Source organism: Pinus tabuliformis, chromosome 1_2, assembly GCF_031772625.1.
Source record: "Pinus tabuliformis cultivar Carrire ecotype Pingquan chromosome 1_2, CPIR1, whole genome shotgun sequence".
Classification (NCBI taxonomy): Eukaryota; Viridiplantae; Streptophyta; class Pinopsida; order Pinales; family Pinaceae; genus Pinus; species Pinus tabuliformis.
This window is the reverse complement of record NC_142298.1, coordinates 220,037,014-220,109,102: the sequence shown is the minus strand read 5'-3', so window position 1 is coordinate 220,109,102 and position 72,089 is coordinate 220,037,014.

The window sequence follows — 72,089 nt, the reverse complement described above, 5'->3', positions numbered from 1 at the left end:
AGTTAACACTGTTGAGGTACTTGAAGTCTTTAAAAATTTCGCAACCTCAGCTCGATGTGTACAATATTTTGTCTAATGCTCCTCGTTACATATGTAACATAGATAACAAGGTTTCTTTTTCCCAGTAGGGTTCTCAAAATATTTTCAGGAGTTGAATTTTCCCGTTTCTTCTTATTATTTTTCCCTTTCTTCTTGCCCCTTGGTTGCATTGGATTTTTTCCCTTATTAGACGACACGGAATTAATCTCCGAGGCAAGAGGTTTCTCATTTGCTTTTTGACTAGAAATTCCAAGGGCTTTACTAGGTGGAGCCTTTGCGATTTGTGTGCTTGAGGCACCTATCATGCCATCATCAGCGTGAGAGTCTCTGTTCGATTTAGGAGGGGGTGGAATGGAAAATTATGGTCTAGGAGCGTTAGGAATTTTGTTGTAGAGCGTGCCAAACTGAGTATAGATAAAGTCTAAATATTGGGCACGAGAAATGACTTGCTCTTCAGTGACAACTCCTCCTTTCACCATGTCCTTAGTGATAGAAGGGAATACGGACTTAATAAACCACTCAGCTAAAAGCTGATCAGAAACATACGTCTTTACCATTCGTCGACGACGTCTCCACTCATGAATATGATCATATATGTGAGTGGCCATGGTATGTTTAAAGTTGGTAAGGAGTTATGTTCTCGTTTCGTACCTTATGGGTAACTGAAAGTGGGTTAGAAAAGTAGTGGCAAGGGTGCTGAAGTTATCAAACGAAGCTCTAGGAAATTCAATATACCATTTTGTTGCCAGGGTAGTGAGCGTTCTCTAAAAAAGGTGAAGCCTAATCGAAACATCATTTAGGGTGTTAGATGAGCACCACAAATGAAAATTCATTACATGATTCGATGGATATTCACCTGGATTTCGATTGAATTTAGGAATATCAAAGGGACATTTATGAGGAATCACTGGCCACCAAGGGGTGTATGCAATCGGATCATTTGTCAGCTGGTTCAAATCTGGTAATTCCAGAGTTGCTATGAAAGGCAACTGCTAATTCAGGTTAGGTGAAGCATACCTAGGATGCATACCAGCATAATGTATGTGATGCTGGTAACTTTGATAAGGTTGTTGGACATAACCAGTATAGTGTGGTTGTTGATAACCGTTTTGAAAATCCAGCTGTCCATTATCTATAAAGCCTTGTTGCTCAGGTCCTTGGTAGGTTTCATATTGACCAAGCCTAAACTGAGGTTGGGTTTGCTAGAATTGCAGTTGTTGGTATTGCATCAGCCATGGTTGTTGGACCATTTGCTATTGCCCAATACTGGAAGATTAACCAAGATGTGGAGTGATAATACCCATTTGAGCCTGAGTAGTTCCAGGTAAGGAAACAATAACCTGAGGTTGCAATTGAGTCGTAGAGACATGAGGCTGTTGTATTGCAACCTGAGAGACTTGAGGTTGAGACACAACAGGCAGTGCTTGTACTTGCGACACAGTCACAATAGCAGGTGTAGTGGGAATATTCGACACAGGCCGAATTGGTTGCATTGAATATATAACCCTTGGTTGTTGTGGTAGTATTGCTGGCCAACCACTGGATGTAATTCTAGTTTGACCTGAATTTTGTTGTAAACTCTCATATAGTTGTTCCCCAAGAGGGAATAATGAAAAAGAATACTACCCTCCATATGGTGGTAGTCCAGTGTTCAAAGGATATATCGGTCTTTGAAGACTGGTTTGCCCACATTGATACTGGCATGCATGATCAATTTATTGAGTTTCAGCATAAGAAATACCAGATGGGATTATGGATGAATAAATAGGAGTAGATCATGTTGCCAAAGTAGCCTCTAAGTGGACTCCCGCTAGTGATTGATAACTAGCTGGAATAGATGGTATACTAGAAAACATTGTAGGAATGGCAGCAAGAAGCTCTGTCGTAGATATATCAGATGACACAGTCCTAGATGTTGATGGTTTCTCAGACATGTTTAGTTTATCCAAAATATTTCCTAGCGATTCGACAGGAACTTGCGATGAAGGATGATTAAAAGAACCAACTTCAGGAGTAGAAGGATATAAATGAATCCCAGTTCCAAAATGTAACAGGGTACTGGATGGAGGATCCTATGCTATCTCCTCTATATCAATTAGTCCAGGTGGAAGAGGTAGACCGTCAGGTCCGTAAAATATTTCTAGAGCTGAAGAAGGTATAGCTTCTGCAGTGACAGATACTGGAGGGGTGACACCTTCTGAATTCTGGAACTCAACTTCCAGATGTTTAGGTAAGTGAACTTCAGTCTCTGGATCAACTCTAGACAGAGTTGTTTCAAGTATAGAAGTGTCTACCATTACACTATGATCAGTTTTAATGTCCCCTTGTAACTGCACAACTTCTTCTTTAAAGGCAGATGTACCAGAAATGATCAGAGTAATTGTAGTCTTTGACGATGTTGAACAAAAGTTTCAAATAAACCAGGTGAATTGGACTCAATTAAACGAGACCATTTTGCCTAGAATGGCTTCATTTCTGGAGTCAAAGATGGTTGACTCGCTAGTCTCCACAAACGACAGGGTTTTTATTGACTTTCTTCCACTATTGCGGATTACTTGATCAACTCAAAATTAAGGGGAAAATGATGTTATTCCGGATTAATTTTAATAACACTTTGACACAATTTTGCTTTTTCAATTTTTAAGAGTCGAGAAAAAGTTAAAGATGACTCTAGTCCCCTTCAATTTTTAATGAGCCTGGAGTGATAAGTGCTCAAATAGACCTTTTACTTAGACCTTTTATTTTAAAGAGTAAAAAAGGAACGAAAGTGACTACTCTAGAAAATCTAGACGAAGGGATTACCAAACCAATCGCAAAACTGCAATATACACCTTGGTGATAAATTAAATAGAAATTACCAAGGACTTATGTATGACAGTCAATCTTCCTGAATGCTGTGTTCATTGCATTGCAATCGATAAGATGACATACTCAGCTTCCTATGGATAAAGGATATAAGCCTATTGTGGTCTCCCAATATATATGTGATGGTACAGGGAGCACAAGCCCATGCTAGCACTTGCCGTATCTGTAGAAATTTTGAATAATAAACACTTATTCACAGAGATTATCCCGATTATACACTATTTCAGAATACATGCACAATACATAATCTCCTCTATGTTGATCATCAATTTAGCAGCATCAAAAACAATGAAACATCAATCGCATGTACACATTAACACAGTATGTAAGCCGAGGAAAGCTTACAAGCTAAAAACCCCACACTATCTGTATATTAATGATTGAGAACATGTAACAATACATAGTACAATACTCCTCACAAGTATCCAGCAATATCTCCACCTGTTACACACAAAACTAGCTCAGATCCGAACAAGTCACAGGTTCAAATCTTCTCCGCTGCTTTGCTTGCCTCTATTGCATACAATACCATGTGAAAATCACTCACCCTAGAAATCACGTGAGCACAGGCTATTTCACTGGGCATATGCTATACAATCCTTATGGGCATACTCAATACATTGATTGTGCAAGATCTCATGCACAACTATAGTCACAACTGATAGCAATCTCAACCTCTAACACCTGTCTCCACTGAACTGTACATGCACTGAGTTAACTGATGTATTCTTCAGTTTCATTATGAGTTAATAATTAGTGAATTAATTTAATCAATTAATTCACATTACTCATCACTAGTCTATTTGTAGTTAGACTAATTACAACTAGTTTAACCAAGTTAAACTGAACACAACTCCATCAACTCCACATCCAACTCCACAGAACTCACATGCATGAGTTCTAACTTATGTCATGCATGTAATAGCTCAATTGACCCACAAGAAAAGCGTATTTCCTTCTGACAGCTGCATATGCCACATCTGTAGCTCAAACTGAAGCGCTCCAAGAGGATAAGATAATGTTTATAGTCTAAATATTATTATGAGACAATAATATTTGACTTTTCTATTTTTGACTAGTAGTCTAAAAATAGACTTTGATCACTCGTGCTGTGATCCAAAAATAGAAGTCCATCTATTTTTCCCAACATGACCAATCATCCATAAACAACATCCTACAACTCATAGACCATGATCCATATGTCTAAAAATAGACATAGTCTAAAAATAGTCTTTGTGCCATAATTTGCCTGCGGGCCCACTTAGTGAAGGCGACTCCTTTCCACTAAGATCCATCATTTTGTTGCATTCTCAACACTCCCTCTCAGCAAGATATGGATTATCAGCAACCCCTATCCTACCTCGGTGGTATTCAAATTTGCTCATGGTGAGCGCCTTCGTCAAGATATCAGCATCCTGATCCTCCGTTGGAATGTATGAAAGTAACATGATTCTCCACTGCACACAATCTCTAATATGATGGTACCTGATGTCATCCATTGACCTCCTTGCCCAATATGCATCCTCCTGTCTGTACCAAGATCCATATCCCGATGTGCCTCTCTTGAGCCTGCACACATGCGACTCCACGAACTGTCGATAAACAGTGGAATCCACTACCTCCGCTGAAGTAGTATCCTCCTTCCTCCAACCTCTAGAAAGGAACACAGTCTTCACATCCATCTGATGAATGTGCCATCCCATATGCGCTGAGAGAGAAAGAATTGTCCATATGGAAGAATATCTTGCGATAGGTGCAAAGGTCTCCTCATAATCGATCCCCTCTATCTGTGAAAAGCCTTAGGCAACAAATCTTGCCTTGTACTTCTCCACACTCCCATCAGCTGCTTGCTTAACTTTGTAAATCCATCTCGAACCCACCACTGATTTCCCTTCCGGTCTAGGAACAATCTCCCATGCACTGTTTCTGACAATCGAATCATACTCTTCCACCATGGCGTCTACCCATGCGGGATCCTCCACAGCTTCCTCAAAAGAGGGTGGCTCAGTCACAACACATTTTCTCACAATATCCATGTATCTAGTGTACTGATCAGGTGACTGTCTCTGCTTGTGTTGGGTTGTAGGTGGTCCTACAAATTTCTCTGTATCTTGAGCCAATCGCTCAGCTTCTGTCAAGCGCTTTCGCTCTCTGATGGTTGGTGCTGCATGAGTGGTCTCTTCCACTCCATGAACCTTGTCCTGTAGCTGATCCACATCCTGAACCTCATCTTTAGGAACTAATAGCTCCTCATCTACATGCAAGTGTAGCTCCCTCTCAAGCGAACACTTCATGGCTTTCTCCTCCTGAAATTTTATATCCCGTCGCACAACAATCTTACCACTGTCTGGAAAATACACACGATAGTTGTGGGGCATATCAGTGTACCCCACAAATATCCCAACCTCTGTAGTCGGCTACAACTTCTTCTTGGCATCCTTCATCACATTCATGTAAATGTTAGCACCAAAAATCCTCAAATGAGAAAGATTAGGCTTCTTACCAGAATAAGCCTCCTCGGGTGTGCTCATGCCAAGTATCCTGTAAGGACAACAGTTCTGCACATATACTGCAGTATTGCATGCTTTTTCCCACAAGTGAAGGGGTAGGCCCTGATCATGCAACATCGCCTGTGCAACACCCACGATCGTTTTGTTCTTCTGCTCAGCAACCCCATTCTGCTGTGGGTTATGGGGAGCTATGAGCTCTCTTCGAATCCCTTCTGAACTGCAGAAATCCTTGAACTCGCCAGAGATGTATTCACCACCATTATCACTCCTAAGAGCCTTCACCTTCTTCCCCGACTCGTTCTCAATCGGTGCTTTGAATTCACAGAATTTTGAGTATGTCTCACTCTTCTTCTACATGAAGAAGATCCATCACTTACGAGAGAAATCATTAACAAAAATCACATAATACCTGTGTTTTGCTATCGAAGCTACTGAGAAAGGTCCACACACATTTGTGTGAATTATCTCAAGGATCGTCGTGGCGCAACTATCCTTCTCGTGAAAGGTGGCTTTCACAAAATTTCCCAAAGTACACCCCTTACACTGATCTGACTGCGCAAGAGTGCCTTTAGGAAGCCCTGTAGTGATATGCTGCAGTATCTTCAAGGCCCCATGGTGAAGGTGACCCAATCTCCTGTGCCATAGCTCGCCATCATCCCGTCTCACCAATCCTTCTGCCTTGCATGCCATTCCTGTGCATCCATCTACATGTAACTAATAAAGATTCCTCACTCGAACCCATATCTTCCGAGTTTCTCCAGTTGTCTTGTTGCGCAGGAAAGCCTTTCCCTCACTGAAAACAACATCATATCCCTTGTCTTCTAACATCGCCACAGAGATAAGATTCTTCTTCAATCCTTGAACATGCATCACTTCCTTCAATATGAAGGGTTTACCAGACTCCCTCTCAAAGGAAATGGTACCAATATTTGTTGCACTGTATCTACCATCATTGCCCATCTCGATGTGCATTCCAAGATCTTTGTCCTCCAGATCAAAAAACAAATCTCAATCTCCTGTCATGTGAAAAGATGCACCACTGTCCAAGAACGACACCGATCCCATCACACTTGAAACCAAGCATGCAATCAATGAAAAATCAAGCTCAAACTGCGAGTCTAAAGCCTCTCCTGCTGTAGATCCAACAACTTGCTTGTTATTCTTCTTCTGCGGACAATTAGTGGCATAGTGTCAGTGCTGGTGATAGTGAAAACACTTCACCTTGGACATGTCCTGCTTCTTGCCTTTCGCATCAGACTGGGAAGCTTTCTTGTTCTTCCCCTTCTTCGATTTCGCAGCCAAAGCGCAATTTTCTTCATCAGGTCCCTTTGATGAAGATCCGTCCCTAGTATTCTGCCTGATCTCCTCCGGCACAAGATCTGACCAAAGTCTCTCCCATCCTGGCAATTTCTCCCAACCATTGACAGAGTCCTAATAGGAATGCCAACTCTTCAAAAGACCAAGGAGAGCCAAGCTCACCAAGTCCTCATCATCGACAGTCACCCCCACACTTCCCAGCTCATCTCGACACTGAGTGAACTTCGTGAGATACTTGGGCATACTATCTCCCTTCTCACATTTGATGTTCCTGAGTTTATCCTTGAGTGCTAGCTTCCTTTGATCGCTCTTGCTTTGGAATAGATCTGTCAATGCTTTCCACATCAAGTATGGAGAAGCCTTACCATGCAAGTTGGACATAATGTGATCCTTCACGCCCTCCAACAGAATCCTTCGACACTTTGCTGTCTTCTTTTGCCAAGCATCAACCTGCACAGCATCAGTAGGCTTTGGGACATCAGCCTCTATGAAATCCTTCAGCCCATTATCATCTAACACTGCCTCCATCCTATCCTTCCATGCAATATAGTTTGAGCTGCCCTCAAGAGCATACTCCAATCACAATCCGTTGAAAGACATTGCCACATTGATACCAAGAAAACACTGCTACAAATTCGAATTCCACCAGCTCCAAACTCAACTGCATCTGATCTAAGATTCATGAGAACAAAGTATTTCTCGTACAGAGATTGACTGTATGAGCTTTTACCAGATATCTCGCCTTCCAAAGGAAGGATGAATCCAGAGGCTACTTGGCCCGATTACAAACTCTGCCTGAAGAAATAAGATGTAAACACTTTCTGAATAATAGATCTGATGATCAACAGCTCCGATACCATGTAGAATTTTAGAATAATAAACACTTATTCACAGAGATTATCCTGATTATACACTATTGCCGAATACATGCACAATACATAATCTCCTCTACGTTGATCATCAATTTAGCAGCATCAAAAACAATGAAACATCAATCGCATGCACACATTAACACATTATGTAACCCAGGGAAACCTTACAGCTGAAAACCCCACACTATCTTTATATTAATGATTGAGAATATGTAACAATACATAGTACAATACTCCTCACAAGTATCTAGCACTATCTCCACCTGTTACACACAAAACTAGCTCAGATCCAAACAAATCACAGGTTCAAATCTTCTCCACTCCTTTGCTTACCTCTATTGCACACAATACCATGTGAAAATCACTCACCCTGGAAATCACATGAGCATGGGCTATTTCACTAGGCATATGCTATACAATCCTCATGGGCATACTCAATACATTGATTGTGCAAGATCTCATGCACAACTATAGTCACAACTGATAGCAATCTCAACCTCTAAAACCTGTCTCCACTGAACTGTACATGCATTGAGTTAACTGATGTATTCTTCAGTTGCATTATGAGTTCATAATTAGTGAATTAATTTAATCAATTAATTCACATCACTCATCACTAGTCTATTTGCAATTAGACTAATTACAACTAGTATAACCAAGTCAAACTGAACACAACTCCATCAACTCCACATCCAACTCCACAAAACTCACATGCATGAGTTCTAACTGATGTCATGCATGCAATAGCTCAACTGACCCACAAGAAAAGCGTATTTCCTTCTGACAGCTGCATGTGCCGCATATGTAGCTCAAACTGAATTGCTCCAAGAGGATAAGATAATGTTTATAGTCTAAATATTATTATGAGACAATAATATTTGACTTTTATATTTTTGACTAAGAGTCTAAAAATAGACTCTGATCACTCCTGTTGTGATCCAAAAATATAATTCCATCTATTTTTCCCAACATGACCAATCATCCATAAACAGCATCCTGCAACTCATAGACCATGATCCATATGTCTAAAAATAGACATAGTCTAAAAATAGACTTTGCGGCATAATTTTCCTGCGGGCCCACTTAGTGAAGGCAACTCCTTTCCACTAAGCTCCATCATCTTGTTGCATTCTCAATAGTATCAAAGAGGATGAATCACCCAACCTTCGATGAAAAATATAGTTACTAATTTTTACGACGCCGGAACACGTCTCTAGCGTAGACCTCTAGATGTGTTGCGTTAGGTTCCAAAGCATTGTTAGGTTCATTGAGATTTATTTTAGAGTTGATATTTTTCTAAAGTTTTCCTTTCAATAGTTCACCGCGCGATGTTGATTTGAAATTCCTAAAAATTCAATCTACAATGATAAACAATCATTGTTTATTTTGATCAATGAAAATCCTAGCTACTAGGGAAAGAAAATTACGATTCTTTCAAATAAAGAGCAAAGAGCACACACTTATGCACTTTCCGAAATAATTTTTCGCACACAAACTAAATGCAAATGCAAATGCATGTATTTGTTTTTTGTTCTCCTTAATGTGAAAAATTCCAAAAAGGAAAACTAAGTGTAGCCAAGATCTGAAATACTTTACTCAAAGCGACAGTTTCTGACAATTTCTTTTTCAAAATAGAAAGGGAGACTAAATGACACTTTTCAATTTCAAATAGAAAATGTTTTCGACACTTTGAATATCAAAAAATCAAATCAAATACATGACAATAAGTTCAATCGAATGTCTAAGGAAGGAGGAATCCACGACACTTCTCTTTCTGACACAAAACGACAATTATGATACTTTTTGTACCAAAAAGACAGATCGATTTAAGCAACTTTTCGACAAAGGATTGTAAATGATTGAAAAATAAGTAAAAAAATTTCTAATCCTAATCAATGGAGGTTGATCTATGTGATGCAAGAAGGCTTCAGTAAGGAGGAACTGTTCATAAGCAGTAAATCAACTAAACAGAACTGAAAACAAGGACAAAAACCCCAAATTTCAAGAATAGAAATAGGTTCAGTCAGTCATTGCACCTAGGCTTCACAGAAATAGGGATGCATCGCACCTAATACACTTAATAAGTGCAATGCATACTAGTTTATAGTGACAGATAGTGCGATGGGCCAGGGAGCGCAACTGAAGTGGGTTTTGGCTTAAATTTGCAGCTGATTTCAGTGAGTTAAGCTGAGCTATGATGGAGAGTAAAGAGAAAAGTACAAAGGAATGATCTTGAGAGGTTACTAAGCTACAAAAAGGGCATCTAGAATGTTTTTAAGTCAAATGTTCAATTCATAAACTAAATCGGAGATTGACTGAAGCAACATTCATCTACTATGCAATTGCAGAGAAAGAGAAGTTCGAACGCTACCTAGCTAACTTCAGGCTCCGTCTATAGTTTATAAAAGAAGCAACAACAACAAACAAACTTCTATTCGATCCCCAATAGAGTCGCCATTTTGTTTCTGGGAAAACTAGTGTCTTTTTGATCGACTAGCCCTCTATGTTTGGTAGCTATCCTAGAAACAACAGATTAAAGCAATTCGCGATTTCTTCTATCTATAATAAATAAGATAAAGACAAAGGAACCAACCTAGATCTTCCTCTTAACTCCTTGCTTGATCTCTCTCCCCCTTGACAGAGCTTGCAACTCCTCTCCGTACTTATCCCGCTTGGAGAGTACTTGTAGAAACACAGTACCAAAGAACCATCAAAGCATCTTGATCATTACGGAATCATAAATATAATGAACATACAATGGCATTCACAAATAATAACATTCACAATTTCACAATTATATGGAAGAAAACTCAAAGAAATTTATTATATAGAAGGGAGAATTACAACCCAGCTGTCTGATCCAGCATCATCCTCCCAGCATGAAGCCCTCTTCACCTCATGAAATAGCAAGATCACACCAACGATACAATGCTCTTTCTCAAATACAAACTATCAGCACTTCCTTGCAGATTACAATATTCTAGCCTCTATATCACTCAGATGAGGGATTCATTTATAGATGTGTGCAAGGGTGTGAGTCATCTCTGGGTTTTTGATTAGTGTCATTCCACTTTTTGCATTTGGTTCCACTTGGAGATTTCTTGGATCTCTTACTCATCCCTGGGCGAATTCAGAGAGGCAAGTGTCATAGGAGAAGTTTCTAGAAGATTCCATGAGCATCTTCTTAGCAAACTGTCTTGTACACCTTGCTCATCGCACCCCACAGAAGGCTTGATAAATACGCATTGCACCTGGCTAGTGGAGAAATCAGTATGCATTACACCCTGACAATGGAGCAGTTAGTATGGTCCAGTTTAGGCTAATTTTGGTTGGTTTTTCAGGTGGAACTTTTGGGGAATGATGTAATTAGTTGACTATGCTCTTTTAGGGTATGAAACAACACTTTTAGGGGTTGAAGAGCCCTAGTTTATCGACATATAAGAATGGGGTTGAAGAGCCCAAATATTTCTATAATAGGAACACTTCTCAGTGTTCATGGATGTGGCGATGATCTTCCCGTTACTTTGGGAGCAAACCAGATAGAAAATGAATATCCTGGTCTGGGAGATGAGCTTGCTGCATTTCTTAGCATTGATCAAAGAGGTGGCAGTAGGTGGGGCTACCTCTGGTATCATGTATAATGAATTACCTAAAGTAATAATAACAATGCGAGGCCTTGACTCATACACAGCATGTCGCCTCCATAAGTATGTTTTGCCTAATAGTACATCAGAAACATCAAGAGGTGCAACATCAAACAATACCTCATATGTAAAGGGCATGATGCTATAGGGAAGGCGGCACTGCTGCAGACTCAGAGATCTTTTCCTTGGTGTAGCCACCTGATACTATATGGTTGTGGGTTTGGTGTAGTCGATAGGCCCAACCGCTTCATGACCTCTGCTAAAATGAGGTTCTTTTGGTTTCCACTATTGACAATGAATTCTAGTGGCGAACCCTTCACCCACATTTATGAGTAAAAAAGACACTCCCCCTCCTCTGGATCTTCAGGCTCATTCTTCTCAATCTTGGTGGTGGCAACGGTGGCGCTGGGCTTCGCATCAATGATCTGATTCCATTTTCCATTCCCCTTGTCGGGTTCTGACTCAGGGTCGGAACATGCATCTAATTCTGAAGCCTTCAACTCAGCCACCAATGACTGCTTGGTTCGACACAAACTCACTCATGTTGTGAGTGGGAATCTTATGGAACTCACACCACTTTCTTGTGTCCTTCTTTGACTTTGTGGTATTATTCTTTTCTTATGGCTTCAACAGGTTGTCTTGGGTTGCCTTGTCTTGGCTTTGTCCTTGGTTCTGTGATTTGGGGAAGCCTTTCCCTTGCTTTGGGTTCGCAAATCCAAAATTTCGCTTCTTATGTTTAAACTTCTGCTCAATTTTGACAGTGTATCGGTACGCCGTGATGAGCAAGGAGATGTTCATGAATTCCATCTCATCCTATATGTACCTGTGTAGGCAGCTGCGATATTTGAGTACCAAATGTAGCTTAGAATCCTTGATACCCAACTGTGTGCAAAGGGTATGAAAAATGTTTGTGAACTTTGGCACATCTTGGTCCCTTCCCTGCCATAGCATGGTCCACTTTACATATTTGTCTTCATAGCTTTTGACAGGGAAATACTGCTCCTTGATGATCTCCCAGAATGAATTCCAAGTGGGTGCGGCTGAAAATAGTGACCTCGTACTTTCATCTTTCTACTTGTAGTAGGTTTCCCACGAGTCCTTGACGTGGGGGGCTACTTTGAGAAGAGTGAAAATAATCTTTTCCTGACTGGAAAAATCATGAACAGAAAAATAACCTTGTGGTAGATTTAACCATTTATCTACGACATGTGTGTATATCTGACCCTGAAGTATGGGGATTTCAAAATTAACTTGTAACTTAAAGGGTGTGGCGTTTCCAGAGTAGCTATTCGAAGCCGATGGGTCGCCTTTGGTTAGTCACTAAAGGATCTGGGAAAAGCTTTCCATCATTGCATTCCTTTGTCACTTGAGGGAATCTTCGAGCAAGATTTTGATATGATCTCCTGCCCCCTCGTATTTCTTTACTTCCGCCATGGGAGGCCGTCAGGATTTGTGAGGCTGGTCTCACAAAGGTTCAACCATTTCAAGCCCTAACTCTTTATATCTCGACCTCATTGGGGACATGCAAAGAAAAATAGAGAAAGAGAAGACCGCTCTAATACTACTGATTTGGATTTAAATAAGAACGCAACAAATTATAGAGATAACCATAAATATAGAGATGCAGCAAAAATAATACTTCATTTCATTAATGTAAAGTACTGAAATATGATTACAAACAAAAATGGAAATAAACCAGCTAGGGCGATGGTAGCTTATCTCTGAGAAGAGATGTGGCAACTACATGCTTCTGAACTATGTTACAATGAGAATCGAAGGCATGTTTATTGTTGAGAAACAATGGAAAGCCCTAAATATCCAAAAACCTAACCGTAGGAGATGAAACACCAAATTGTGGGCCTCGTTTGGGTAAATTGGTACATTAACTTCCCAGGGTCGTAACTTTGGCATACAATCTCTGTTTGACGTGCATAATAGCTCATTAGAAAGATCTATCCAAGGAATACAACTTTGGGAAGCGAAACATCATTCCATGGAACCATCTCCCAAATTTCTCAAAAAACGTCGTTTAGGGACTCAAAACAGCTTCGAAAGTTCAGGACCCGAAAAACTGCTAAAAATAGTAAATTGTGCTACAATTAAGGAAACTAAAAAACTGAAAGAGACAGTTGTGGGGATCCAAGTGGGATAGGTAGGTGGCCACCAACATCCACCTGGATCAGTGATAGACCAATAGGGTTTTTCAAACCAACGTTCTATTGACTAGGAGGAGTCTAACTACCAAATGGCAAAGGGAAAATTATTCTTAATGCAAAAAAGGGAATGTTGCTACTCTAGGAAATGAATGTTCTAAATTGGAAGGTTCTATAAAGTGACATGAAATCATCTAGCTAAGCATCTGCACATTTTTCTTGCAAAAGAGAACTAAGTTAACCTTATATATAACATTTAGTGATCTGGATGAACTAAGCATGAAATTTTATCTAAGAACTATTGTGATTGCTGCATGCATGTGCTAACTTAGAAAAAAAAAAAAAAAACCTTTTTGATGTTTAGTTTTATGAAAGGAAATGCTAGTTTAACCAATTTGTTCCTTGGTAGGGGAGACAGGTATGGGGAGAAAGTTCTAGAGTCATTTTAAGGGTATGGAAGCCAAGTGGAGGTGTAAACTAAGATTAGATGACCATTTCTGCTCAATTCGGGCTTAAAATAAGCTGCAACAAGGTTTCCTGTAGTACTACAGGATGTCTTAGTTCTAGTATAGGATGCCCTGTTTTACTACAGGAAACAGGCTGAAAGCTTATAAGGAGGTAGGAAAGGTAGAATGATGTGTGTGAAAGGTGCTTGATGGGGAAATAAGACATAGAGGAGGTGCACACTATCCAAGGCTCAATCAAATGCTTCAAGATGGTTGGATTTACTCAAGGAAAATGCCCTCTTTGCTTACAAAACAAGGACTTAGATTAGGGTTAGGTGGACTTTGGCAGCGTAGGTGGAGAAGACTTGGATGAGGTGAATGAGATGAGGTATCCCTACAAATCAGAAGGTCCTACAACAACATACACTATTTTCTTAATTTATGCACAATTTCATTTATACATGGAAAATATGAGTTGAATGGATGAAAAATAGATTTATTAATAGCTAATGGCTAAGTTTATCAATGGAAGTGCTTCTAAACCATAACAAACGCGAGAGATCAAAATGAAAATTGCAGATACTTCTAAGGAATTTAGAGACAATGATCTATTCAGCAAGAAAACCTAGGTTATGTAGTAATCAAACAATAAATTTGTTTTTTGGGTTGTGTGAATGGAACCCTCAAATCATGATCCCATAAGGGAGATGAGGTAAAGGCCACTATCACAAGTGTTTCTGAAGCATTTATTGTCACTAAGATACCACTGATATATCTATCCACAAATGGAAGCAAACTCAGTAATCATCCAAATTCTTGTAGATTAAACAAAACCAAAATCACTTCAACAACTAATTATGAATGTAACCTAAGCATACATGTACAGAAAGAGGAACCTCTATTGCTAGGGTTAGGACCTAACCCAAGAGATTTAGCCCTTTGATTCAAATCAGTGTTGGATCAAGGGTGTTATGCAGTAATTTGTCACTGTCTCCCTGTCAGTCTCTCTGCTGTGTATGGGTTTCCAAATAATCAAGCCCATGCCCTCTGAATTGGCCAAATGACCCACTTTGCCAAAGTTTGTTTTATCAGCGTGACTGTTATTAAAATACCCGCGCTGACTGGCAGCTTATAGTGTATCTGATGCGCTGCCAGCGCGGAAGCACACGGGTTTCCCGTGCTGGTCGGATTTCATAGACAGCGCATGCTCTGCTTGTACTAAGCTGCGCTGACACAGACTTCTCTGTTATAGTCTTGCGACGTCAGCGCAACAGTCCAGTTATGTACCCGCGCTGATCCTGTTTGGGCGAATTTGTTCTAACAGCCAACCTTCCAGATGCCTCCAGACCTGGTTGTTGGCCTTGTGAGTATCGCCCTCCCTTCTATGGCATGTTTGTTCGTCATTTGCCCCATCTTCCTTGGAGTTGAGCTCATCCTCTTATCCTCTATGGAGGCTCCTCTTCTTATTTAAACCTCTACCTTTGCCATGAGCAGCTAGTTTGGATTGTGTGGAGTTTATAGAGCTTGAACTGCTGCTAGTGTGCATTTTGATAGGTAGTTGGTGTGACAAGTGTGGATTGTTGTAAAGTTTAAGGAAGGTTGCATAGTGTGACTTGTGTGTGAGAGAGTTTGTCTTGGGAAATCCATCTCCAAAGGTGAATGCTTAAGAGACTTGCTGGCTGAACCCTCCTGAGAAGGATTCGATGTCAGAACATTTGGTTGTACTCTTCTCTGTATTTATCATTAATAATAGATGACTACTATTATGGTTCCATTCTCATTTGTCTCATGATGGTCAATGTGAATTGCATCCTTTCTGACTAATGTATAGTTGCTTTTATTAGATTTCACGCTTGTATTTGTATCTCTCTTCGTGTGTGCAGGTGTCCGTTCACCAGGATCGTGAAGGATTTTGATCAGCCAAAGCGAAGGAGCGAGGACAGGGCTTCTTCATCAAACATAAGCGTTGGAACTCAAGTAGGTCTTCTTTACCTCTCTTTTATTTGCAATTAGGAACCTGCGTGGTAGCATTGTGTGATTGCTACTAGACCCGTAGTGGGTTAGTAGGGATCGTCTCTGTCCGCAGAGAGGATTTACCTCCGTAACAATTTGGCGACTCCGCTGGGGAGCCAGCCTTCATCCCTCTTCATTCACTTGTTTTGAGTTTGTTTGATTGCTCTCTCTTTGAAGTTTGGGGATTAGTCTGTTGTTTTCGAACTTTCTGGGTTAATCTGGGAAGTGTTTTAATTGTTTAAGAGACCCTTGCCCTGGTTTGGGAGCTTTTTGTTTGATTCTGTGTGTTTTTTAGCCTCAGCGCGTTTTTATTTAAAACAGTTGCGCTGGCATCGCTTGCCTGTTTCTTGAGTCTCGCGGTCATCGCGCTTTCTCACTGAACAGTCGCGACGGTTCTGAAATCGAACCAGCGCGGTAATCCCGTGTCCTTCCGCGCTGACAGCGCATAGTTGCTACGCGTGGTCTCTTATCAGCGCACAGTTGCTGAGCGCCACCCGCGCTGACACCTGAAAAGTTGAATTTGTTCAATTTCTCCTCCTGGGCTTGTTGGTTTGGCTATCCCTTGTTCTTATCACCTGGTCTATCACTTGTTTTTCATTGCTTGAATGCTGAGGAACTTATTTCGGAGAGTCTTGTTGAGCAGACCTTGTTTTTGTGTCTCGTGACCTGATTTTACCATCCCGTTGTCACTAGATTGGCCTTGTTTAGTTGCTTGTTCACAAAGATCCGTTCGTTGCTTGACCTTACTTTCACGAGAACTTTCCTGTTGCTTGGTTCTTCTTCCACCTTGTTAGACTTCAATCACCTAGCTTTTTCAAGTTTTGTTTTCCTCTTGGTTTGGAGAACTTTTCTAGGGTTTTTTGGGTTTGGGTTGTGATTTGCATTGAGTGATTTTGCTTTTGTTTGCTCGGTGTTGCTGTCTCTCAAAATTCATTGTAAAGTGCATAGCGCCATTGGAAAAGAAATCAAACTAGTATCTTTTGCATTCAATAGTTAATTGGAAAAAGAGAATTTGATTGATTTATGTTCTCAAAAGAAAAAGTTTTATTTCATTGCCATTAGCTGCATTAGGTTGCTTGTTTGATTATATTCGTTTTGTTTGATTAAAAAACTCTTAACCTTCTCATAGTTAGAATTCATCGAACGAAATGATGTCCTTTGGCATGTAGTTTGCATCTAGGTAATTGTGAGAGATCATACGGTAGGACCTGAAACTGAGACTTAACTCAAGATCAACCATAAAATGAACTAAATGAACATAAAAACGCATTGGAACATAACACAAACATCTAGAGGTCTAGGCTAGAGACGTGTTCCGGCGTCTTTAAACATAGTCACTATTGTTTCACATTATGGTTGGGTGATTCCTCCTTCTATGACTCGATAGTGGTCTAACACAGACTGTGCTCCCACGTACCGTCGCGTATATAGGGAGACCCCACTAGGATTTTATCCTTGATCCATAGGAAGCCGAGTCTGCCGCCTTGTGAACCGTAATGCACCGAACACAGCATTCGGGAAGATTGACTGCAGTACGTAAAGTCCTTGGTTCTCATATGATTGCCAAGGTGTATAAGCGGTTTTACAGATTGCTTGGTAAACCTTTTGCCTAGAAATCTCCAGAGTAGTCACTTTTGATCCTTTTCGGACTCCCTAAATGAAAAGGTGCCAGTGAGCGTCTTGTCACTTCGTGCTCATTAAATATTCGAAGGAGACTAGAGTCACCTTTTGTCCTTTTCTCGACTCTTAAAACATGAAAAGGTCAAGTTGTGTCTATGCGTCTTAAAATTCATTTGGCCGCGATAACATTACCTGATTAGATCTTGTGTGCGATAGTTTTGAGTAGGGTTTTTATCGTTAGTTTCCCTTAGGTCTTGTTTGGGGTTTTGGCATCCTGGCTGACCAGTCAACTCCTGTTTCAAGTGATCAAGGTTTTCCATCTTCTTCCTCTCCTGAGGTACCAGTTGTAAGTGGTACTCTTCCGATTCTCCCGAGTATCCAGCCTATCAATGTACGTGCCCCGGGTGACGAAGATTACGAAGAAGATTGGAACCCTATCTAGGAGCCTGACGAGGACGATTTTCCAACCACCCCAACAAGTGTCTCGTCTCCGATGTCGACTTCCCCCATGGATGAGACGTTTTCTAGCACAGGCGAGACGCCTGTGGTGTCGAGTGTTGACAATCCCATCCCAGCTACTTCTCCACTCCCTCCACGGTATTCGTCAGTGAGGGATAGAATAGCTGCCAGAATGCCTTCTACGACGATATGGGATCCTAGTCTCATTTCCACCACGGGACCTTTTCTGTTGCAACCCCCTAATACACCTGTTACCTCAGTTCCCACAAATCCAACCGTTTGTGTAGCGTACTCATCTCTGGTCGTCAGTCCCGTAACAACGTCATCATTGAACTCTGGTCCTAGCTCTCCTCACAGTCAAGTGAGTAGTGGCCAGCCGGAACACTCGCATGGAGTCATTCACCCTGCACAGAGTGCTCCGCTCTCTTCTGGTGCGTTTCCAGGAGCGGGACCTTATGATGCCCAAGGGCAACCCATCGTGGACCGAGATTACCAAGGTCCACTCTTTTATTATGATTCCAACGGTCAGTACCTCGAGCGCGTTCAATCCACGCCTCTTCAACATTTCGTTGAAGTATCGGTGCCATTAAACATTGTTTATGATCCCGTTACTCATATTTTTCATGGGGGCCAGGCTATTCCTGGACAGCCTCAAGGACCACCCAGTCTAGGCCAGCCACCTTATGTGCAAGCCCCTCAAGGGCAACCACTTTATGGCCAGTCTTACCCAGGACAATCTGGGGGCCCACAAGGACAACCCTACCCGGGACAACCTTCGGCCATGGGAGGTCCATCCTTTTCCTATCAGAGTCAACCTTCTGGTTACCCGGGGCAACCTGGTACCCAGCAAGGTTACCCTTCTGGACAACCAGGACATCCTTATGTTCAGCAAGGCCGACCTGGTTTCCAGCAGGGTTATCCCTCTGGACCTGCTGGACAAACTTCTATTCCACAAGCTCAACCAGCAGTTCAGCAGGGATACCCCTCTGGGCAAGGGGGGCAACCCTACGTGCAGCAGGGCCAACCCTCTGCTCAGTCTATGCATCCTCCTGGGCATGGGGGGCAACCCTACGTACAGCAGGGCCAACCCGCTGCTCAGTCTGGTCATCCTTCCGGGCAAACGAGCCAGCCTACTGTTCCACAACAAGGCCAAGCCAGTGTCTACCCTAATCCTCCTCCTAGACAAACTGGTCAGCCTCAGGGCCAACCAGCCGTCTAGCAGGCTCGACCATCTGTTCCGCAAGGACAACCCTTGGTTGTGCAAAGACAACCCGGCACCCAACAAGTACGTCCTTCTGGGCAAGCAGGGCCGTCCCAAATCCAATCAGGTCAACCTTCTGGCTAGATGGTCGTAGCCCAACCTGTTCAAGGACATCTCTCTGGGCCTCAAACTCAAATTAGTTATCAAATGCAAGCTGGGCCGCGACCTCAGCCTTTGTATCAGACGCAGCCTCTTTATCAGGCTTAGTATGGGGCCCAGCAGACTTATGGCTACCCGCAACCCCAGGGGCAAACTCAGTTTACCCCGTATCAAAATTACCAACAACCGCAGGTCACTCCGTACCAAAATTATCAGTATGCCGCACCTGCCGGACAAGTTGCTAATCAATGGGGTGTTGGGGGGCAGAACCAAGGTCAAATGACTGCATGCGAAAAAAATCCATATGGACAAAATCCGTACATCCAGAACCCCTACGGGAAAAGTCCCTATCAACCTGGTCCCTTTGGACCAGGCCCATCCGGGCAAAGCCCATGGGGGCAACCACCGCATGGGTGGAATCCTGGTGCTCCTTCTGTCCCACAGCCACAAATGTCCTTTAACCCGCAATTGCCATTTTTAGTGACGTTGGAACTTCCTGATGTGTCCAAGCTGACAAATGATTCGATTCTTCACAATCCGTATTGGCCACCTGTTCCAACCAAAATACCTGGTGATTGTCCAAAGTTTGATGGCAAGGCAGGGGAAGATCCTCAAGCTCATGTAATGACTTATCACCTTTGGTGTTCATCGAACTCATGGCTTGATGACTCTATCCGACTTCTCCTCTTCCAAAGAACTCTCACCGGTTCAGCCGCTAAATGGTATATCGAACTTAATCGCGGAACTTTTCAAGACTTCAATTCCTTGGCCATGGCATTTCTTACTCATTTTCAGTTACCCATTCGGTACGAGACTGGGACTTATCTTCTCACATCTCTCAAGCAGACTACGGCAACACATATCTCTGATCACATCCATGAATGGAGAAGGTGTCGTCGGTTGATCAAGTTCTGGATACCTGATCAACTTCTCACCGATTGGTTTACGACTTCCTTTGTCCCCGCGATCGCGCGAGACATCGCTATGGGAGCCTGCGTAACTGAAGAGCAAGCTATTGCGCGAGCTCAGTACCTTGGCTTGGTATACTCTCAGTCGGGTAATCTTTATGATATTTTGTCGGATGCCCCAAGGCCTGGACAGACCAAAACTCCACCCAAACCATCTGTTGATGGAGTCATTGGTTCTGTGAATTCGTCGTCAAAGAAATCCTCCGCGAACCCTGGGAAGCAAAAGCAGAACGCTTCTAATGAAAATGCTCCTCAGGGCCAATCAAATTCTGGAAGTACCTCAGAGGTTAACGCCGTTCAGTCCACCGCGGCGGACAAATCCTCGAAAGGGAAAGGGAAGGGGAAAGGAAAAGCTAAAAATGAGACTAAACAACCCAAGCAGGACTCTTCTAAAAATTCATCTGAAGATGGAGCTAAGCGAAAACCTAAGTATCCTTGTCTCATCTGTGACGAGGATCACTACACCAAAGACTGCCCTAGGTGGTCCGAGGTTAGTCGGTTATTGAAAGGCGCTCCTGGACCTCCTGCTGTGTTGAAAGAGCCTTTCCCTTCTCAACAGACTCAAATGGTGGTCGACCCATCTCAATCCTCTTCCTCGTTCGGTTCTCAAGTCTTCATGGCTGGCACGATCCCGATCCATATTTCCACTCGAGCAAAATATTATCCTTCTCATGCCGGGAAAGAGCCGGAGGTTCCCTCCAGTGCTCCTCCGTCCAGTTCTGGTCCTCTGCATATCGAAATACCCAGCACTGAGACGATCCCCCGACCCCCTCCCAAAGGAGTACTCCGGAAGTCATCCTATAGCCCTAATGCTCGTGCTGCCCAGCACTATAGCATTGTCGAGGACTTAGCTCAGGCTCCGTCTGCTATGTCCGCGTTAGAAGTACTCCAGAGCTGCCCCTCACAGAGGAAGTCCCTGCTATCAGCCATTGGTGGCATCAACCCGGCAGATTCAGATTTGATTACTTTCGATCTCGAGGGTTTTACCCAGAGACTGCCTCACCAAGTAGCTTTCCTTATACAGGTCATCATCAATAGCAAAACGATTCATCGTACAGTTATTGATGAAGGTGCCTCAACCTGCATCATGTCTGTTGCTTGCTGGAAGGCTATTGGTTCTCCTACTCTGAGTCAATCTCCTACGACGTTAGAAGCCTTCGATGGAAGGGAATCCCGTCCTTATGGTATTCTCCAACGTTTGCTCATTTCTTTAGAAGGTAAGACGGTAGAAGTAGAAGTGGAGGTTGTCGATGCAAATCTTACTTATAACCTCCTCCTCGGCCGCAGCTAGACATATGCCATGTAGGCCGTGGCTTCCTCCTTGTTCCGTGTCATCCGTTTCCCTCACCAGGGGAAGATCATCACGGTGGACCAGCTCTCTTTCTTCGCCTCTTCCTCTGAAGGTAATGTGCCATTTGTGGAGCATACATCCAAGTCGTTAGAGAGTGTGGGAGCCGGACTTTTCAAAGATCCTGCTTTAATGGGAGTCTTTCCCCTCCCACCTCCGAATCTCGCCTCTATAAATATGATCTCTGTACGTTCTGATCCATGGGTCCTTCCTCCCCTGAATTAGGAAGACTCCTAGGGCGATATGATGCCGTTGAGTCCTGCCGAGCTCAACTATGTCGAGATTGTCGCTGCATCGGCTCCACCCCCTGAACCTGCTCTTCCGAGCAGTGTCCTCGATTCATATGGTCATGTTCCTTGGCTCGGAGAAGATGATACTTCGGACCCTTTGAAGGAAATTTTTCCCTCTGATGAAGCTATCATAGAGACCATGTCTCTTGAAGAGCCTCCTTGGTCAGATCACCACCATCGCTCTTCATTTCTCCCTCCTCACCAAGGCGTGATCGCATGTCTCGAGTGGTTTTCTCCATGTCTCCCATATACGCCCCTGTAGACACCTATCCAGATATATCAAGTATCTTCTGAGGGCAACATGGGAAATATTACGCAAACCCAGCCTATCGACATCTCTGTCAAACCAGGGATCATCGAGCATATCCATATCGGAGTCACTTGCACTCCTGAGGAAGTTCAACTTTACACTGACTTATTTCGCGAATTTCATGATGTTTTTGCGTGGTCCTACGAAGAGATGCCCGGCATCAATCCCAGCATCGTAGTGCATGAGATACCTACGTATCCTGGGGCCAAGCCTGTTCGTCAGCGCTTACGCCCTGTGCACCCCCGAAAGGTCGCCGCTATCAAAGCAGAAGTTGAAAAGCTTCTCAAGGCCGATTTTATCTACCCCATTCCACTGACGGATTGGGTCTCTAATATAGTCCCTGTGAACAAAAAGCAGGGTACTATCCGTGTTTGTGTCGATTACCGTGATATCAATAGAGCTTGCCCTAAAGATAACTTCCCTACGCCCTTCATCGATCAACTTATTGATGACTGTGCGGGAAGCGAGATTTATTCGTTCATGGACGGTTTCTCTGGGTACAACCAGATCAACATTGCACCCACTGATCAACACAAGATGGCTTTTATCTGTCCTTGGGGTACTTTTGCCTACAAGAAGCTACCTTTCGGTCTTAAAAATGCCGGCGCTACCTTCCAGCGTGCGATGTCATACGCTTTTCATGACATTCGAAACATCGTATAGCCCTACCTGGATGACCTACCGGTTCATTCAGCAAAGCGTCAGGACCGCCCATCACATCTTCGCGTGCTTTTTCTCCGCTGTAGACACTACCGTATCAGGCTTAACCCTCATAAGTGTGTCTTCTGCGTGGAGTCTGGCCGACTACTCGGGTTCATCATCTCCCGAGAGGGTATCCGTTTGGATCCTCTTAAAGTCGAGGCCATTTTGAATCTCCCTCCCCCTGTTTCTTTGCAGCAATTGCAGAGCCTGCAGGGAAAAGCCAATTTTCTTAGACGGTTCATCCCGAATTATGCCGAGGTGGCCAAGGGTTTCACACAGTTGTTGAAGCGAGACACACCCTTCCATTGGGATGCCATCGCTCAGGAGTCTTTTGAGCAACTAAAGCATCTTCTTGTCTCTGCTCCATTGATAAGACCTCCAAACTACCATCGTGACTACACTCTCTATCTGGCTGCTGCCGATACCACCATCGGCATGGTTCTGGTGCAGGACGATGATGATGGCACTGAACACGTCATTTATTACCTTAGTCGCAAACTCTTGGATACGGAGACTCGTTATGCTTATGTTGAAAAGTTAGCATTGGCCGCTGTGTGCGCCGTCCAACGATTCCGTCACTATATCCTGTTGCGTACTACGACCGTGATTTCCGACTGCAACCCTATGACGTACATCTTGTCGCGTCAACTGCTGGGGGGCAAGTACTCGAAGTGGATTGTCATCCTCCAAGAGTTTGACTTGGAATTTACTGCTGCCAAGTCCAAGAAATCTCTGGTCTTCGCTGAATTGCTGTGTTCTCTGCCATCCTCTTCTGCACCCCCTGTTCCTGAAGAACATATTCTGGACGAAACATTGTTTTTGATCAGCACCCTCGACCCTTGGTATGGAGACATCATCGTATATTTGCAGACATCCTCCTTCCGTCCCAACGTGTCGAAAGACGCTCGACGAAGGATTCGTCACCAATCCCAACCCTATCGCATTGTTGGCGATACCCTATACCACCTCAGCGCCGACTCTGTTCTCCGCCGATGCTTGACTCTCGAGGAAGCTGAGCGAGTGTTGAATGATTGCCACTCTGGTGCTTGTGGCGGTCATATGTCCGGGTATGCTACTGCTCAGAAGATCCTCCGTGCTGGTTATTTCTGGCCTTCTATATTTAAAGATTGTATCCTTGCCGTTCGCGCATGCCACGAGTGCCAGGTCTACCACCGGAAGATGCGTGCTCCCCCTGTACCACTGCACCCTGTCGTTACCGTAGGTCCATTTGCCAAATGGGGCATCGATTATACCTCGTGTAACCCTCGCTCGGCCGGGGGGCATGGGTTCATCATCGTTGCCATGGATTATTTCACTAAATGGGCCGAAGCGATGCCTACACTAACCGAAGACGGTCACACAGCGGCGCAGTTTTTATTCAATCATGTCATTACTAGGTTCGGGGTCCCTCAAGCCATCGTCACTGATCACGGAAAACATTTTCGTAATCATATGATGATGGAATTGACAACCCAGCTAGGCTTGCGTCAGGATAGTTCGACACCGTACTATCCCCAATCCAACAGCCAAGTGGAAGCCGTGAACAAAGTTTTGATCACAATGCTCCAACGTACCGTCAACACACACAAGTCTAACTGGCACTTAATGTTATTCCCTGCCTTGTGGGCCTACCGGACCTCGGTGAAGGACGCCACCGGTTTCACCCCTTTTTAGTTGGTTTATGGGCTGGAGGCCACCCTTCCTGTTGAATGTGAGATTCCTTCATTAAAATTAGCTGTCGAGTTGCTTCCCAACACCACTCCGGTGGAGGAACGACTTCTTTACCTAGAACGGTTAGACGAGACCCGTCGTTTAGCTTCTTTGGCTATCGAAGCGCAGAAGAAGAGAGTCAAGGCTCACTTTGACCATAATATTCAACCTCGTTCCTTTATTGAGGGAGATCTAGTACTGCTCTACGATCAAGCTAAGGATAAGCTGGGGGCAGGAAAACTCGAATCCATGTGGCTAGGTCCCTATATTGTGAAGAGAGTTTTACAGAAAGGGGCATATGAGCTGATTGACTATGAAGGAAACCCTCTTGACAAGCCCCGCAATGGGCTTTACCTGAAAAAATATTATGCATGATCTCATACACCTAGTTTGTACATACGTGTGTTTTAGTAGGTGTGTGATGCATATGTGATTTCGTTTTGCTTTGGTGTAAAGGCGTGCTTGCCTCTCATTGTGTTTTCTGCTTCTTGTGCAGATGTCTAGTGCACCTTATGTTGGTTTCGCTGATGGTGCTTCCCGTAGCACTTGCAATTTGTCGTCTGCGGCGTGGGCGATCTATGATCCTCACGGAGAGCTGTTAGATCTCCAAGGTGTATGCATGGGACGTACCACTAACAATGTGGCCGAGTACAGTGCTGTGATTGAGCTTTTAGCTGAGGCAATTGATCTCGGCGTCCGTACATTGGTGGTGAACCTGGACTCCCAGCTTGTTGTCCATCAGCTCAATAAACGTTATTCCGTCAGAGACCAACGTATCCTAAGGTTGTATCTATGTGTAAGATTGTTAGAAAGGAATTTTGATTACATCACATATCAACACATTCCGAGACGATTAAACACGTTAACTGATGCATTGGCAAACCATGTGTTAGATAGACATTTGCGAAACAGATAAACATCATACAAGAACACATAGAAAGCATAATGAGACCATAGGCATATGTAAATAAATTTTCCAAGCATAGTTTGCATGCGTGCTGTGTGTGCTTTTAAGCTTGCATTTAAAAAATTAAAATACATGGGTCGTGTGTTGTGCAACTGATACATAAGATCACATTTGTATTAGACATTTTGCATAGCATAAAAACATCATCACATGTAAAAGATCCATCAAAAATGGTATATATATATATATATATATCGTGTGGTGCGCTAGGCGCTCAAAAAATAGAGTGTACATGTCTGAACATAAAGCCGCAAGTTCTCAGTACATCTGAGATGAGTGTCTCTCAAAATATAACAATGGAAATAAATCCTAGAAGACTACTGGGCTGGGTTATGCTCTCTGTAGCACACGCATGCCCGTGCCACCCGCCTCAGAAGGCGGTGCATCCTAGGTTCCACCCCCACTGTGTGGATCTGATGAACTATGGGGACCTCCTCGACCCCCTGGTAATCCGGCACCCCCTCCAGCAACCCCTCAAGGTTGCGAGCTATCGTCTCCGTCGTGTCAACTCCTGGAGGAACGACGGCCAGGGCTCCAGCTCCTTGCCCCTCTCTCCGAGCCTCTGGGGCTAGACCAATGGGTCTCACAGGTGCCACATCTGCACACAAAGACATTCGTCAAGACATGTACATGAAAAAATAAAAAACATTAAAAAATATGAAAAAGAGATCAAGTGTCATACCTCCATCGTCCCAATGCTCTCTCGCGAGCAGTGGCATGTCGGGATCGCCGCGGAAGTCCATACCGGCATATGGCCAGTCCTCTATGAGAATGGCCTGTCGATCCAGCCACTCTCGAAAGTATACACCCCAAGCTACTGGGCGGCCACCACCTCCACGTGGCATGACCCGGGCCCATCGAGTGGCCCTCATCTCCCGAGGACCCCTGGGTGGATCCACAGCCATGGTCTGTAGCTGCAAAGCCGGCACCCGCTCCAGCATGAGCGGCAGTAGGAGCGACCCATAAGCAAACTGCTTCGACTCTCCGCGTCGGCAGTTGCTTAGTTGCCTCTTCATGCTGGTTGTCACAGCTGCTGCCCAGTTGAAAATGGTGGGCTGTAGGCACTCAAGAGCAAGTAATAGTTGAGTCTTTGACGCCTCATGGTTGGCCAAAGACCCCGCTGCCCGCGTCACTAAGAAGAGTATGGTGCGAAGAGGCATGTCACGCACTGTCGGAATACCAACTTTCCTGCTCCGTGTCTTGACAGCTTGTGGACACACTCTAGCCATAAGCTGATCAAGACTCTCACCACTGGGCCGTTGCCCCTCCAGAATGGGCATCTGACCTCGACGTGATAATCCAGTCAAAAAGTAGATATCCGAGGAATCAAACTCAATATCTCGGCCTCGGATGGTGAATTTCCCATCCACTGGATTCCAAGCTCTAATTAAGAGCTCAAGAAGGTCAGGTTGCACCCTCAGGCGCGGAGTCAGGAAAAACTTCAGGAACCCGCATGCCCGCATTGCATTTCGGCATTCGACGAGCTCATATGCAACTATATCTTCATCATCATGAGATCTCTCTTGCCATACAAAAGCCATTTTGCCCTGCAAGACCATGAAAAAGCATCAGGATGATAATCATTGAATTTTGTACGTCCAATTTATTAAAAACAAAATTTCGCTGCGCCAGCGCGTCTGTTTTTAAAACAGACGCGCTGATAATGGCGCTCCGTTGTTTTTTCACTGGGTCAACGCGGAAGAACATTCGTTTTCCGCGCTGACACAAAAGGTGGTACGTGTTAATATAATTCGATCACCGCGGACCCGTGTTGGGAACCCGCGCTGACCGAGAGCGCACCAACGCTCAAAGAACTTGCCCAAATGGCCAAATTCCACCGTGGATTTGCAATCAAAAAGGCTTAAAATGAAACGCAGGAGAAGGAGAACCTACCTGGAACAAGTTGTTGGGTGAATGGTGTCCGCACGGGATGGAAATCGCTCCGTCAACTTTGCAGCTCCTCCACGTTCTTCACAACTCAAAATGGTAACAATGGTAAAAAATGACTTTTACCCCCCTATTTATGGTAAAAATTCATAATTAGCCATAATTTCTTATCGATATGGGTTTTTGTCGCATTTTTGCCGATGGATTTAGCTCTAATATCACTTAGTATGCTGGTATGCATGTTTTATTATGTTTTTAAACATGTCAAACAGATTTATGCGGGTAAATTTTCTTGTGCAGGTCTCAGTGACTGGCGTGGTCATGACAATTTTAGGTACACTTGGTCGCAAAAATGTCGTCTTTAAGCTCTTTTCCGACATAAATCAAGAAAAGATGGCTGAGCTTCCTTCCAGCTCGTTAAAAGGAAAGGGATGCGGTCACTTTTAAAGCTCTTTTTTCGACCGTTTAACTTAAAAAGATTGCCGGGTGTTTGTCGTTTCGCACTCGTTATTGGCTCCAAAACGACGTACTTCCAACCGCTTTTTTACTTTTTTCGGGTCGAAGTTACTATTTACGAAAAGTAATCCTCGATCGTAATGGTCGGGCAGTTCTTTCGAGTATTGTTTTATACTTTTTCGGGCTCGAGAGACACAACTCTACGAAAAAGGACCCCCCCTGGAGTTTTCTTTTCCGCTGTCTTTTCAAACTCTCTAAACATGAAAAGACGCAGAGTTCTTCCTTTGTCAGGCTTGTTAAAACTCAATGACATCGGGCATTGTCGAAATGACACTCTCCAAGCATATGCTATCCCCGTCAAGCTTGTCATCCAAAAATAATCGGGGTACCTGCCAGAAATGGTGGGGAAAATGGAACTGTGATAATTGTCGTGTCGGCAGTATGTCGCTCTTGAACATGGCACTAGTCTGCATTCGTGTCTGGGTGAGGATATCTCATCTCATTTCACATTAGCCTCCGTGGGTTTGGGTTACCCTGTTTTGACTGCTCATCTGCTCATTGCCTTGTCACCATGACCTTTGCTCATTTGATGTCAAATACTGCCAAACCCACTATCGTGTCGCCGATATGTTCAAGAGAAGTTGACCTCTGCACTTGTACAACCTTCGCTTATGTCTCACACAAACTATTTTACCTCTGTCTCGTGTCGATGATGTGGGAAACATTATGGCCCACCTTCGATCAAGGTCACCTCCAGTCGACTTCAGCTCATTATCCAAGAAGGTGACTTAGAGACTCCCTTCAGGTGCCTTGGAGCCTGCATGCCTCAATGGCAGGTTCCTCGTGTTCGATGCGAGGTTTACATCATTGGCCTCCGATCGGATGATTCTGTGGGTGTTCGATGCCAACTCATTGATTCACACGCCGCGATTGTACCTATAGTACCTTGAGGGCCATTGTCATTATTGGTGGTACCTCTCGCGTCTCTTAACAGTTTTCATCATTGACTGGTAATCAGACGATGTTCATGCATGTTCGACTCCAACTCATATATTCACATGCTTGGACTTGTACTTTGTTCGGGTCGAGATGGAGCGCAAGACCCTGGATCCCTGTCTGTTATGATCCAGGTTGCGATTTTGTGGATGATCATTACATGACTCATTGATGGATGGCTACGCCCATACCTGAGTCTTCATGGGTGGCTGCGACCATACCTTGTTATCATCATGGTCTTTTTAACTGGGTGGCTGCGTCCATACCACAGACCTCCTTGGCATGTCTTTTGGATGGCTGCGCCCATGCCTAGACTGCATGTACTTGATTATCAGAGATATTCGGTCCTTCCTGGTGGTGTTCCAGTTCAGCGAGTTTTGTAAAGCATTTCACCCCTCCCACTCTCTCGGGTCTCACGCTTTAGGGGGCAATCTGTTACGCAGTAATTTGTCACTGTCTCCCTGTCAGTCTCTCTGCTGTGTCTGGGTTTCCAAATAATCAAGCCCATGCCCTCTGAATTGGCCAAATGACCCACTTTGCCAAAGTTTGTTTTATCAGCGCGACTGTTATTAAAATACCCGCGCTGACTGGCGGCTTATAGTGTATCTGATGCGCTGCCAGCGCGGAAGCACATGGGTTTCCTGCGCTGGTCGGATTTCATAGACAGCGCATGCTCTGCTTGTACTAAGCCGCACTGACACAGACTTCTCTATTATAGTCTTGCGATGTCAGCGCAACAGTCCAGTTATGTACCCACGCTGATCCTGTTTGGGCAAATTTGTTCTAACAGCCAACCTTCCAGATGCCTCCAGACCTGGTTGTTGGCCTTGTGAGTATCGCCCTCCCTTCTATGGCATGTTTGTTCGTCATTTGCCCCATCTTCCTTGGAGTTGAGCTCATCCTCTTATCCTCTATGGAGGCTCCTCTTCTTATTTAAACCTCTACCTTTGCCATGAGCAGCTAGTTTGGATTGTGTGGAGTTTATAGAGCTTGAACTGCTGCTAGTGTGCATTTTGATAGGTAGTTGGTGTGACAAGTGTGGATTGTTGTAAAGCTTAAGGAAGGTTGCATAGTGTGACTTGTGTGAGAGAGAGTTTGTCTTGGGAAATCCATCTCCAAAGGTGAATGCTTAAGAGACTTGCTGGCTGAACCCTCCTGAGAAGGATTCGACGTCAGAACATTTGGTTGTACTCTTCTCTGTATTTATCATTAATAATAGATGACTACTATTATGGTTCCATTCTCATTTGTCTCATGATGGTCAATGTGAATTACATCCTTTCTGACTGATGTATAGTTGCTTTTATTAGATTTCACGCTTGTATTTGTATCTCTCTTCGTGTGTGCAGGTGTCCGTTCACCAGGATCGTGAAGGATTGTGACCAGCCAAAGCAAAGGAGCGAGGACAGGGCTTCTTCATCAAACATAAGCGTTGGAACTCAAGTAGGTCTTCTTTACCTCTCTTTTATTTGCAATTAGGAACCTGCGTGGTAGCATTGTGTGATTGTTACTAGACCCGTAGTGGGCTAGTAGGGATCGTCTCTGTCCGCAGAGAGGATTTACCTCCGTAACAAAGGGAATGCTTATCATTTTCATTAAAATATAAAAAATACATAAGAGTTGTCAGTCAAAATGTCTTAGCTCAAAAATTCCTCTTCGCTACAACAAAAAAAAGTCAAACCCTAATGAGGCTCTAGGTCTTCATATTTATACCATTGAAGCTACCAACAACTTCCTTAAATTTAGGGAGGCTTGGCTCCTAACTCCAGATCAACTTGTCTTCAACTATCACTGGCTTGGCTACCAATGACCTTAGTGGCTTCGCTACTTGTAACTCTGAGCAAATGAGATCTGGTGGAGGAATCTTCAAGTGAGTGATGAGTTAAGGAGGGAGATACAACCTCCTAAAATCCCTCTTGCCTATCTACTTCGATTTCCTACACTTTAATTAGCCAATATTTCTCCAAATCCTGCAATTAATGCACATTAGGCCACATGACATAACATCTCATCTTTACCCTTATCACTAAGAAAAATATAACAAAACATGTAAAAAAATGTGAGAAAAGTTGATTTTAGTAAGCTAGAGAGTGGCATTAAGGTCCATATATTTTACCTATTGATGAGCCTCCTTAGGAGTCATGGACCTTTTAACAATAGATTCTATAACAACATGTCAATTTTAAATCTGTTAAAAATGTTGTAACAACTGATGTTGTACACCCATTACTTTTGGAAATGAGTAGTCAGAGAGGTGTTTCTGACACCTAACAATACACTAGCTGCTTGGGGGATCAAGAAAATAAATTGAGAAGCACAAACATAGGTAACATCAGATTGAGAAGTTGATGTTTTAATAATGGATGTTGTAACAACAAGCCAATTCATCTTTCTTATCAAATCTTGAAAGTGGGAAGCCATAGAGGTACTTCTGCCACACAACACTATACCAACACTTGGGGGATCAACAAAATAAATTGAGAGGTAGGTGTTGTAACAACAAATGTTGTAATAATAGATGTTGTAACAACAGATGCTGTAATAACATGTCAATGATGATGTAACAATAGATGTTATAATAAAAGAGGGGGTAGAAATCCATTTCATCTTGCTTGTCAAAGTTTGAAAGTGGGATACCAAAGAGGTGTTTCTGCCACCCAACACTACACTAGCACTTGGGGATCAAGAAAAAAAAATGAGAAGCATGTCAAACAGGGGTAACAATAGATTGTGAGGTAGATCTTGTAATATAAAATGTTGTAGCAATATATGTTGTAAAAACAAATTCCATAAAAACATGTCAGTGCTAAATTTGTTGAAAATGTTGCAACAACTGATGCTGTAACACCCATTACTATTTAAAATGTTGAAACTATTGTAAAAGTTGATGCTATAACAATTATAACTATTGAAACTACTGAAATAGTAACTGTAACATTAGATGTAATTTTTTTTTTTTTGTAGCAGTAGAGGGGTAAGAAAGCCATGTCATCTTGTTTGTAAAAGCTTGAAAGTGGACAACCAAAGAGGTGTTTTTGCCACCCAACATTACACTAGCACTTGGGGGATCAAGAAAACAAATTGAAAATCACAAGTATAAGTAACAATGGATTGAGGAGTAGATTTTATAAAAGAGGATGTTGTAAAGACATGTGTTATAACAATAGATGCCATAACAGATGTTGTAACAACAAGCCATTTCATCTTACTTGTCAAAGCTTGAAAGTGGGAAGCCAAAGAGGTGTTTCTGGATTTAAGACCTCTGTGGTTAATATCTTGTAACTTAGAAATCAGAGAACCCACAGTAAAAACCATTTTTCCGTCAACGTTTCAAATCCCAACAGGGATCCATCATCAGGACTATTTTGAATGTTGATAGTAGAAGAGCTCAGTTGCGAGATTTAAATAGTTATGAGGTGAGCTTGTTTTGTTTTAAGGAAAATGAAGGCCAGCGGTTTAATAATTAATAATTAATTTTATCCAAATATTTAGGTTTTATCATTTTCATTTTTTTGGTAAATTAATATTATAATAAATATTAAAGGTGAAATTTCATTTATAATAATTAATAATTTTATAAAATAAATAATTTATAATCAAAGTAATTAATAATTTTTATAATTTTAAAATAATTTATACTAATAATAATTTATGATAGTTTATAATTAATGATAGTTTATAAAAATAATAGTAATAACTAATAAGTATTATAATAAATATTCACTAATATATTATTAACATTTTTGGTTCCCGGATGCGGGTGATAGTGAGGATGGGACGGGAGTTTAACGCTGCCCACATGCCAGCCATGTGCCATCACGTGGCAGACGTTTGGGCTCAAGCCTGTTTATGTGTAAGTGGAAGCAGGTATAAGGTCATTCAACAGAGCAGAGTTAATGCCCTGCATAGCTATTCGGCTCGCTTGGAGGTTGCAATTATGGCGGACGCGTTCCAAGGTGAGGTCGTTGCGATTAAAAACCATGTCACTGCGTCGGGTCAGGGTATGTTTCTGGTTTTTCCTTCAGGCAGGTCTATGCAACCTCAGATGCTCTGCGCAGCTCCATGCAACTGCCTCTCCGTCTGGGTCATTACGCTGTCTGTCTGGGTCATTTCGCTGTCTGTTCGCATTCCTCACAGGAAGGATTTGTATCACACTCGGGAGCTGGGTCTCATCCCTTCGGTCCCTGCAAGGATGGTAAGGCCTTGACAGCGCATGCTCAGCCATCGAGGCACCTCCAGGGGAGGAACTTCATGCACTCCCGTTGCTGATATTTCTCCCACTACTGTCATTGCCATGGCATTCGCTCTACTGGAGCTAACCCCCTTCAATCTAGTCAGTTCATGGATGATGGTGCTTCGGACTCAGCTTCCTTGCCCGCCTTCGGCTCTGCTATTTTTAACCTCAGCAGTTCTATGAACAACCCCTAGATCAGTGCGCATGTATTGGTTCTGTTCATTGAAACATCCCAGGAAGACAATGACTCTCTGGACAATCGTGGGCAAGTGCATGCTGATAGCACGGAGAAAGAAAAAAAGGATCCTGCTACAGGCCTGGAGAAAGAAACAAAGGATCCTGCTACAGACCTGGAGAATGTCTCGAAAAGCCTTCTGGATCAGAAGGTGAGGACCAGCGAAACAGAAGACATCCATATAGACACTGCGCCCAATGCTGCGGAGGTGGAGGCTTACGGATGGTGCCGGGTAGTGGAGGAGAAACTGGAAGAATAGAGATGCCCTCGCTCAAGGTCTACATGGCTCTTCTGTCTGGTATTTTGGTTTCTATTGCTGTCTGTGTTAGCTTAGTTTCATCATGTATGCATTTTGTATGTGTTCAAGAACCTTTGTTGATGGTCTGGGTTATGTTTGTCTCCTCTGCACGGGATCAATTGGATTTTTGGTTGGGGCCCCTGCATGGGCTAGCTCTTTTGAATGGTCTAGTCCTTTGGACCTTGCAGTCTCAGCTGTTCCAGGTTGACACCTCAGGTGCCTGGTTCTTTCTGTTTTGATCTGATGTAAATTTTTGACTTCTGTATATAATATATTAGTATAGTTTTACCGAGAAAAAAAAAAAACATTTTTGGTTATAAATAATAAAAATATTAGTAATAATTAATGTTATAATACATATTGTTATTATAATAGTAAACAATGTTTTTTCAACTTATCCCCTTATGGGTTTACTCAAATTTCGAGTGGAAACACTTTCTGGGTGCAGAATTTGATTCCTCATCCAAGGAGCACCCATGTTTCATACTTTTGATGAACCTTACTCCACAAAAAATGAGAAATACATGAAAAACGTGATTGAAATCACGTTTTTTCGTGTATTTTTCATTTTTCATGTAGCAAGGTCCATTGAAAGTATGCAACATGGGTACTCCTTGGATGAGAAATTAAGATTTTCATCTAACGAGTACTCCCACTCAAAATTTGAGTAAAACCTTAGGGAGATAAGTTGAAAATACGAGTTAAAAAAGTAGTTTTGTTATTTTATTATCTTTTAATCTTTTTACTTTTTTACTCCAAAAATGGTGAATCATCCCCCATGGTTGACATCATCATCTTGAATCTTATTGGTTCTTATAAAGGGTATTTTGATTGTATATTTTTCTTAGGAGGCCCATTTTAGACCTCAAAATTCCCCTAATGACATCAACATTTGGGGGATCAAGAAAACAAATTGAGAAGCACAGATATAGGTAACAATGGATTGGGAAGTAGATGTTGTAACAATGGATGTTGTAACAACATATGGTATAACAATAGATTCTATAACAATAGATACCATAACAGCATGCCAATGTTAAATATGCTAAAAAATATTGTAATAGTTGATGCCGTAACACCCATTACTATTAAAAATGTTGAAATTGCCACAAACAATGATGCTATAACAATTTTTACTATTAAAACTACTGAAACAATGACCATTATAGTGGATGTTGTAACAATAGATGTTGTAACAATAGATGTTGTAACAATTAAGGGGGTAGAAAACCATTTCATCTTACTTGTCAAGCTTGAAAGTGGGCAACCAAAGAGGTGTTTCTGCCTTCCAACACTACACCAACACTTGGGGTGTTGTAACGTTTTCTTGTTACATTGACAATTTCAAAACTTTCATGAAAATAAAAAAAAAAAAAAAAGATTGCACTTTGTAATAGTTTATATGCAAATGTATAATGCCACAATGTCTTATTTTGTTTTATTTTAATGAATAAAATATCAAATCAGCACACACTAACTATCATGAATTTTCTATTGGCAGTGATTGACACTTTGGTGATCGATGAATCTTTGTCTGTTGGGTGGCTCCCTCGCTTGCTCGACCTTTAATGAAGGGTGGGGGGCACAATTTTTTATTTTTTTTTCCAAAACAAATTTTGGAACGTGGAAATGATATATTAGTTGTGCACCCCCCTCACTCATTACCACTTACTGCCTACCCTCATACAAAAAACCATTCCCAATTTTCTATATTAAATATCTCCCACCACCATTTTATTGATCATTTGTCATTTAATTATGAATACCATTTTCCATTTAATTCTAAATATGCCCATTATCCAAATGTTCATTCCATTGCGCATTCACTCCTATTCATAATTTAATCGCTCCCACCTTTTTCTGTCTCCTCTCACCTTTCCTTCAGTCGACAAACATAAAGAATCAAAGTGCAAAATTATAGTAAGGTCTCAATGACAACTCAAAAATACAACCATACATTTTACAGGTAATTTTTCTCCTTGCTACAAGTTGATAGTTTAAAATGAGTTCAACTAAAGGAAAAGTGTCTTAGATTTAGTTTTAAACCCTCCCAAAAATTGATGAATTTCCTTTAGTTGATAGAGAAAGTAGAATAGAAGATACAAAATCAGAGTTTTACCTATATGAATTGCATAATTGGGCTTTCCAAAGGTTTCAAGATAATAGTGAAGAATTTTCTTTATGGGAGTCCTTTTTAACTAGTTTATATTTCCTCAAACTCATCATTTCATAAATTTGTAGTATGGTACGTAGACAGTTACTTACCCAATGAGAAAACCAATCAAAATGGTGAGACCCTATCTGTAACTTTGGAGTCCATTTTAAAGGGCTCGCGAAAATGTTTTCCAAGCTCTTTACACTCATTCTCTATTGAAATTGTCTTGGAAATATATCATAAGTCAAATTTTGAAAAAAAACACTATTTTTGAATTATTCATGCCTCAACTAGTATTCCCACTCATAGTCCACCTTACCCTTCATCAATGTTTCTAAAATTTTCAAGACAAATCATATCCATTTTATTTTAGGGTATCAGAGTGATGAGAAAGTAGATGAAGTAGTTCTAAATTATTTGTCAACTTTTTTTCTGTCAATTTCAACTAGTTTTTATCTGAGGTCATTCATGACTAATTTACGAAATTTGGAGTTGAAATTTTTTTAAATATCAGTTAGTCTTGGTGTATTTGTTATTGTTTTATCAGTCAAATAGGTTCCTAATACAATTGCAAAAGTGAGATCTTCAATGGAATCAATGGTCTATGATTCATTCGACTTCCTTGGTTATAACGAATTATGAGAAATTTTCCTTCACTGATTTGGCGAACAAATTTCTTCACATGTGCTACATTCTATTAATTAGTGAAGCTTAGTGAATAAACAAGGCTTGTTGATTGGTATTTGTACCAACATTTTGCATTAATTAAATTGTATGTGTGTGAGTTTCAACCCTATCAATTTCTATTTCTTTTCCTATGTGTATTTTAGCACTTGAATTCATCAAACAAAGCCTGAGTGTAGATCAAGTTCATTTTTTACCTAGAAGGAAACATACCTCGTTTAAACTAAAGGAACAATTAGGGCCATTTATAATGAATCATATGTCATCAGACAAAGAGGTGGAAAAATTATTGGCACAAATGAATTTTAAATTCGGGGTTACTTGGCCATATGACCCCATTGGGAGCATTTTAGCCATCAGATTTCAACATAAATCCCAATCTTACTTTCATGTTCCAAGCCTAAGATAGAGAAGTTTTTTAATAAGGACACCTAGTAGGAAAACACTTTGTAGGAAGTGAGAAAAGAACAAACTTGGAGCATTCAATAGGACAAAAAATTTTGGTTACACCTCAAATGAAAAAAAAAAGAACTAAAGAGGATAGGTCAAAGCTTATCAGAGTCAGAAATGGCACAATTCAGAGTATACAAGAGAAAGAAGACAAATAGTATGGAAGGAGAGGTATCATAAACTCTCTCATCTAAAATTTCTTCACCAACTACTATGGTCGTTTCAGGCAATCCTACTTTTAGAATGCAAGAATTGGATCTAAGGACAAAACAATCTTCTCCTTCTTCTTCTTCTAACCAAAACATCTTTTCTGAGTTTTTACAAATCAAGAAAAAGAATGATTCTTTGAAGGCAGTAAGTTATACCCTATTCTGGAAGAAAACTTCTTCCACTAAAACTATCTTTCTTTCATCTCTTTCCATAGAAAAAGGTGATTTTAAGTTAGCATTTCTTGAACCTAAAGTTTATACTCCTAAATATGTTAGAGATTATAAGGCTTCTGTTTTATATTTCAATACTAAATAGATCCATCCTATAGATTAGATTGATTTTCATAGACAAGCTGGTGATATCATCTATTCCTCTCTCACTAGTTCTACTTCAAATGTATCAAAATTATAGAATTCTTTGAATAATGGTATTGCATAACTTAAAATTGAAAATAGTTCTTCTCCGGTGAAGGATGTTAGGATCATATCACTGGAAGACCTTGTAATTAAATTAGTTTTTGATCCCAAAAATGTGGATTCAAATCAAAACATTGTTAAGAAGAAAAATGAAGATATTCAAGCACTTAGAAGACAATTGAAGTTGTCCACAATAGAGCATCCCAAAACACAAGAAATTAGGGAATTAGAGAAGGAGAAGGAAAATTTGTTATCCTTTATAATTGAATTGAATGTGCAGATTAAGAAAATCCAAGGAAGGATGGAATAGTTGTTAAAAGATAAGGCCCAAACTGAAAGCATAGAAATTCCAACAAAAAATAAAAAGTTCTAAAGAAGATATTACTACAAAAAGGCTATCATAAGAATTATCTTCTTTTAGCCTAAAGGATGTTAAGATTGATATATTAAGAGAAAAATTAGATAGAGCTAAGATGAAAAAAATTAAATCAGATAATACCTTAGTTGAGGAACTAAATAAAAATGCAAATTTACAAAAGAAGTTAGAACAATATTTGAGCAGTTCTAAGAGTATTCAATGTTTATCACAGGTCAAAGAACAAATTTGAATATTTGGAATACTATGCAGATTATTGTAGAACATGAGGAGTTGGTTGAAAGAACCAAATAATCTATTAATTAAATTAAAATAAAAATGGGATATAAACCTGGACAGACAAGTCAGATAATAAAATATCTAAACAAAAGGTCAAGAGTAGAACTTGAATTAAAATATAGTTAGCTATTCATACTAGAAAATTTCTCATGAAGAAAACTTTGATTTGAAGACAAAGGAAAGGTGTGAAAATATTCAAGTGAAAATCAATAAATTCTACAAGAAATTTTCAATTCTACAAGACAGAGGTATTCCATATTTTAGAATTCATTTGGCCAGATGGTAATGAAAAAGCACTATTAAATATTGTTGTGTTGAAAAATGCAACAAGAAAGTATGAATTTGATTTTCCCTTAGTCAAATTGAGAAATTTCGAATTTCCATATCGTTAGACAACTTGGATGTAGTTAGCTTGTATGACATGGCTCTTGTCACTTAGTTAGCTCAGTAAATTTGAGTTGGAGGGATTGGAGTTCATTTAAGCATGTGTGATTGCTAATTTGTAGCAATCAAGGTCATGTATTTCATGTTGGTTTTAGTTAAACTAGTTCTAACTATTGGAAGAATTAGTGGAAGGTCATTTGTGTAGTGGGATGACAGTCTAAATCGATTATCATTTTTTTAACTGATGAATCATCCCAAAAGAGTTAGTGCATGCAAAGAATTCTAGTTACCAAGCTATGGAGGAGATTCCAAGGCACTGTAACATTAGTTGTAGACTAGTCTTGAGTGTATAGGTGTTGCATGTATATGATCAACCTTGGGAATTATGTAATCAATTTGATGTAAATTCCTAAATAATAAGGGCCTAATTCCTCAAGAATTGAGCAAGGAAATAAGGTCTCAAGGAGAGACATAAATTGACTAATTCTAGGTCCGAGCTTCTCACAGAGTAGAGAGAGGTTATTCACTTGCAAGTTGTGCTAAGATAGAGAAAGAAATTGTAATACATCTCTATTCATTAGATTAATGAAAGAAAAAACAAGGGGCTTTTAGCAGTTGCTTTCACCTGGAAACATACTATGTGCATGTGTGTTATTTCTTATTGCATGTTTATGATTGATGTTCTAAATTGTGAATTGAATTTCATAGAGTAGTAGAGTAGGAATGTGTCTTGTGATTTAGATTAAATTTTCATGAGAAATTATAATTCTATACCATAATATATACATGGTATCAAGGAAGGATTCACATTAGAACATGAATTTCAAAGTTGTTTCTCACAAGGATCTAATTTTTTGTTCAGTGTAGTAGGATCTCTTCAAAGTTGGGAAGATGACCTTCAACAGGCTGAGACTAGAGTATGCCTTGGAATGAAGCTCTAATTTCATTGCATGGAAGTATCACATTGAGGTGGTGTTGGATGAAAATGGATTGTTGGAATATGTCAAAATAGTCATTCCAAAACCAGGATCAGTTGATGCCAAAAACCTAGCTTAGTGGAAAAAATATGTAGCCAAGGTGAGGAGAATAATCTTTGACGGAGTACGAGATCACATTGTCTCAAATATACATTGGAAAAAAAACTCCTTTCGCAATGTGGAAAGCATTGATAGAGCTATTCGAAAATAGTAATGACCATAGGAAGATACCACTTATGGATAAACTTTGAAATATCAAGATGCAGAAGAATGAAACTATTCCACAGTATTTGAGCAGATTTACATAGGTTCATGATGAGCTTGGTGGGGTAGGTGTAAATGTTGTGGAAGATGAATTGGTAAGCCTAGCTCTTCTAGGCCTTCCCAAAAGCTTGCATATCTACCAAGACTCAGTGAATGGGAGGAAGAAATTACCAAATTGGTTAACTTATGGTCTGATTTGGTACAAGAAGAGATCAAGAGGAATACCAGAGATGGAATCTCTTCCAAGGTTTAGGATGAATTTTTTTTTTGAATTGGCTGGAAAGGGAAATAAGGGCAAAGGGAAGAAATCTCAAACCAAACTAGAATCCAACCAAGGAGGCAAGAAGAAAGACTTGTCCAAAATAAAATGCTTCAATTGTTAGGAATTCAAGCACTATGCGACTAAGTGTCCATAAAACAATTCAAGCAAGAATAACTTAGGAGGAGTAGCGGGTGAAGCCTTGGCTTCATAATTCAATTTTGACTTAACCCTTATTGCATGCATGGATAACACAATGATGGGGAGTGTGTGATATCTAGACTCGTGTTCCTCATTCCATATGACAGGGTGTAGAGAGTTTTTCAGTGAGCTAGAGGACAAATATCTCCATATACATATTGAGTTGGGGGATAACAAGAGGTATAATGCGACTCAAATTGGTATAGTCACCTTTCAGGGGGAGTCAGGATCTCCTCCACAACTCAAGGATGTCATGTTTGTTCCAGGCCTAAGGAAAAATATCAGCTTTGTTACATTTTCAGAATAATTTGGTTATGTTGTAATCTTCAGTAAAGGGAAAGAATTCCTGAGACACATAGCCATTGGACAGGTGAAGCATATTAGGTCTTGGGTGAAGAACTTGTAAAAGTTGGATGTGGAAGATTGTGCTACATTAATAAATAATGTAGAGAAAGAGAAAATCCACAATGTCAGTTAGCTTTGTGATAGAAGACTTGGCCATTTGCATCATGGAACCTTTAATATTATGCAGCAAATAACCACTGGCCTCCCTAAAGGAGCACTTGAGTAGCAAGATGTATGTAAAGGTTGTACTTTGGGGAAGTATGCAAAATCTACATTCCATGATTGGGACAAAAAAGCACATGCAGTCCTACAAAGAGTCCACTTTGAGGTCTATGGACCTTTCTCACCAACCTCGACTTCCATATATAGAAAAAAAAAAATCATTTTTGTTGATGACTTGTTAGGGAAGTGGTGGATCCTCTTCATGCGGAAGAAGGATGAAACATTCTCCACATTTTTAGAATTCAAGGCACTAGTTGACAAAAAAACTGGCATGAAAGTGAAGGTTGTTAGGAGTGATAATGGAGGTGAGTATTATTCAAATGAATTCAATAATTTTCGTATGAAAGAAGGCATTCGAAGATTACTAACAACACCCCACAACCCACAACAGAATAGGGTAGATGAGAGGAAGAACCAAAGTATTATGGGAGTAGTGAGGGCTATGTTACATGACCAAGGCCTACCAATGAATTTTTGAGTAGAGGCATGTGACACAACATTCTATCTATAGAACAGAGTCCTCATCAAATTATTTATATGATTAAATTGGAGGATGATTTCTCAGGGAGAAATCCAAATGTGTCATAATTTAGGATTTTTGGAGCCTCTTTTTACTGCCATGTCTCCAAAAAATTAAGGAAGAAGCGTGATCTGGTAACATAGTTGGGAGTATTTGTGGGTTACATAAAAACTTCACACAACTACCGTGTGTAATTTCCTTCTCTCGAAATGACAGCTATACGAAGGGATGTAAAGTTTGATGAGGAGAAAGTGATGCAGTTCTCTCTTGAGAGGGAGCTTAAGATCCCACTAGAGGAGGATATTTTAGCTCCAAAGGAGAAGCCTTAGGAAGTTGTGGAGCATCCACAAATAGAGGAGAAGAGAGTGGACACATATACTCAAGAAGAACCATCTAGACAAGGGAGGAAAAGAACCATGAAGATGATAGATCAGTGTAGGATGATAGTTGATGTGGGAGTTCCTTCAAATTTGTGCAAGCAAAGGAGGTCACCTAAGAGGTACACTGGCTACATGGCACTAATGACCGATCTTGTAGAGAGTGAGCTATCCTCTTTTGAGGAAGAAACTGAGAAAACCATTTGGGTTGATGAAATGGTGGAAGAATATGAATCCATTATAAAGAAAAGTGTTTGGGAGTTGGTCCCAATATATGTAGATAAATACATAGTGGGTTCGAGAAGGATCTTCAAGGTAAATTATGAAGTAGATGGAAGCATAGAGAATTATAAGGCTAGATTTGAGGCCAAAGGATTCTCTCACGTTGAGGGAATTAACTATGAGGAAACCTTTGCTCCCATAGAAAAGTATTCATCCATTATATTAATTCCTACATTGGCTGCACATATGGGGTGGAAGATCCATGAGATGGATGTAAAAACAAAATTTCTCAATGGGGTTATTAAGAAGGAGGTGTACATCGAGCAACCAAAATATTTTGTGACATTTGATCGAGAGTCTCATGTGTTCTGACTAAAAAAAGAATTGTACGATCTCAAACAAGCACCCTATGCTTGATACACCATGATTGACAACTATCTCATTGGTTTGGGATTCAACAAAAGTGAAGCGGATGCAGACCTCTATAATATTTTAGTAGAAGGTAAATTTCTTATCATTTTCTTATATGTTGATGATTTAATTTTAATTTGTGATGAGGAGTTGATGAAATATTGCAAGGGACTTTCAAATGAAGGACATGAATCTCATGCACTAATTTTTTGGGTTGGAAGTATGGAAAAGCAATGTGGAATTGTTTGTGTCTCAAGGAAAGTATGAAAATGAGATACTGAACAGATTTCACATGCAGAGTTGCAAACTCATGGATACAAATCTAGTGACCAACTAGAGGAAGGAGGATGTCACTTTAAGTGAAGTAGATGCTATCATTTATCAACAACTAGTGGATTCACTAATGTATATTGTGAAAACACGACTAGATATGTGCTATGTAGTCAACCAACTGAGCCAAACTATGGTTAGGCTGACCAAATTGTTTGGGAATGTAGCTAAGTAAGTTTTCCGGTACCTCAAAGGAACTACCCAGTTTGGAATATGGTAGAGATGGACAAAGGGAGTGAAGTTGCGTGGCTTCACAGATGCATATTGGGTAGGGATTCCATTTGACTGAAAGAGTAAATTAGGTAGAATCTCATTGTTGGGTATGTTGTTATCTCCTAGTACAAAAAGAATAAAATATATGTGGCACCCAACTCGACAAAAGAAGAATACATGGATGTAAGTCAAGAAAAATGTGAGGCGATATAGATGAAAAAGATACTTGTGGGATAGTTTTGTCAGATGATGGATACAACTATGATCTATTGTGATAATCAAAGTTACATCAATATCTATAACAATCCTATATTTAATGGTCGATCCAAGAATTTAGATATCCAATATCACCATTTAAGGGACTGTGTGCAGAGGCAGATAATGTTGCTAAAATACATTCCAATAGAGGAATAAGATGCTAAATTTTTTACAAATGCTTTGTCAAGAGGGAATTTTGAGTTCCACAGGTGCAGGAGAGGGGTGGTTGATAATTCCTTTCTTGCTGGGAGGAGGTGTTGAAAAATTCAACAAGAAAGTCTCAATTTGATTTTACCTTGTTGAAATTGAGAAATTTTGAATTTCCACATCAATACACAACTTGGATGTAGCTAACTTATGTGACATGGCTCTTGCCACTCAGTTAGCTAAGTAAAATCGAGTTAAATGGTTTGGAGCTTACTTAAACATGTGTGATTGCTAATTTGTAGTATTCAAGGCCAGTTACATCAAGTTGTTTTCAATTAAGCTAGTTCTAACTATTGGAGGAACTAGTGGAAGGTCAGTTGTGCAGTGGGACAAAAGTCTAACTCATTGATCATCTAGTTAACTAATAAATCAACCCAAAACAGCTAATGCATGCAGATAATTTGAGTTCTCCAACTATGGTGGATATTCCAAGGTAGTGTAACATCAATTATAGAATAGTCTTGAGTGTACATGTAGTCATATGATCAACCTTGGGAATTGTGCAATCAATTGGAGGTAAATTCCTTAATAATAGGGATCTAATTCCTTAGGAATTGTGCAAGGAAATATGGGCTCAAGTAGAGGTAGAAATTGACTAAGTCTAGGTTAGAGCTTCTCATTGAGAAGAGAGATAGGTCATTTACTTGTAGTTTGTGCTCAGAGAGAGAAAGCAATTGCAATACATCTCTATTCATCGGGTTAATGCAAGCAAGCATAAGGGGTTTTTAGTAGTTCCATTCCCATGGAAAAATATTGTATGCATGCGTGTTATTTATTATTGCGTGTTTGCGATTGATGTTATAATTTGTGAATTGAATTCTGTAGAGCAATAGAGTAGGAATGTGTCTTGTGATTTAGATTAAAATTTCATGAGGAGTTACAATTCTACACCATAATCTCTACATGGTGAACAAAGAGGCAAGGGATAGGACAAAGTTTGCTAGAATCAAGGGAGCGATTAGTGGTTAGAATATACTTCACATGTTAGTTGATGAACTTTTCATTTTCTATGAAATTAAACACTTATTCATACTAAAACCTTATTTTGAGAAGTATACTGATGTGGATGAATCATACAAACAAATGATTCATCTCAATTACCCAAAAAATGAAGAATGGGAGCAGTTGGTCAAAGTTGTTCAATAGATTCAACTTATCAATGCAACATATTAGCAACATATCACAACTGTTGAGAATTTCAAGCAACACAAAAAAGGTAGTTTCAAATAAATTACCCTGAATGCAAAATTCAAGCGCAGTTGTAGACATTTTGGAGTAGTTTTCTGAGTATTTTTCTATTTTTAGTTAAACGTTGTTTAAACATTATCCAAAGATTTGGATAAAGAATACTTTAAATGTAAATATTTTAAGAGATAGGATATATTATAAAAAAATCTCTCTATGTATATACCTTATCTTTTAATAATAAAGGGTTGATACCTAGAAAAAGTTTATATAATATTACTATGATACTTTCAACTTGGATGTAATCAAGGACTTATAGTTTTCATTCATTGAAACAATTATTTACTTGTGAGTTCTTCTTCTAATTTTATAGTTTGTTTCTGCATTATTTGAGAATAGTATAGGAAATTGTGAAGGGCTAGATTGAGTATCAATCTCCCTGACGTACCTTTGCAAAGTTATGTTCACAGTTATGTTAGAATTTGAACAATCTGTTTAATTTACAACCCATAAATATTTTGATTGTTGATTTTATGTTGTACTTGGGTATATTTGTGTTAACTATAGAGGTTCATCTATATGTATTTTATATTATTATATGATTAGATGTTTAGGGATAAGGTTTAGCCTTCTAAATTTCTCTCAATTCCTCTTTCAAAATACTGATAAAATTTTTATGATGTTATAATGAAACACCAACACTTTGTTTGGTATTAAGGGAAAAACCATTATAGGCATAAAGAAATTATCGTATCTTTGGTGTCGTCCACTCCACACAAATCCCTCACATAGATGATTTGGAACATTTCTTTAACCGAGGACTTTCTACAAAGATACAACATGGGGGATCAAGAAAACAAATTAAGAAGCATAAACATAGGTAACATCAGATTGAGAAACACATGTTGTAACAATAGATGTTGTAATAGTAGATTCCATAAAAACATGTCAATGTTAAATCTACTAAAATTGTTGTAAAAACTAATGCCCTAACACTCATTATTGTTGAAAATGTTGAAACTCCTGTAAACATTGATGCTATAACAACTACTACTATTGAAACTACTAAAATAGTGACCATTACAATGGATGATCTAGTTGGATATTGGTGGACACTTGCCTATTCTACTTCGACCGCCACCAATGTTTCTTTCAGTTTTCTTAATTGTAGAATAGTTTACTATTTTTGGCAAATTTTCAGGTCCTAAACTTACAAAGTCGTTTTCAGGCCCTAAGCGATCTTTTTTTGTTTGGAAAACGAGCAAGACCCTTGCCCATTGTAAGGGTTTGCAATTAAAAGTTGTAGTCCTTATGTAGATATTTCTAATGAGGTATCATAAGCATCAAACAAAGATCGTATGCTAAAGTTCTGACCTCCAGAAGTTGATGTACCAATTTACCCTAACAAGGCCCACAGACGTTTGGCGCTCCATCTCCTAGGGTTAGGTTTTTGGATTTTTAGGGTTTTCCATTGTTTCTCAATAACAAATAAGACATATCTATTCTTAGAGATAAACTATCATCACCAGACCTAGTTTATTTCCATTTTTCATGTAAACATTTCTCAATAATTTTTAATCAGTGAATTGAAGTTCATTTTTCACTATAGCTCTGTGTTTCTATTTAAATATGCATTTCATTTAATTATTGCATAAATTTGGATCAGTGGTATCATAGAGGTCTAATCTTTCTCTATTTTTTGTTCTTGTCCCCAACGAGGTTAGGGTATAAGGAGTTAGGGCTTGAACTAGCTCAAGCTTTGCAAGATTGGCCTAGCCGACCTTGACGACCTCGCATGGTCAAAGAAAAAAAAGATGAGGGAGTAGAAGATCCTTTCAAAATAGTTCTCAAAGAATTCCTTGAGCGATAAAGGAATGAGATGATGGATAAATTTGCCTAGATCACTCAGCAAATACCCACAGGAAATGCATCTTCATCCAGCAGCCACTTTGGAGGTGCCACTCCTTTGAAGGTACAAGTTAACTTTTACATTCCCATATTTGAGGGATAGATAGATGTAGACGTCATAGATATATAGTTAAGTATGATGGATGGATATTTTTCAGTTCATGAAATTTAAAATTACAAAAAGATTACTTTTTCACTCCTCAAAGTCACCCCACATGTCAAGGATTGGTGGGAAACCTACTGTGAACAAAAAGATGAGAGGGAATCCTCACTATTTTCGGCTGTACCCAATTGAAATTCCTTTTGAGACACATCCAAGAACAATATCATCCTATTGGTAGCTATGAAGATAAATACATAAACTGGACCAAGCTGTAGCAGGGAAGGGACCAAGATGTGCAAGAGTTCACAAATTTTTTCCATACCCTTCGCACGAATTTGGGTGTTAAGGATTTTGAGCGGCATTTATTACTCAAGTATTGTAACTTTCTACACAAGTACATTCAGGACGAGATGGATTTCTTGGACATATCCTCCCTCAAAGATCCTTTCAAAATATTTCTCAAAGGATCCCTTGAGCGAAAAAGGAATGAGATGATGTATAACATTTCCCAGATCCTTCAGCGAATGCCCATGGGAGACACATCTTCATCTAGCAACCACCCTAGAGGATCCACTCCCTTTCAGGTACAAGTTAAGTTTGTCATTTGCATATTTGAAGGCCAGATAGATGTAGATGAATAGATAAATGATTAAATATGTTGGAAGGATATTTTTTGGTTCATGATTTTTCCATTAGAGAAAAGATTACTTTTTCACTCCTCAAAGATGCCCCACATGTCAAGGAATAGTGGAAAACCTAATGTGAGGAGGGGGACGAGAGGGAACTGTCACTATTTTCAGCCACATCCACTTGGAATTCTTTTTAAGATGCCATCAAGGAACACTATTACCCTATCAAGAGCTATGAAGATAAGTACATAAAGTGGATGGACTTAGGCAGGGAAGGGATGAAGATGTGCTAGAGTTCACAAATATTTTTCATACCCATCACACAAAGTTTGGTATGAAGGATTGTAAGCATCATTTGGTACTCAAGTATCGTGAATGTCTACACAAATACATCTAGGATGAGATGGAGTTCCTACACATCGCCTTGCATATTGATACATTGTTAAGATCGAGTAGAGGCTTAAATAGAAGAAGTGAGACTTTGGATATCCGAATATGAAGTAAGGGAAAGGTGCCCCTAAATGATAGAAAAAAAGATAAATCCAAAGCGGGGTGACCCAGGACAACCTGTCGAATATGTAGGAAACAAAACACCATGAAGATAAAGAAGGACATATGAAAGTGGTGTGAGTTCCATAAGAGCTCCACTCACAACACAAGTGAGTGTCGATCCAAGCAATCATTGGTGGTTGATCTGAAGGCTTCAGATTCAAATGCATGTTCTAAATACGAGTCAGAACATGACAAACGGAATGATAAAGGGAAGTATATTATTGATGAAGAGACCAATGCTATCGTTGCCACCACCAAGATCAAGAATATTGAACCTGAAGCCCCAAATAAAGGGAAGTGTCTCTTCCACTCACACATGTGGGTGAAGGGGTCTCCACTACAGTTCATTATTGATAGCAGGAGACAAAAGAACCTTACTTCAATAGAGTTCATGAAGTAGTTGAGCCTACTGACCACACCATACCTACAACTGTACACCATCTGGTGGCTTCACCAATGAAAATATCTCCACGTTAGCCAAAATGTCACCTTCCCTACAATACCAATCCCTTCACGTATGAGGTATTGTGTGATGTTGTTCCTCTTGAAGTTTGCGATGTATTCTTAGGCCAACCATATTTGTGGAAGTTTCATGTTATGTGTGAGTTTAGGTCTCGCACTATTATTATTAATTTGGGCAATAAGTTATATCAGATACCATAGGTTGCCCCGCCTACCACCACCTCTTTGATCTATGCTTAGCAATGCAACAAGATCATATCCGAGAGCGGGAAATTTGGTTTCTTTTTTACTTGCTCTCAAATAAAGGGGAAGATCATGGCCACATCCATGGTCCCTAGGAGATGTTCCTCCATCCAGCAGAAGTAGGTGGATAGGGTTGTGGAAGAATACATGGACATCTCCTCACCTGCAAGGCTTCCCTTACACTTTCAGGTGAAGCATTCGATTGATCTAACCCTCAGAGTAGCTCTACCTAAGGGGATGATATACCACCACCCCATTATGGAAAATGAGGAGATTAAGTGACCAATCTAGGAGTTATTGCAAAAAGGGCACATCCGACCAAGTTATTCACCTTGTGGGAGCCCAATTGTAGCTGTAGAGAAGAAGGATGGGATGTGGAGGCTCTGCATTGATTATCGAGCACTGAAAAAATCATTGTCAAGAACATGTATCCAATCCCACAGATTGATGACCTTCTTTACCAACTCAAGGGGCCAAGTAGTTTAGCAATATTGATTTGAATTTTTGTTATCACCAGGTTCTAATAGATCCCGTAGACATATGGAAGAGCACCTTAAAATTTAAGTTGGACATTTTTGAATGATTGGTCATGCTTTTGAGGTTAACAAATTCCCCTACTACATTTATGAGGTTGACAAATGAAATATTATAGCTCTTCACAAACTCATTCATGGTTGTATATTTGGATGACATTCTTATCTTCAACAAGAGTTTGGAAGAGCACTTGCAACACATTCGACAGGTCCATCAAACCCTACGGCAACACAAACTATGTTCAAATTTGGAGAAATGTACCTTTAGCATAAAATATCCGATATTTGGGTTACATCATTAATGTGGAAGGCATGCACATGGATCGAGATACGATCCAAGTAATTTAGGATTGGACAACCCTGACAACTCTAACAAAGCTTCACAACATTTTTGTCCTATTGTAGTAGTTGCAACACCCACAAAATTTTTGTCTTCCACTCAAATTTTAGAGCCTTGATTGGTTTTTCTTTTGATGCTTGAAAAAATTCGAGCTCATTCATTGAGCTCCTTCAGATTCTTTTCACTCTTTTTCTTGCTTAACCAACTACTGGCTTTTGGCATGTTAATTACTTTGTCATGCTTGTGATCTTGTTCTAGTGATTTCGAAGGTTTGTCTTTTGTGTTTGGGTTTTCTTGGCTATGTGAACACCCATCACACTCACACACAAAGTTGTAAGAATTGTTGTGCAAGTGTCATCACAGTCGCCCAAAGGTCTATCCCAGGTGTCACACATATCACTTTCTGAAATAGATAGTCCCACAGAGGGTCATTCTTTGATATGTGTCTGATGGTCAGTTTTTTCATGTTGTCAAAGTACAGTAAGAGTGTGATCACAATGTCATGTCATCACAAGTTCACTTTCCTCTCACACTTAGCCATTTTCCTAAAAATCTCTCGATGGAAAAACTTTGATTTACTGGACCCTGACTGAGCTACACTGTGTAGTCTCAACCCTCAGTGGTGTTGCTCTGAAGTTTGGAACTGTGTAGTTCTTGAAGATATCCTCTTGGTCAATTGCCTGTGCAAAACCAGAGGTGAGCAACTTATCTTCCTCCCTAGAACTGTGCAGAAACTACCTCACTTCATATCTGAACTATGCAATTTTCATGAATAGTCATGACGCCTCCTTCTTGCTTGCTAGAACCCCTTGTTGCATAGAGACATGAGCCTGCAATGCTCCCAGAAATTATGCAGAGATGTCCTCCCAGTGACTTCCCTCAGTCGGACTCACTGCTCTAAAAAACTATGCAGAGTTATCCTCTGGTGCATCTATTGTCCTGCCTTGTATTCCCTCTAGAAACTACACAAATGTGTCCCTCAGGGTCCCACCTTGGAGCTTCCACTGGTGTCCTTAACTACACAATTCTTCCTCCCAGTGGCCTCTATGTAGTTTTCCCCGACAATAAAGATTGTGCCCCGAAGTTCCTTGTCTAAGCCTAAGTTGCACTCTGGACCATCTTAGTCACCAATCCCTCCTCCCTGTCACCTAAAACTGTGTAGTGAATAGTTATTGGGCCCTCTTCCCAACCTATCATCTATCTTGAACCAAAAACATGGAAAACAATGCATCATGCTAGACTAGGAGGTTTTGGATTTGATGTTGTCCCATCATGAGAGAATTATGGGAACATGTACACTCATATATCACAACAAGATGATGAATGATATGAAAAGGAGTGCACATGCTAGAAGACTCACTTGTAGCTGAACGAACGAAAGAACCAACAAGCAAAAGGAACACATGCATCAAACCATATTGCAAGACCAATACCATTGAAGACCCCACAACATCAAGCCATGCAGAGGAGAAGAAAAATCACACCCGAGAGTACATTCATCATTTAGTAGTGCAACAACCTAACATGGAGTCCATTTTAAAGGGCCCACGAAAATGTTTTCCAAGCTCTTTACACTCATTCTCTATTGAAATTGTCTTGGAAATATATCATAAGTCAAATTTTGAAAAAAAACACTATTTTTGAATTATTCATGCCTCAACTAGTATTCCCACTCATAGTCCACCTTACCCTTCATCAATGTTTCTAAAATTTTCAAGACAAATCATATCCATTTTATTTTAGGGTATCAGAGTGATGAGAAAGTAGATGAAGTAGTTCTAAATTATCTGTCAACTTTTTTTCTGTCAATTTCAACTAGTTTTTTTCTGAGGTCATTCATGACTAATTTATGAAATTTGGAGTTGAATTTTTTTTTAAATATCAGTTAGTCTTGGTGTATTTGTTATTGTTTTATCAGTCAAATAGGTTCCTAATACAATTGCAAAAGCGAGATCTTCAAGGGAATCAATGGTCTATGATTCATTCGACTTCCTTGGTTATAACGAATTATGAGAAATTTTCCTTCACTGATTTGGCGAAAAAATTTCTTCACATGTGCTACATTCTATTAATTAGTGAAGCTTAGTGAATAAACAAGGCTTGTTGATTGGTATTTGTACCAACATTTTGCATTAATTAAATTGTATGTGTGTGAGTTTCAACCCTATCAATTTCTATTTCTTTTCCTATGTGTATTTTAGCACTTGAATTCATCAAACAAAGCCTGAGTGTAGATCAAGTGCATTTTTTACCTAGAAGGAAACATACCTCGTTTCAACTAAAGGAACAATTAGGGCCATTTATAATGAATCATATGTCATTAGACAAAGAGGTGGAAAAATTATTGGCACAAATGAATTTTAAATTCGGGGTTACTTGGCCAAATGACCCCATTGGGAGCATTTTAGCCATCAGATTTCAACATAAATCCCAATCTTACTTTCATGTTCCAAGCCTAAGATAGAAATTTTTTTTAATAAGGACACCTAGTATGAAAACACTTTGTAGGAAGTGAGAAAAGAACAAACTTGGAGCATTCAATAGGACAAAAAATTTTGGTTACACCTCAAATGAAAAAAAAAAGAACTAAAGAGGATAGCTCAAAGCTTATCAGAGTCAGAAATGGCACAATTCAGAGTATACAAGAGAAAGAAGACAAATAGTATGGAAGGAGAGGTATCATAAACTCTCTCATCTAAAATTTCTTCACCAACTACTATGGTCGTTTCAGGCAATCCTACTTTTAGAATGCAAGAATTGGATCTAGGGACAAAACAATCTTCTCCTTCTTCTTCTTCTAACCAAAACATCTTTTCTGAGTTTTTACAAATCAAGAAAAAGAATGATTCTTTGAAGGCAGTAAGTTATACCCTATTCTAGAAGAAAACTTCTTCCACTAAAACTATCTTTCTTTCATCTCTTTCCATAGAAAAAGGTGAATTTAAGTTAGCATTTCTTGAACCTAAAGTTTATACTCCTAAATATGTTAGAGATTATAAGGCTTCTGTTTTATATTTCAATACTAAATAGATCCATCCTATAGATTAGATTGATTTTCATAGACAAGTTGGTGATATCATCTATTCCTCTCTCACTAGTTCTACTTCAAATGTATCAAAATTATAGAATTCTTTGAATAATGGTATTGCATAACTTAAAATTGAAAATAGTTCTTCTCCGGTGAAGGATGTTAGGATCATATCACTGGAAGACCTTGTAATTAAATTAGTTTTTGATCCCAAAAATGTGGATGCAAATCAAAACATTGTTAAGAAGAAAAATGAAGATATTCAAGCACTTAGAAGACAATTGAAGTTGTCCACAATAGAGCATCCCAAAACACAAGAAATTAGGGAATTAGAGAAGGAGAAGGAAAATTTGTTATCCTTTATAATTGAATTGAATGTGCAGATTAAGAAAATCCAAGGAAGGATGGAATAGTTGTTAAAAGATAAGGCCCAAACTGAAAGTATAGAAATTCCAACAAAAAATAAAAAGTTCTAAAGAAGATATTACTACAAAAAGGCTATCATAAGAATTATCTTCTTTTAGCCTAAAGGATGTTAAGATTGATATATTAAGAGAAAAATTAGATAGAGCTAAGATGAAAAAAATTAAATCAGATAATACCTTAGTTGAGGAACTAAATAAAAATGCAAATTTACAAAAGAAGTTAGAACAATATTTGAGCAGTTCTAAGAGTATTCAATGTTTATCACAGGTCAAACAACAAATTTGAATATTTGGAATACTATGCAGATTATTGTAGAACATGAGGAGTTGGTTGAAAGTACCAAAGAATCTATTAATTAAATTAAAATAAAAATGGGATATAAACCTGGACAGACAAGTCAGATAATAAAATATCTAAACAAAAGGTCAAGAGTAGAACTTGAATTAAAATATAGTTAGCTATTCATACTAGAAAATTTCTCATGAAGAAAACTTTGATTTGAAGACAAAGGAAAGGTGTGAAAATATTCAAGTGAAAATCAATAAATTCTACAAGAAATTTTCAATTCTACAAGATAGAGGTATTCCATATTTTAGAATTCATTTGGCCAGATGGTAATGAAAAATCACTATTAAATATTGTTGTGTTGAAAAATGCAACAAGAAAGTATGAATTTGATTTTCCCTTAGTCAAATTGAGAAATTTCGAATTTCCATATCGTTAGACAACTTGGATGTAGTTAGCTTGTATGACATGGCTCTTGTCACTTAGTTAGCTCAGTAAATTTGAGTTGGAGGGATTGGAGTTCATTTAAGCATGTGTGATTGCTAATTTGTAGCAATCAAGGTCATGTATTTCATGTTGGTTTTAGTTAAACTAGTTCTAACTATTGGAAGAACTAGTGGAAGGTCATTTGTGCAGTGGGATGACAGTCTAAATCGATTATCATTTTTTTAACTGATGAATCATCCCAAAAGAGTTAGTGCATGCAAAGAATTCTAGTTACCAAGCTATGGTGGAGATTCCAAGGCACTGTAACATTAGTTGTAGACTAGTCTTGAGTGTATAGGTGTTGCATGTATATGATCAACCTTGGGAATTATGTAATCAATTTGATGTAAATTCCTAAATAATAAGGGCCTAATTCCTCAAGAATTGAGCAAGGAAATAAGGTCTCAAGGAGAGACATAAATTGACTAATTCTAGGTCCGAGCTTCTCACAGAGTAGAGAGAGGTTATTCACTTGCAAGTTGTGCTAAGATAGAGAAAGAAATTGTAATACATCTCTATTCATTAGATTAATGAAAGAAAAAACAAGGGTCTTTTAGCAGTTGCTTTCACCTGGAAACATACTATGTGCATGTGTGTTATTTCTTATTGCATGTTTATGATTGATGTTCTAAATTGTGAATTGAATTTCATAGAGTAGTAGAGTAGGAATGTGTCTTGTGATTTAGATTAAACTTTCATGAGAAATTATAATTCTATACCATCATATATACATGGTATCAAAGAAGGATTCACATTAGAACATGAATTTCAAAGTTGTTTCTCACGAGGATCTAATTTTTTGTTCAGTGTAGTAGGATCTCTTCAAAGTTGGGAAGATGACCTTCAACAGGCTGAGACTAGAGTATGCCTTGGAATGAAGCTCTAATTTCATTGCATGGAAGTATCACATTGAGGTGGTGTTGGATGAAAATGGATTGTTGGAATATGTCAAAATAGTCATTCCAAAACCAGGATCAGTTGATGCCAAAAACCTAGCTTAGTGGAAAAAATATGTAGCCAAGGCGAGGAGAATAATCTTTGAGGGAGTACAAGATCACATTGTCTCAAATATACGTTGGAAAAAAAACTCCTTTCGCAATGTGGAAAGCATTGATAGAGCTATTCGAAAATAGTAATGACCATAGGAAGATACCACTTATGGATAAACTTTGAAATATCAAGATGCAGAAGAATGAAACTATTCCACAGTATTTGAGCAGATTTACATAGGTTCATGATGAGCTTGGTGGGGTAGGTGTAAATGTTGTGGAAGATGAATTGGTAAGCCTAGCTCTTCTAGGCCTTCCCAAAAGCTTGCATATCTACCAAGACTCAGTGAATGGGAGGAAGAAATTACCAAATTGGTTAACTTATGGTCTGATTTGGTACAAGAAGAGATCAAGAGGAATACCAGAGATGGAATCTCTTCCAAGGTTCAGGATGAATTTTTTTTTTGAATTGGCTAGAAAGGGAAATAAGGGCAAAGGGAAGAAATCTCAAACCAAACTAGAATCCAAGCAAGGAGGCAAGAAGAAAGACTTGTCCAAAATAAAATGCTTCAATTGTTAGGAATTCAAGCACTATGCGACTAAGTGTCCATAAAACAATTCAAGCAAGAATAAATTAGGAGGAGTAGCGGGTGAAGCCTTGGCTTCATAATTCAATTTTGACTTAACCCTTATTGCATGCATGGATAACACAATGATGGGGAGTGTGTGATATCTAGACTCGTGTTCCTCATTCCATATGACAGGGTGTAGAGAGTTTTTCAGTGAGCTAGAGGACAAATATCTCCATATACATATTGAGTTGGGGGATAACAAGAGGTATAATGCGACTCAAATTGGTATAGTCACCTTTCAGGGGGAGTCAGGATCTCCTCCATAACTCAAGGATGTCATGTTTGTTCTAGGCCTAAGGAAAAATATCAGCTTTGTTACATTTTTAGAATAATTTGGTTATGTTGTAATCTTCAGTAAAGGGAAAGAATTCCTGAGACACATAGCCATTGGACAGGTGAAGCATATTAGGTCTTGGGTGAAGAACTTGTAAAAGTTGGATGTGGAAGATTGTGCTACATTAATAAATAATGTAGAGAAAGAGAAAATCCACAATGTCAGTTAGCTTTGTCATAGAAGACTTGGCCATTTGCATCATGGAACCTTTAATATTATGCAGCAAATAACCACTGGCCTCCCTAAAGGAGCACTTGAGTAGCAAGATGTATGTAAAGGCTGTACTTTGGGGAAGTATGCAAAATCTACATTCCATGATTGGGACAACAAAGCACATGCAGTCCTACAAAGAGTCCACTTTGAGGTCTATGGACCTTTCTCACCAACCTCGACTTCCAAATATAGAAAAAAAAAAAATCATTTTTGTTGATGACTTGTTAGGGAAGTGGTGGATCCTCTTCATGCAGAAGAAGGATGAAACATTCTCCACATTTTTAGAATTCAAGGCACTAGTTGACAAAAAAACTGGCATGAAAGTGAAGGTTGTTAGGAGTGATAATGGAGGTGAGTATGTTTCAAATGAATTCAATAATTTTCGTATGAAAGAAGGCATTCGAAGACTACTAACAACACCCCACAACCCACAACAGAATAGGGTAGATGAGAGGAAGAACCAAAGTATTATGGGAGTAGTGAGGGCTATGTTACATGACCAAGGCCTACCAATGCATTTGTGAGTAGAGGCATGTGACACAACATTCTATCTATAGAACAGAGTCCTCATAAAATTATTTATATGATTAAATTGGAGGATGATTTCTCGGGGAGAAATCCAAATGTGTCATAATTTAGGATTTTTGGAGCCTCTTTTTACTGCCATGTCTCCAAAAAATTAAGGAAGAAGCGTGATCTGGTAACATAGTTGGGAGTATTTGTGGGTTACATAAAAACTTTACACAACTACCGTGTGTAATTACCTTCTCTCAAAATGACAGCTATATGAAGGGATGTAAAGTTTGATGAGGAGAAAGTGATGCAGTTCTCTCTTGAGAGGGAGCTTAAGATCCCACTAGAGGAGGATATTTTAGCTCCAAAGGAGAAGCCTTAGGAAGTTGTGGAGCATCCACAAATAGAGGAGAAGATATTGGACACATATACTCAAGAAGAACCATCCAGACAAGGGAGGAAAAGAACCATGAAGATGATAGATTAGTGTAGGATGATAGTTGATGTGGGAGTTCCTTCAAATTTGTGCAAGCAAAGGAGGTCACCTAAGAGGTACACTGGCTACATGGCACTAATGACCGAGCTTGTAGAGAGTGAGCTATCCTCTTTTGAGGAAGAAACTGAGAAAACCATTTGGGTTGATGAAACGGTGGAAGATTATGAATCCATTATAAAGAAAAGTGTTTGGGAGTTGGTCCCAATATATGTAGATAAATACATAGTGGGTTCAAGAAGGATCTTCAAGGTAAATTATGAAGTAGATGGAAGCATAGAGAATTATAAGGCTAGATTTGTGGCCAAAGGATTCTCTCACGTTGAGGGAATTAACTATGAGGAAACCTTTGCTCCCATAGAAAAGTATTCATCCATTATATTAATTCCTACATTGGCTGCACATATGGGGTGGAAGATCCATGAGATGGATGTAAAAACAAAATTTCTCAATGGGGTTATTAAGGAGGAGGTGTACATCGAGCAACCAAAATATTTTGTGACATTTGATCGAGAGTCTCATGTGTTCTAACTAAAAAAAGAATTGTACGATCTCAAACAAGCACCCTATGCTTGATACACCATGATTGACAACTATCTCATTGGTTTGGGATTCAACAAAAGTGAAGCGGATGCAGACCTCTATAATATTTTAGTAGAAGGTAAATTTCTTATCATTTTCTTATATGTTGATGATTTAATTTTAATTTGTGATCAGGAGTTGATGAAATATTGCAAGGGAATTTCAAATGAAGGACATGAATCTCATGCACTAATTTTTTGGGTTGGAAGTATGGAAAAGCAATGTGGAATTGTTTGTGTCTCAAGGAAAGTATGAAAATGAGATACTGAAAGGGTTTCACATGCAGAGTTGCAAACTCATGGATACAAATCTAGTGACCAAATAGAGGAAGGAGGATGTCACTTTAAGTGAAGTAGATGCTATCATTTATCAACAACTAGTGGATTCACTGATGTATATTGTGAAAACACGACTAGATATGTGCTATGTAGTCAACCAACTGAGCCAAACTATGGTTAGGCTAACCAAATTGTTTGGGAATGTAGCTAAGTAAGTTTTCCGGTACCTCAAAGGAACTACCCAGTTTGGACTATGGTAGAGATGGACAAAGGGAGTGAAGTTGCGTGGCTTCACAGATGCATATTGGGTAGGGATTCCATTTGACTGAAAGAGTAAATTAGGTAGAATCTCATTGTTGGGTATGTTGTTATCTCCTAGTACAAAAAGAATAAAATATATGTGGCACCCAACTCGACAAAAGAAGAATACATGGATGTAAGTCAAGAAAAATGTGAGGCGATATAGATGAAAAAGATACTTGTGGGATAGTTTTGTCAGATGATGGATACAACTATGATCTATTGTGATAATCAAAGTTACATCAATATCTATAACAATCCTATATTTAATGGTCGATCCAAGAATTTAGATATCCAATATCACCATTTAAGGGACTGTGTGTAGAGGCAGATAATGTTGCTAAAATACATTCCAATAGAGGAATAAGATGCTAAATTTTTTACAAATGCTTTGTCAAGAGGGAATTTTGAGTTCCACAGGTGCAGGAGAGGGGTGGTTGATAATTCCTTTCTTGCTGGGAGGAGGTGTTGAAAAATTCAACAAGAAAGTCTCAATTTTATTTTACCTTGTTGAAATTGAGAAATTTTGAATTTCCACATCAATACACAACTTGGATGTAGCTAACTTATGTGACATGGCTCTTGCCGCTCAGTTAGCTAAGTAAAATCGAGTTAAATGGTTTGGAGCTTACTTAAACATGTGTGATTGCTAATTTGTAGTATTCAAGGCCAGTTACATCAAGTTGTTTTCAATTAAGCTAGTTCTAACTATTGGAGGAACTAGTGGAAGGTCAGTTGTGCAGTGGGACAAAAGTCTAACTCATTGATCATCTAGTTAACTAATAAATCAACCCAAAACAGCTAATGCATGCAGATAATTTGAGTTCTCCAACTATGGTGGATATTCCAAGGTAGTGTAACATCAATTGTAGAATAGTCTTGAGTGTACATGTAGTCATATGATCAACCTTGGGAATTGTGCAATCAATTGGAGGTAAATTCCTTAATAATAGGGATCTAATTCCTTAGGAATTGTGCAAGGAAATATGGGCTCAAGTAGAGGTAGAAATTGACTAAGTCTAGGTTAGAGCTTCTCATTGAGAAGAGAGATAGGTCATTTACTTGTAGTTTGTGCTCAGAGAGAGAAAGCAATTGCAATACATCTCTATTCATCAAGTTAATGCAAGCAAGCATAAGGGGTTTTTAGTAGTTCCATTCCCATGGAAAAATATTGTATTCATGCGTGTTATTTATTTTTGCGTGTTTGCGATTGATGTTATAATTTGTGAATTGAATTCTGTAGAGCAATAGAGTAGGAATGTGTCTTGTGATTTAGATTAAAATTTCATGAGGAGTTACAATTCTACACCATAATCTCTACATGTTGAACAAAGAGGCAAGGGATAGGACAAAGTTCGCAAGAATAAAGGGAGCGATTAGTGGTTAGAATATACTTAACATGTTAGTTGATGAACTTTTCATTTTCTATGAAATTAAACACTTATTCATACTAAAACCTTATTTTGAGAAGTATACTGATGTGGATGAATCATACAAACAAATGATTCATCTCAATTACCCAACAAATGAAGAATGGGAGCAGTTGGTCAAAGTTGTTCAATAAATTCAACTTATCAATGCAACATATTAGCAACATATCACAACTGTTGAGAATTTCAAGCAACACAAAAAAGGTAGTTTCAAATAAATTACCCTGAATGCAAAATTCAAGCGCAGTTGTAGACATTTTGGAGTAGTTTTCTGAGTATTTTTCTATTTTTAGTTAAACGTTGTTTAAACATTATCCAAAGATTTGGATAAAGAATACTTTAAATGTAAATATTTTAAGAGATAGGATATATTATAAATAAATCTCTCTATGTATATACCTTATCTTTTAATAATAAAGGGTTGATACTTAGAAAAAGTTTATATAATATTACTATGATACTTTCAACTTGGATGTAATCAAGGACTTATAGTTTTCATTCATTGAAACAATTGTTTACTTGTGAGTTCTTCTTCTAATTTTATAGTTTGTTTCTGCATTATTTGAGAATAGTATAGGAAATTGGGAAGGGCTAGATTGAGTATCAATCTCCCTGACGTACCTTTGCAAAGTTATGTTCACAGTTATGTTAGAATTTGAACAATCTGTTTAATTTACAACCCATAAATATTTTGATTGTTGATTTTATGTTGTACTTGGGTATATTTGTGTTAACTATAGAGGTTCATCTATATGTATTTTATATTATTATATGATTAGATGTTTAGGGATAAGGTTTAGCCTTCTAAATTTCTCTCAATTCCTCTTTCAAAATACTGATAAAATTTTTATGATGTTATAATGAAACACCAACACTTTGTTTGGTATTAAGGGAAAAACCATTATAGGCATAAAGAAATTATCGTATCTTTGGTGTCGTCCACTCCACACAATCCCTCACATAGATTCTTTGGAACATTTCTTTAACCGAGGACTTTCTACAAAGATACAACATGGGGGATCAAGAAAACAAATTAAGAAGCATAAACATAGGTAACATCAGATTGAGAAACACATGTTGTAACAATAGATGTTGTAATAGTAGATTCCATAAAAACATGTCAATGTTAAATCTACTAAAATTGTTGTAAAAACTAATGCCCTAACACTCATTATTGTTGAAAATGTTGAAACTCCTGTAAACATTGATGCTATAACAACTACTACTATTGAAACTACTAAAATAGTGACCATTACAATGGATGATCTAGTTGGATATTGGTGGACACTTGCCTATTCTACTTCAACCGCCACCAATGTTTCTTTCAGTTTTCTTAATTGTAGCATAGTTTACTATTTTTGGCAAATTTTCAGGTCCTAAACTTACAAAGTCGTTTTGAGGCCCTAAGCGATCTTTTTTTGTTTGGAAAACGAGCAAGACCCTTGCCCATTGTAAGGGTTTGCAATTAAAAGTTGTAGTCCTTATGTAGATATTTCTAATGAGGTATCATAAGCATCAAACAAAGATCGTATGCTAAAGTTCTGACCTCCAGAAGTTGATGTACCAATTTACCCTAACAAGGCCCACAGACGTTTGGCGCTCCATCTCCTAGGGTTAGGTTTTTGGATTTTTAGGGTTTTCCATTGTTTCTCAATAACAAATAAGACATATCTGTTCTTAGAGATAAACTATCATCACCAGACCTAGTTTATTTCCATTTTTCATGTAAACATTTCTCAATAATTTTTAATCAGTGAATTGAAGTTCATTTTTCACTATAGCTCTGTGTTTCTATTTAAATATGCATTTCATTTAATTATTGCATAAATTTGGATCAGTGGTATCATAGAGGTCTACTCTTTCTCTATTTTTTGTTCTTGTCCCCAACGAGGTTAGGGTATAAGGAGTTAGGGCTTGAACTAGCTCAAGCTTTGCAAGATTGGCCTAGCCGACCTTGACGACCTCGCATGGTCAAAGAAAAGAAAGATGAGGGAGTAGAAGATCCTTTCAAAATAGTTCTCAAAGAATCCCTTGAGCGATAAAGGAATGAGATGATGGATAACTTTGCCTAGATCACTCAGCAAATACCCACAGGAAATGCATCTTCATCCAGCAGCCACTTTGGAGGTGCCACTCCTTTGAAGGTACAAGTTAACTTTTACATTCCCATATTTGAGGGATAGATAGATGTAGACGTCATAGATATATAGTTAAATATGATGGATGGATATTTTTCAGTTCATGAAATTTAAAATTACAAAAAGATTATTTTTTCACACCTCAAAGTCACCCCACATGTGAAGGATTGGTGGGAAACCTACTGTGAACAAAAAGATGAGAGGGAATCTTCACTATTTTCGGCTGTACCCACTTGAAATTCCTTTTGAGACACATCAAAGAACAATATTATCCTATTGGTAGCTATGAAGATAAATACATAAACTAGACCAAGCTGTAGCAGGGAAGGGACCAAGATGTGCAAGAGTTCACAAATTTTTTCCATACCCTTCGCACGAATTTGGGTGTTAAGGATTTTGAGCGGCATTTATTACTCAAGTATTGTGACTTTCTACACAAGTACATTCAGGACGAGATGGATTTCTTGGACATATCCTCCCTCAAAGATCCTTTCAAAATATTTCTCAAAGGATCCCTTGAGCGAAAAAGGAACGAGATGATGGATAACATTTCCCAGATCCTTCAGCGAATGCCCATGGGAGACACATCTTCATCTAGCAACCACCCTAGAGGATCCACTCCCTTTCAGGTACAAGTTAAGTTTGTCATTTGTATATTTGAAGGCCAGATAGATGTAGATGAATAGATAAATGATTAAATATGTTGGAAGGATATTTTTTGGTTCATGATTTTTCCATTAGAGAAAAGATTACTTTTTCACTCCTCAAAGATGCCCCACATGTCAAGGAATAGTGGAAAACCTAATGTGAGGAGGGGGACGAGAGGGAACTGTCACTATTTTTAGCCACATCCACTTGGAATTCTTTTTAAGATGCCATCAAGGAACAATATTACCCTATCAAGAGCTATGAAGATAAGTACATAAAGTGGATGGACTTAGGCAGGGAAGGGATGAAGATGTGCTAGAGTTCACAAATATTTTTCATACCCATCACACAAATTTTGGTATGAAGGATTGTAAGCATCATTTGGTACTCAAGTATCGTGAATGTCTACAAAAATAAATCTAGGATGAGATGGAGTTCCTACACATCGCCTTGCATATCGATACATTGTTAAGATCGAGTAGAGGCTTAAATAGAAGAAGTGAGACTTTGGATATCCGAATATGAAGTAAGGGAAAGGTGCCCCTAAATGACAGAAAAAAAGATAAATCCAAAGCGGGGTGACCCAGGACAACCTGTCGAATATTTAGGAAAAAAAACACCATGAAGATAAAGAAGGACATAGGAAAGTGGTGTGAGTTCCATAAGAGCTCCACTCACAACACAAGTGAGTGTCGATCCAAGCAATCATTGGTGGTTGATCTGAAGGCTTCAGATTCAAATGCATGTTCTAAATACGAGTCAGAACATGACAAACGGAATGATAAAGGGAAGTATATTATTGATGCAGAGACCAATGCTATCGTTGCCACCACCAAGATCAAGAATATTGAACCTGAAGCCCCAAATAAAGAGAAGCGTCTCTTCCACTCACACATGTGGGTGAAGGGGTCTCCACTACAGTTCATTATTGATAGCAGGAGAGAAAATAACCTTACTTCAATAGAGTTCATGAAGTAGTTGAGCCTACTGACCACACCATACCTACAACTATACACCATCTGGTGGCTTCACCAATGAAAAGATCTCCACGTTAGCCAAAATGTCACCTTCCCTACAATACCAATCCCTTCACATATGAGGTATTGTGTGATGTTGTTCCTCTTGAAGTTTGCGATGTATTCTTAGGCCAACCATATTTGTGGAAGTGTCATGTTATGTGTGAGTTTAGGTCTCGCACTATTATTATTAATTTGGGCAATAAGTTATATAAGATACCATAGGTTGCCCCGCCTACCACCACCTCTTTGATCTATGCTTAGCAATGCAACAAGATCATATCCGAGAGCGGGAAATTTTGTTTCTTTTTTACTTGCTCTCAAATTAAGGGGAAGATCATGGCCACATCCATGGTCCCTAGGAGATGTTCCTCCATCCAGCAGAAGTAGGTGGATAGGGTTGTGGAAGAATACATGGACATCTCCTCACCTGCAAGGCTTCCCTTACACTTTCAGGTGAAGCATTCGATTGATCTAACCCTCAGAGTAGCTCTACCTAATGGGATGATATACCACCACCCCATTATGGAAAATGAGGAGATTAAGTGACCGATCTAGGAGTTATTGCAAAAAGGGCACATCCGACCAAGTTATTCACCTTGTGGGAGCCCAATTGTAGCTGTAGAGAAGAAGGATGGGATGTGGAGGCTCTGCATTGATTATCGAGCACTGAAAAAATCATTGTCAAGAACATGTATCCAATCCCACAGATTGATGACCTTCTTTACCAACTCAAGGGGGCCAAGTAGTTTAGCAATATTGATTTGAATTTTTGTTATCACCAGGTTCTAATAGATCCCGTAGACATATGGAAGAGCACCTTAAAATTTAAGTTGGACCTTTTTGAATGATTGGTCATGCCTTTGAGGTTAACAAATTCCCCTACTACATTTATGAGGTTGACAAATGAAATATTATAGCTCTTCACAAACTCATTCATGGTTGTATATTTGGATGACATTCTTATCTTCAACAAGAGTTTGGAAGAGCACTTGCAACACATTCGACAGGTCCATCAAACCCTATGGCAACACAAACTATGTTCGAATTTGGAGAAATGTACCTTTAGCATAAAATATCCGATATTTGGGTTACATCATTAATGTGGAAGGCATGCACATGGATCGAGATACGATCCAAGTAATTTAGGATTGGACAAGCCTGACAACTCTAACAAAGCTTCACAACATTTTTGTCCTATTGTAGTAGTTTCAACACCCACAAAATTTTTGTCTTCCACTCAAATTTTAGAGCCTTGATTGGTTTTTCTTTTGATGCTTGAAAAAATTCGAGCTCATTCATTGAGCTCCTTCAGATTCTTTTCACTCTTTTTCTTGCTTAACCAACTACTGTCTTTTGGCATGTTAATTACTTTGTCATGCTTGTGATCTTGTTCTAGTGATTTCAAAGGTTTGTCTTTTGTGTTTGGGTTTTCTTGGCTATGTGAACACCCATCACACTCACACACAAAGTTGTAAGAATTGTTGCGCAAGTGTCATCACAGTCGCCCAAAGGTCTATCCCAGGTGTCACACATATCACTTTCTGAAATAGATAGTCCCACAGAGGGTCATTCTTTGATATGTGTCTGATGGTCAGTTTTTTCATGTTGTCAAAGTACAGTAAGAGTGTGATCACAATGTCATGTCATCACAAGTTCACTTGCCTCTCACACTTAGCCATTTTCCTAAAAATCTCTCGATGGAAAAACTTTGATTTACTGGACCCTGACTGAGCTACACTGTGTAGTCTCAACCCTCAGTGGTGTTGCTCTGAAGTTTGGAACTGCGTAGTTCTTGAAGATATCCTCTTGGTCAATTGCCTGTGCAAAACCAGAGGTGAGCAACTTATCTTCCTCCCTAGAACTGTGCAGAAACTACCTCACTTCATATCTGAACTATGCAATTTTCATGAATAGTCATGACGCCTCCTTCCTGCTTGCTAGAACCCCTTGTTGCATAGAGACATGAGCCTGCACTACTCCCAGAAATTATGCAGAGATGTCCTCCCAGTGACTTCCCTTAGTCGGACTCACTGCTCTAAAAAACTATGCAGAGTTGTCCTCTGGTGCATCTATTGTCCTGCCTTGTATTCCCTCTAGAAACTACACAAATGTGTCCCTCAGGGTCCCACCTTAGAGCTTCCACTGGTGTCCTTAACTACACAATTCTTCCTCCCAGTGGCCTCTATGTAGTTTTCCCCGACAATAAAGATTGTGCCCCGAAGTTCCTTGTCTAAGCCTAAGTTGCACTCTGGACCATCTTAGTCACCAATCCCTCCTCCCTGTCACCTAAAACTGTGTAGTGAACAGTTATTGGGCCCTCTTCCCAACCTATCATCTATCTTGAACCAAAAACATGGAAAACAATGCATCATGCTAGACTAGGAGGTTTTGGATTTGATGTTGTCCCATCATGAGAGAATTATGGGAACATGTACACTCATATATCACAACAAGATGATGAATGATATGAAAAGGAGTGCACGTGCTAGAAGACTCACTTGTAGCTCAACGAACGAAAGAAGCAACAAGAAAAAGGAACACATGCATCAAACCATATTGCAAGACCAATACCATTGAAGACCCCACAACATCAAGCCATGCAGAGAGAAGAAAAATCACACCCGAGAGTACATTCATCATTTAGTAGTGCAACAACCTAACATGGACACCACAACCATCCAATATATGTCAGTAGTGCCATGTGAAGTTGTGTCATGAGTTTTCAAGGCCACATCACCACTATGGGCCATATCTGTTGTAACTGAATGTAATGTAAAGTGAAAGTCCAAGATACGCACACAAGAAGTTGAAGAGTCATGTCAATTGGAAATTCATGGGAAGTTCAACGCTCATGAGGGTAGAAAATAGTCACAAGGGTTAAGCATTACTCTTGGCTATATATACCCCTCCCATTGTATAACAAAGGACTTTTCACCTTGTCTCCTCCCAGATAGCCTTGAGAGTTTTCAATCTGTTCTTTGAGGAGTGAGGAGTGGCTCCAATGTCCCACTACTCAGACTAGTGATGTATGGTGTACATATGTGGCTTGGGAATTTTTCTTAATTCAGAAGCCTTTTAAGGCTAGCACGTTTTCACACATGTTTTGTAGATGTTTGTAAGATTATTCTTTAAACATTTGTAATGCATGTTTCCTTAATATATACTAAGATAGTTGAACTACTTTGGTTGTTTTAGTACTTACGTTGTTGAATTGTGCTGTATACCTTATCACTGTTGTCTCGTCCTTGTGGACTACTCTGTAGGACATTAGATAGAATTGTCTTGCACTACTTATAAATATGCTCACCTTCCTGTGGACTACATTGCTGGATGGTGTACATGTTTTCCCTTGTACTTTGGTTTTAACGACTGTCACATCCGTTGTGGACTACTTCGTTGGTTGGTGGAAAAATCCCTTTTTGTTCACGTGTGTCTCTTCCTCGGTGGTACTACTACTTCTCACTGAGAGGCTCACTTTAATCTCCCTCTTTATAGTCAAAGAACCTGGACACAAGTTACATTACAATCTCACTACACAAAATGGGACTCCTACACAAAATGGTGTGAAGTCTAGTTGGGAATTCATACTGGGGAGATCCCATAAATGTTGGAAAGTCCATATCTATCAACATTTCTGGCGCTAGAAGGAGGGATGATAGCATTTTATGGTTGATTGTCCCACTGACCCCACTCATCCATTATCTGGTCAAGGAAGTAACACTCACGCCCTCTCCCCTATGTGAAACTTTGAAGTTGGTCATTTCTCACCTCCTAGAACCAAATGTGAAATCCTGTATTAGCATATCCACATTGTCCATCCCATCACCTGTCAATTCACTAAATTTGTTGGTCTGATTCCAGGAGTGTACGCTCTTCCCTATTCACAGAGGAAGCAAAAGACTACTCCCATATGAGTGCTAGTCTCATATGTAGAAGAAGCAATCTTCGCCACTCTTGAAGAGATGATAGAAGTTGTGGAAAAATAATAGGAACCTCAAATATTTTGAAAGGAAGAAGAAGACAACCTCTTAATCTTAGGATCAAGTTCCTGCATAGGAGGTGGAGGGGAAGGCAATGAAGGAGGTGGAGGTGAGGAAAAACCAATAGATCCAAAGAAGAACCATTATATTCTGAAGAAGAGGAGGAGGACGAAGAAGAGGACAACATGGTAGAGAAAAATATAGAATGGATGACTCAGGGCCCATTGGAACTCCTAGGTTTCTTACACAAGATACCAGGACACATGGAGAAGCTTTTAATGAAGTATGACCCTGAAATGATAGTGAAGGCAGAAGATCACTTAGACGTGTTGTACCTACATCTGCAGACACACGAGGTACATTATGACGATGTTGCATGCAAACTACTTCCATGTACCTTGGATGGCAGAGCAACTATATGGTACCACAACCTTCCACAAAATTCCATCTAGAACTAGGGGGTGTTCAAGAGAATTTTCCTTAAGAAGTTTGTAAAAGGATTTGGGTAGTCTTAAGATGGAGAAGAAAGAGAAAGTCAAAGATTTCAATAAGAGGTTTAACTACATTATGAAAATTTTCTCAATTGACATCAAACCTCATGACTCCATCCGCATTGACTACTACATGTCTCCATTACCAACCAACATTGAGAATTTCATCAAGCGAGCTACAAAATGAACACTGACGAAAAATTGTGAAGATGTGATTGTTGTGGAGAAATAACTATGCGTTATTGGAGTCATTGCAAATGACTAATCCACTAAGGAATCCAAAGATATGGGAAAGAGGTCTCACACCTCTTGTTGGAGAGGTAAATCCCCTTTGCGGACAGAGGCGATCCCTACTATCCCAGATCGGGTCTAGCAACAATCAAACAATGCTATCACGCAAGTTCCTAATTTCAAATTAAAGGTGGATGGTGAGAGCCTACTTGGATTCCAACGCTAATATTCGTAGAAGACTCGCCGCTCTCGTTCCTTTGCTCCGGGTGGTCATGATCCCCACGATCTCCGTGAATGGACACCTGCACATGCAAAGAACAACACAAATACAAGCATAAAATCCAATAGATGCAATTATATATCGGTTAAAAAAGATATAACTCAAACATTATTACAATGAATAACAAGAGTGGAACCATAATGATAGTCATCTATTATTGATAAACAACAAAGAAGAATACAACCATAGTTCTGACATCAAATCCTCCTTTGGCTGGGTGATCAGCTACATATGCCTTGCAAAGATTGTCGGGATTGGGAACAAGCCTCTCTCTCTTTGATTATGAATGCAAAGAAGACTCTTACAGCAATCTCTTAGACTTCTGAAAGTATAATTCTCCCTATGCTCGAACTAGCTTGTCAAAGGCAATGGAACAAGCTTTCATAGATGGAGGAAAGGGAGATACAATGAATCACACCATCTATGGGATTGGGTTTATCCTCAAAAAGCTATTATGGATAGAGGAAAGGGAGATACGATGAATCATGACATCCATGGGATTGGCATTATCCTTAAAAAGCTTCATGAGTCGAAAGGAAAAATCCTTCATGCGTGCGTTTGTTAAAAAGCTTTTCCAAACTCGGTTGGTGCGGGTTTAGTTCTGAGACAGAGCGCCTACTGGCTTGCCCTCTTTGGAGGATTTCCCCCATTGGCACGGGTAATACATTGGGGATCCGTGCTAGTGGAAAAAGGGGAATTTTTAAGGATATTCTGCAGGAGATGTCTTCATGGCATATGAAGTCCATACTTAGCGGAACATAATGCAAGTGTTTTCAAGTTTTGTCACTTCTCACAGGTCCCGGAATGAGTCCTCCAAAGTGCGGGAAAGGGGTAACAGGGACGGTGAAAAATGGTGATAAATTACTGTGTAACAGATGCCCCCTAAAGCATGAGGCCCGAGAGAGAGAGAGGGGTGAAATGCTTTACAAAAACACATGCAGCTACCACTGAAGAATCTGCATAGAGAGGTACAACTGATAGCTCAAGTACATGATATATGTGGTATGGGTGCAACCATCCATAACAGAGTACATAATAATCTAGATCCAAGGTATGGGCGCAGCCATCCGGTGAGGATCGATGAATAGACTCAGGCATGGTCATAGCCATCCAGTGAATGAGTCATGTAATAATCACAATAATCCACAAAATCGCAACCTAGATTCCAACAGACAAAATCCAGGGTCTTGCGCTCCATCTCGACCCAAACAAAAGTACAAGTTCAAGCATGCGAATACATGAGTTGAAGTCGAACATGCATGAACATCGTCTGATTACCAGTCAGTAATGAAAACTGTTAACAAACGCGAGAGGTACCACCAATAATGACAATGGCCCTCAAGGTACTATAGGTACAATCCACGATGTGTGAATCAGTGAGCTGGCATCGAACACCCGTAGAATCATTCGATTAGAGGCCAATAATGAAAACCTCAAATCGAACACGAAGAACCTACCATTGAGGCATGCAGGCTCCAAGGCACCAGAAGGGAGTCTCTAGATCAGCTTCCTGGATAATGAGCTGAAGTCGACAGGAAGTGACCTTGATCGAAGGTGGGCCATAGTGTTTCCCACATCATCGACACGAGACAGAGGAAGAATGTTGTGGTGAATCAGAATTATGCGAGCTATCAGAGGACGGTTGTTATTCTGCAGAGGTCAACTTCTCTTGAACATATCGGCGGCACGACAGTGGACTTGGTAGTACTTGACATCAATGGATCAAAGGTCATGGTGATGAGGTAGTGAGAAAATGAGAGGTCAAACAGGATCACCCAAATCCATAGAGGCAATTGAAAAACGAGATGAGATGTCCCCACCCAGACATGAAAGCAGACAAGTGCCATGTTCAAGAGGGACATATTGCCGACACGACAATAATTATGGTTCCATTTTCCCCCACCATTTCTGGCTAGTAACCCAGTTATTTTTATTAACAAGCTTGACGGGGATAGCATATGCTTGTGAAGCGTCATTTCGATGGAATCCAATGTCATCAGGTTTTAACGAGTCTGACAGAGGAAGAACTCGACGTCTTTTCATGTTTAGAGAGTTTGAAAAGACAGCAGAAAAGAAAACTCCAAGGGTGTCCTTTTTCGTAAAGTTGTGTCTCTCGAGCCTGAAAAAGTATAAAACAATGCCCGAAAGAACCGCCCGACCAGTGTGATCGAGGAGTACTTTTCGTAAGTAGTAACTCGACCCGAAAAAGTAAAAAAGTGGTCAGAAGCATGTCGTTTCGTAGCCAATAACGAGTCTGAAACGACAAAAACCCGGCGATCTTTTTAAGTTTAAACGGTCAAAAAAAGGGCTTAAAGGCGACCACCTCTCATTTGCATTTAATGAGTTGAGAGGAAAAACTCGACAATCTTTTTGTCTTTAAACGGTCGGAAAAGAGCTGAAAGCAGACCTCCATTTTTATTCTCTTTAACGAGTCAAAAAGGGAAAAAAACTCGGAAATCTTTTCATCTTTTACGAGTCAGAAAAGAGCTTAAAGGAGACTTGTCCTAGAGGAACGAGTGGTACAAAAGGTAGCAACTGGTTCCGGCAATGGTGGAACTGCTCAAAACATGTAATGGTCAAGAGGCAGGCTAATAAAACCACTCATCGCTGCGGTTCCTCAAGAAAGGAAAAACAACCAAGTGAAAGCATATGATCGGCCAAAGAGATGGTAGCAATGGAATGAAACAACCAAGGCTCATCTAGCAGAATTCAGCGGATAAAAATGGCAATCACGAGATGTAAATCGGGTATGGGTTCATTTTTACACAAGCTTGAACCATGGAGAACTTTACTTGGATTCGGTTTCATGTTTACACAAGCTTGAAATGAAAAACTATGCTTGTTATGAGTTCGCATCCCTTTTTCCATTAGCACAGAACCCCAGTGTATTACCCGCGCCAATGGGGGAAATACTCCAAAGAGGGCGCACCAGTTGGCGCTCTGTCTCAGAGCTATGCCCCCGCTAACTGAGTTTGGAAAATATTTTTAACAAACACACGTGCGAAGGTTTTTTCCTTTCGACTCATGAAGCTTTTTAAGGATAATGCCAATCCCATGGATGTCCTTATTCATCGTATCTCCCTTTCCTCTATCCATAATAGCTTTTTGAGGATAAACCCAATCCCATAGATGGTGTGATTCATTGTATCTCCCTTTCCTCCATCTATAAAAGCTTGTCCCATTGCCTTTGACAAGCTAGTTTTGAGCATAGGAAGAATTATACTGTCAGAAGTCTGAGTGATTGCTGTAAGAGTCTTCTTTGCATTCATAATCAAAGAGAGAGAGGCTTGTTCCCAATCCCGACAAGCTTTGCAAGACATATGTAGCTGATCATCTAGCCAAAGGAGGATTTGACGTCAGAACTATGGTTGTATTCTCCTTTGTTGATTATCAATAATAGATGACTATCATTATGGTTCCATTCTTGTTGTTCATTGTGATGATTTTTGAGTTATATCTTTTCTAACCAATATATAATTGCATCTATTGGATTTTATGCTTGTATTCGTGTCATTCTTTGCATGTGCAGGTGTCCATTCACGGAGATCGTGAGGATCGTGACCGGCCAGAGCAAAGGAACAGGAGTGTCAACTCTTCTACAACACTAGCGTTGGAATCCAAGTAGGCTCTCATAATCCACCTTTAATTTGAAATTAGGAACTTTCGTGATAGCATTGTTTGATTGTTGCTAGACCCATTTTGGGCTAGTGGGGATCGCCTCTATCCGTAGAGGGGATTTACCTCTCCAACAATTTGGTGACTCCACTGGGGAAGCTATTTGTTGTTTGATTCGTAAACTTTGGACAGAGCTTGAAGTATGGCCAGGTAGCCTTCGAAACGTTATTGCTCTGCATTAGCAAAGTAGATCAACGCCACTTCAGTCAACCTCTGGTTTGGTT